This window comes from Marmota monax, unplaced genomic scaffold (genome assembly GCF_021218885.2).
Source record: "Marmota monax isolate L192 unplaced genomic scaffold, Marmota_monax_Labrador192_F-V1.1 WCK01_AAM20220418_F8-fsc00024, whole genome shotgun sequence".
Lineage (NCBI taxonomy): Eukaryota > Metazoa > Chordata > Mammalia > Rodentia > Sciuridae > Marmota > Marmota monax.
The window spans coordinates 1,044,488-1,116,576 of NW_026695224.1; the positions used below are offsets into that span (position 1 = coordinate 1,044,488).

The 72,089-nt window shown below is 37.9% G+C and overlaps 1 protein-coding gene across 3 annotated transcripts; it reads right to left on the minus strand.

Moving 5' to 3' along the window:
• Positions 1–14,991: 14,991 nt before the first annotated feature.
• On the minus strand, positions 14,992–41,237 carry Shcbp1 (SHC binding and spindle associated 1). Of its 3 annotated transcripts, none has more exons than XM_046435136.2 (13): positions 41,112–41,237; positions 38,382–38,549; positions 38,096–38,211; positions 36,473–36,681; positions 30,765–30,857; positions 27,114–27,347; positions 26,864–27,032; positions 26,439–26,559; positions 23,482–23,613; positions 22,238–22,356; positions 18,321–18,407; positions 17,840–17,981; positions 14,992–16,179 (listed from the first exon to the last, which is right to left on the minus strand). In XM_046435136.2, exons 1-13 carry the CDS (start codon positions 41,212–41,214, stop codon positions 15,854–15,856), a joined length of 2,019 nt encoding a protein of 672 aa, XP_046291092.1. In that variant the 5' UTR covers positions 41,215–41,237; the 3' UTR covers positions 14,992–15,853. The 3 variants fall into 3 exon arrangements, with proteins under 3 accessions (XP_046291092.1, XP_046291093.1, XP_046291094.1); XM_046435137.2 differs by lacking the exon at positions 41,112–41,237 and adding an exon at positions 38,934–39,105; XM_046435138.2 differs by lacking the exons at positions 38,096–38,211; positions 38,382–38,549; positions 41,112–41,237 and adding an exon at positions 36,836–36,963.
• Between the last annotated feature and the right edge of the window lie 30,852 nt (positions 41,238–72,089).

Below are 72,089 nucleotides of genomic sequence, written 5' to 3' on the forward strand. Positions count from 1 at the left end.
AAAGCTGAGGAAGGGGACAGGACAGGAAACATAGCCCAAACGCCAGGAACTGTTTTCTGCACTGAGATCTTGGCAGGAGCTAGTCATCAGCTGTGCTTCTTGGCAAGATTACTTAATACTGCAGATAGACATTATTGTTTTCTCTAGTTTGTAAAAGAAACCTCACAATATCTCAAAGCCTTAACAAGAAAATGGAGGAAAATTCTTAGCACAGGGCCGGTACATAGTAAGTGTTCAATAAATGATGGCCAGTGATATGGTGCATTCTGGTGCGGTTGGTAAAACTGATGGGTTGAAAAATGTTGATCAAAAACTCTGTGAAAAAGAGCTAGGGGCCCAAAACTCCAGGAATAGCTGCCTTCATCCTCTTCTAGGAGTTTGACAAGGTACATTTCTCAGAGCCTTTAATGTGTTGAAGTTAAGTTTAACTTGGAGAGACATTTGAATTAAATAGATTAGATAAAGAATACCTATAAACAGGGAGATACATGAAGGCTATGAAGACCAAATTGAGAAATACCAACTGTTACATTCTCAGCTCTTTCTCCAGCCCTCCAAATAGAATACCACACATTCAGCCACAGGCACAGAGACCACAAGCAGAAGGTGAACAGGAAACAGGCAGACAATGGGGCAAGGTGTCTACACAGCTCACTATTTCTTTTAATATTTTTTTAGTCATCAGTGGACCTTTATTTTATTTATATGTGGTGCTGAGAATCAAACCCAGTGCCTCACTCATGCTAGGCAAGTGCTGTACAGCTGCATTCCAACCCCAGCCCACAGCTCACTATTTCTGATATTAATCTCCATTGCATTTCACTCCTCCCTCCTTCCAAACTGGATCTTCCCAGGCTGGAGGTCATTATTAATTTATCTTCTACTTTGCTGTTGAACTTAGTAAATTTCAGGTTTTAGTTCTGGCTTTGTTTTTATTTTTTTAATATCTAGCTATACTCTCCTCTCTTTATTTTAGTTTAAAAAAATGGAAATTAAGCTGAAACAATTGGGTTGTTCATTCTATCAATTTCACCTTTGCAACCTTTTTAAAATTGGGTCAGTCCATTCACTCCTCACATCTGCAGCCCCAACTGAGAACCTTCCATTTTATTATAAAATCTAAATTGGGAAAGTGCTTCTCCCCAGGAAAGAGGGTTTTTTGTTTTTTGTTTTTTAATATATGGACAGCATGGCAGTCACACCAACACAAGGCCCTAATCAGCGGACATGAGCTCCAGGATCTCTCGGAACTATTTCTTGACTGTTTCTTGTGCAAAAACAGGCCTTAGAGCCCCCAGCCAGGCTCTGCAACTTCCAATTCATCATTCCACTCCGGTCCTTCTAAACCGCTCTGCAGGGCTCTGAGCCCTATTTCACCTTACCAGGGATTACAGGGTTTTCTTCTGATCTCAAAATGACCCTTAGAAACCTAGATCTATATCCTAAAGATGAAAAGTTGCAAAGCAACATTTTCAATCCCCAAAGTCTTGACTTTCTGAGCTTCACCCACAGCAGAAAACTCAGACTCATGCCCACATGTGACCTCCCTGAGGATAAACTGGGCTTGGAACAGAGAGTGGTATGGTGAGGAGGGACTCCCAAATTAGCTTGTCCTTTTGTTCCCAGGTGGAGGTACAGGGTCATTGTTTCAGTTCCTTCCCAGACTCCAAGTGCCTTCTTACAGTCGGATCTGACCCAAGTGCAAGGCAGTGAAGAGTTCAGGCTCTAATGTCAGCCTGCTCTTGGTTTCATGCCCAGTAGCGTGACCCAAGGCAGGTGACCTAACATCTCTGAGACTCGTTGTCCGAGTTTCACAGAAGGAAGCCAGCAATTTTTCCACATAGTTCCAAGTGAGAAAGACAGCAAAAATGAAGCTTTCAGCACAGCTCCTGGAATATAATTAGTGCTAGCCAACATTTATTGAGGACTTAATATCATCATCATTAGTAACCAACTCATGGACACTAATGGGCAGCTAATGTCCAAAAAAAAAGAGGGGGAGAAAGGAAAGGCATAGAATCAATCAAGAGAAAAACAATAATGTAAAATTGCCTGTTACTTTCTGACTTAGAGAACACTGGCACAGACATCGCCTCATTTTATTCTGGTGAATATATGAAAATGTGAAGGGATTTGCCCAAGACCATATAGCCTGGGAGCAGGGAATCCAGGACTGGGATTCAGGTTTTCTGCCCCCAAAATCTGCTAGATTGTTTCCCATGAAAATTATAAGCTCCCTGTTATGGTTTAGATATTAGGTATCCCCCAAATCGCCAGAAAGTTCAGAGGGGGAAATGATTGGGTTATGTGAATCTGAACTTAATCAGTATATTAATTAAATGGATTGTAACTGTAGGCAGGTGGGGTGTGGCTGGAGGAGGTGGGTCCCTGGGACATGCTTTTTGGGTATATATTTGTCCTTGGTGAGAGAACTCTTTCTCCCTGATTCCTGGTGCCATGTTCCCAGCTGCTTTGCTCAGCCACACACTATTGTGTTTGGCCGCCATGATGTTCTACCTCATCTCAGGCCCTGAGGAATGGGGTTTGCTATCTATGGACTGAAATCTCCAAAACTGTGAGCCCCAAATAAACTTTTCCTCCTTAAAATTGTTCTTGTCAGGTCTTTTGGTCACAGCAGAATGACTAAATGTTTTAGTGACAGAATGTTTTAGTCATTCTGCTTCCTAACTTTCCAGAGAGCCGGTTTTGTAACCAACAAGTATTGGAAGCCTGTTCACTAATGAAGAGCCACCTTGGGGAAGGCCAAAGAAAACTTGAACACAGATGACTCCATATCCTGGACACCCACACTCTAAACTCTTCAGTGCTCTGTCAGTGAGAAAGGATTTGCCCCAAATTTTCCTGACCCAGTTTCCATCCACCCTACTACATTTAAAACCTACAGCCCTGTCCAAGAAATAGGAGCTTCGGCACAAATTGATCAAACAATTTCTTAAGAAAAAGTGATTTTCAAAAAAAGAGCTAAATGTAATGAACGAAATCAAACACACACACACACGGAGTAACTTAAAATACAACAGGGCTCGAGGGACTTGAGATTAAAAGTTAAAACATTTCTTTAGAAAGACTTGGATTGTGCCCTCATTACTGCTATGTTCTCCAGCTTGGGTTCTTTGTGACTCACCCCTAGACCACAGTGAAGCCTCCTAATTAAAATCTTACCTCTTTTTCTCTCCCCTTCAAGACACTGTGCTCATGATAATAAGTCTCTTTAGAATCCTTGCAACGCACTGCCTAGTGTTCAATGTCTTAGCCTGGCATTCAACTCTATATGCCAATGCAAATTAACTCCCAGCTTTCTCTCTTACTGCTTCACTACACAAGCTGCAGTGCAGCCTGACAGCTCTCCCATTGAGGGCCTCTGTTAAAAATGGCAGAGTGAAATGTTTCTAAAAGTCCTCTAACATTTTTCCTGTCCCACCACTCTCCAAAAAAATCGTGGTCAAATAAATTTGAGAAATGTTGCTTACTTTGGGAATTCATCATGCACATTGACATGCGAATCCTGTAGTAAAGAAGTACAGTAGTCCCTCTTATCTGCAGAGGATACGTTCCAAGACCCCCAGTGAATACTTGAAACTAAGAATAACACCAAACGTTAAGTATACTATGCTTTTTCCCTAAACATATATACCTATGATAAAGTAATTTACAGATTAGACAAAGAATCAGATTAATGTAATATCTAATAATAATAGAACAATTATAAGAGAAATGTTGTAAATAGAAGATAAGTTATTTGAAATGTGAATTGTTTATTTCTGGAATTTTCCATTTTATATTTTTGGACCAAGATTGACTAACTGAAACAACAGCAAACAAAACCAACAAGGACTACTGTATGTTTAACACTTTTAACTCCAGTGCCCCCAAACATATTTAACCAAGAGTCCCTTTTTGCAGATAATACCTGCAGAACTATTCTTTGAACTATTCTTTGAGAAACATTTGCATAGTAGTCAAGGCATTCTCCTACCCTTTCAGGGCCTAATCTACCTATAAAGTGCCTAATACCGGGGCTGGGGATATGGCTCAAGCAGTAACACGCTCGCCTGGCATGCGCGGGGCGCTGGGTTCGATCCTCAGCACCACATACAAACAAAGATGTTGTGTCCACCAAAAACTAAAAAATAAATATTAAAAAAAATTCTCTCACTCTCTCCCTCTCTCTTAAAAAAAAAAAAAAAGTGCCCAATACCTGTGTACCTAATAAGATTATCACAAGGATTAAAATACTTAACATAGTACAGAATGCATGGGCTTAATAGATGTCAGCTTTTAAAAACTTTAAAAATAATACATGCAATAAAGGGAAGGAATCTAACGTGAATTTATATACATGTACACCATCACTCAGATCAAGGTCAAGAATATCTCTAGCACAACCAGAGGTCTCCCTCCAGTCCTTCCACATCAGTAGCCCTTAATTATTCTTTCTCCTACCATATAGACTAGGTTTGCCGATTTTATTTGCTTTAAGTGAAACCATATAAATTCTGACATTTTGAATGTCTGCCTTCTTTCACTCACCATTAAATCCAAGAAACTCACCCATGTTGTATGTAACAGTTCAATTTATGAATACACCACAGTTATGTACCCATTCTTCTATTGGTGGACATTGTAGTTGTAGCTAGGATTGCTGGGTCACAGAATGTTGGAGAAGATAATGTTCATGTTTAATAGTGAAACAATTATTATTTTTACCACCACATAAAATGCCCCTCTAAGGAATCCTCCAGTCACTGCCAAGCCTCGCTTAACCACTGTAGGGTTTCCTGAGACATGGAACTCTTAGAACTAACACCAGGAAAGTTCCAGGCAAACTAAGGTAGGTATTCACCTTCCCAGTCTACAACATTCTCTCTTCCTCTGTATACTTTGATTAATCATTTGACACTTAGTGTGCAATAGTTTGGATTTTTATTGTAGGGTTCTGTCTACTTACAAAGGTTCCTTGAAACAGAAGCTGACTCTTACACATCTTTTGCTCACCCTCGACACCCAGCAGAATGCCATTTAAAGAACTCTCCAGATATGTGATGGGGAAATAGTTATTATCACAGGAATATTTAATTAAGAGACTTGGACATTAAGACTCTTCTGAAGTTAATTCTAAGCATGTGAGCAAAGCTTACATTATTCCCATTTTTCAAAACATTCACAGATGGCTTATTCAGGTTTTCAAAATCATATGGCTAATAGGTAGTAGAGATCAAGAAAAAAGAATTTGCATGAAACTCCAGACAGAGTTCCTGGCTTTCTGCAAACCTGGACACCAGACAATAAATGTGACAACTGTGAAAAAGTTACAAAAAGGCTTAGCAACTGTTTCTAGGCTTGACTATTATTAATCAGATACCATCATTTCTGGAGAACACAAAAAGCAGGATTAAGAAATAATGAAGGAGCTGAGTGCAGTGCCACACACCTGTAATCCCAGCAGCTCAGGAGGCTGAGGCAGAAGGATCCAGAATTCAAAGCCAGCCTCACCAAAAGCAAGACACTAAGCAACTCAGTGAGATCCTGTCTCTAAATAAAATACAAAATAGGGCTGGGGATGGGGCTCAGTGGTTAAGTGCCCAGAGTTCAATCCCTGGTACCCTGCATCCCCCCAAAAAAAGACTAAAAAGTAAATGAGTGAAGCTACACTGCCCATGGCATCTGGAGAGGTCCCCCACTGCCAGGTTTGCTAGAACACCTGGGCTGGAGGCTGATGGGATGGAGTCGAGAGCCAGGAAGCTCTGCTCCTTACTCCCCAGGTGGGCTGGGGCAATATGGAAAGCAGTATGGAGATTGCTTGGAAAACTGGGAATGGAACCACCATTTGACCTAGCTATCCCTCTCCTCGGGCTATACCCAAAGGACTGAAAAACAGCATACTACAGGGACACAGCCACATCAATGTTTTAGCAGCATAATTCACAATAGCTAAACTGTGGAACTAATCTAGATGCCCTTCAGTAGAGGAATGGATTTAAAAAATGTGGCATATATACACAATGGAATATTACTCAGCAATAAAGAGAATAAAATCATGGCATTTGCAGGCAAATAGATGGTGTTGGAGAAGATAATGCTAAGTTAGCCAATCCTAAAAAAACAAATGGCGAATGTTTTCTCTGATATAAGGTGACTGACTCATAGTGAGGTAGGGAAAGGGAGCGTGGGAGGAATAGATGAACTCTACATAGGGCAGAGGGGTGGGAGAGGAAGGAAGCGTGCAGGGGGTTAGCAATGATGGTGGAATGCGATGGACGTCATTATCCAAAGTACATGTATGAAGACATGAATTGTTATGAACCTACTTTATATACAGAGATATGATAAATTGTGTTCTATATGTGTAATAAGAATTATGATGCATTCCATTGTCATATATTTTTTAAAAATTAAAGCAATTTAAAAAAAATAGGGCTCGGGATGTGGCTCAGTGTTCAAGTGCCCCTGAATTCAATCCCCAGCACCGCCCCCCCCAAAAAAAATAAATAAATAAATAATGAAAAGCACAGCCTACAACCTTTATTCTCTGAACAATCTGTGGGTTTCTTTGTTTTTTTGTGGTGCTGGGGATGGAACCCAGGGCCTCATGAATGCTAGGCAAGTGCTCGACCACTGAGTTACATCCCCATTCCCTTTTGTTTTCTATTTGGAGCCAGGGTCTAAATTGCCCAGGTGAGACTAGAACTTTCAATCCTCCTCCCTCAACCTCCCAAGTTGCTAAGAATACAGGCATACACGATAGTGCCTAGCTCAGTCCCGTTGCACACCTTCCCTTACAGCAATGGTTAAGCTTAGCAGCACATTAGGGTATTTTTAAAAATTGCCTGTCCCTAGACTGATTCCAGATCAGTCGATTCAGAACCCTGGGAAAAGGGAAGAGGAAGATAAGCATACATATTTTTTTTTAATTCACCAGGTAATTCTAATATGCAGACAACTGCTGAAAAACATTGTCTAATACTCCATCCCCATGTTTTCTATAAAGCTGTACAGAAAGGGGTCATAAAGCAACTAAAATAATGTCCCACAAGTCTGTTTGGTCTTTGGACCAAACAGTAAGAGACTCCTACTCACATATATCCACAGCCAACCACTATTTAAGTTAATGACCTTACATAATTCTACATTTATGTTATTTGGAAATCATCCTTAGAGTATCTAGAAACAAAACTGTGGGATAAACAAGATATTCACACATTTCCGTGACATCTAAAATAGTGTCTTTTTATAGCCTCCAATATTTCTGCCATTTTCCACATTCTCTACATCTTCAAATATTGCATGTGGAAAAAGACCTGAGCTCTTTTTTTCAAGACATGTAACAAATGCTCCAGAAAGTACCTGTAGATATACATTTATATTTTGGGGAGAAATTATTTAGCATTCCCATTGCTAATATTTGCTTTAATGCCCTTGGATCTTTCCAATGATGTTATGTGGTGACTTTCACAGTATAAGCACTTGCCTAACATCACCAGCCCACATCAGCCTCCTCTCCAGAAAGGCTTTCAGGTAATAGTTGTTCTTCCCCCTTCGAAGCATAATGCCATCAACAAATTAGTCATTACATTCCACTGAGCCTAGTGTCCCACCCTCCCCTGTCAACTGCTGAATAGTCAATTACATTCTGGACATACAAATTTTACACTGATGAAAAAAAAAATTACAGCCATTGATTCTGTTTTTCAAATTAAGGGACAACATCTACGTAATACAGAACTACAGTGACTTGGTTTAACAAAACGATTATTTAAAAGAATAGAAAATTGGATTTAGAGGAAAACTCTGTGACCAATGTGACTTTCCCAAAACAATAAGTAAGAAATCTTGTTAGCCTTTCTAAACCCTTAAGATGGAAAGACCTCAGGGAACTGTAAGCTCTAACCTAATATGTATACTATGTTGAAAAACCGAAATGTTAATTTCCTCCAGCACTGGAGAAGATTTGTCTCACTAGCAAATTTTAGACATAAACACCAAATCAAAAATAATTCTCCAATGACTCTGAGCATTTTACCAATGACAACAGATTTGAAATGCATGTTAGAAGCAATGACAGGGAATTAAGTAGATTTCTAGAGCTGTAAAGCTTAATATTACTTCAGAAAGTGTTCAACTGTCTGCTCATCTTCCCTGCAGCTCATTTGGTATCTTGTAAGCACTGAAGAAAAACTAAGTGCAGGAGCCCTTATTAACATACTGGAACCACATCAATAGCAGTATGCCTAATACGTTCAGAAAGTTTTTAATAGATCTAAAATAAAACAGTATGTGAATTCCTAAAAACCTTGATGAAAAACATCACCAGCTATCACCTGAAAAGCTGCTTGTAGCTCAAAGGCCAACTATAAACTATAGATACTTGATTTTGTAACAACATCCTCGAATAAATACAATGTATTATGTTTCCCATGAAAATAATACAAAGATTCAAATTAGTTTTTAATTGCTTGCCAAAATGTTCCAATTTTATTCAAAATAGCCTTTAAAGTGCTACTATACACCACGATTACTTCCAATATTTCAGTGAGAAAATTATCAGACCACCTGGCCTTAAAGTAGTAAAAGCTGACCTCCAGAAATGTAGAGGCATGTGAATCCCACACGTTTCATAGTATGGCCTTATTTATCCTCACCCTTGACTTTACCCACACAAATAGGCCAGAGTACAGAAAACTGTTAATCTGAGATGCAAGCAAACTGAATTAGGGTTGCCTGAGATTCCACAATATGAATGTGTTTCACAGAAGTTCCTATCCCACGATGCCACTTCCCTCAAACTCAGATTCCCCTTTATTAAAATGTCCTCTAATGCTTTTATGGTCAAATGCCAACCATTTTAATAAAGATTCTGAGACAGAAAAGAAGGGCCTGATGCTTCCCAAGAGGGATAATGTATTTTTCTTTCTTCCATCTTTGACAGTTGTGATTGCCCCCCAAATACTTTATGTTTGGCCATGGCTACATTAAATGCCTCACAGCAGCTTGGAGACTTGCTTTGGCTGTGGCAGCTTCAGTCTTGGGTCCAACACAGATGACCATACCCTCTACAGCCTCTCTCCTACCACAGCTGAGCAGAAAGTCTGCAGTTAGCTGGCAGGACACTGCACATGAGTGAATGCACTTTTTTTCTTTTTCTTTTCTTTTTTGCTTGCCTATATAAGCACCTTTCCCCACTCTCTTATCAAAGAGAGCAACAGCCAGCTACAAAGTTCAGCTGCTGAAAGAGTTTCAGAGAGCTGAGAGCTGCTGTCATTCAAGGCTCAGGGCTGGTAACATTATTGATGAGAACTGCCGGCATTCAAAACTCAGAGCTTCTAACAGAAAGTTGCATTTTTCCATTTGTGATTTCTGTCCAAATTGAGCAAAAGAACCTGCCACCAATTAATAACAACCTCAACAGAAATTAGCTCGAGAAACTTGGAAATTTGGCCAGTTTATTAACTGACTACTAATGTAAAGAAAGTCCCCTCACTTCCTTTGGAAGTGGTTCCAACATAAAGGATTCAAGAAGACTCCAGTTTTTAGCCCAGATGGAGTACACTTTCAAACAAAAACTGGAAGAATTATCAGTAAACCTGTGCCAAAAAAAATGATAGATGAAGTTATTTAAGTGGGATATGATACCAATTAGAAATGTAGACCTATAGAAGAATGAAGAGCACAGAAATGCTAAATATGTTAATAAAAGAAGATAGCCAGGTGCAGTGACACATGCCTGTAATCTCAGTGATTTGGGAGGCTGAGGCAGGAGGATTGCAAATTCAAAGCCTGCCTCAGCAACTTAGCAAGGCCCTAAGCAACTCAGGGCCTGTCTCAAAATGAAATATAAAAAGAGCTAAGGATGTGATTCAGTGTTTAAAAACCCCTGGGTTCAAATCCTGATACCAAAAAAAGAAGAGAAAGAAAGAAAAAGATATACTTATTTTTAATCTTTTTAAATATAACAGTTTAAAATAAAAGTAACAAATATATTGAGAAGTTTATAAAATATATGTGTAAAGTAAGTGACAATAGAGCAAGGTTGGTAATCACTGGTCACAGGTTGCTATTTTTATACAGTTAAGAATGGTTTTACATTTTGGAAGGGGAAAAGGAGATGCAAGATTATATAACCTTAAATATTATTATCTGATTCTTTACAGAAAAGTTGCTGATCCCCGTCCCAGAACAGGATTTTTCATGGTTGCCACTATTGACAATTTGTGCCCCAAAAGTCCTTGTTGTAAGGGGTTATCACCCCTGGTCTCTATTTAACAGAGGGTATTAGCACCCCACCCCAACCCAGTCTCCAGGGAGATGGGGGAGCCAGTTAAGCAATATTGCATTTCAGCACAAATAAAATTAAGAAAAAAAAAACTAACAGTGGAGATAAAATGGATTCATTAAAAAAATTTTTTAAGCTCAATCCAAAAAAAAAAAAAAAAATGTCAGCAAACGAGAACAGGAGAAAAAATTAATAGAAAGAAAATATTTGCAAAGCATACATTTTTCTAGAATTAAAAGCCAAAATCAAAATAAAACTTACAACTTAAGTAAACAAACAATTTGACTTGGGAGTGGGGGGGATAAATAAAAATGTAGGTAAAAGATTTTAATATAGGCAATTTAGGACAGAAATGGTAAAAAAAAAAAAAAAGCACATGAAAACATAATTTTTAAAAATTATAAATAGGGGAAATGTAAATTAAAACCACAGTGAATTATCATTACATATCTATAAATTAGTTAAAATTTAAATGACCGATACTAACAAATGTTGACAAGAACATAGAACTAGAATTCTCATACACTGCTAATAGAAATGCAAATGCGCCAGGCATGGTAGTGCGTGCCTATAATCCCAGCTACTCAGGAGGCTGAGGCAGGAGTATTGAAAGTTCCAAGTCAGTCTGAGGAACTCAGCAAGACCCTGTCTCAAAATTAAAGAAGACATTGATTCCATTTACAAGTATTGCCCCCAAAAGAACTAAAAAACATTTCTACCCAGATATTCTTAACAACTTTACCCATAAAAACCAAGAACTACGAACAGCCCAAGTGACCCATCAACTGGTGAACAAATAAACAAATTACTCAATATCTATACAATGGCAATGAAAAGAAATAAACTACTGACACAAAACAACATAGATGAATTTTAAGACCATTAGGTACAATTTGAGAAAATCAACAGAGAAGACTATGGATACTGAATTGTTCCTTTTATCTATAATTTTAGAAAAAACTATAGAGACAGGAAACAGGTCAATGGTTGCCACATCCAAGGGTGGCAGGACAAGACTGACTGCAAAGGCAAACAAAGAAATTTTTGTAGGTGATGGAAACATCCAACACTGTATTGTGATGTAATATACAACTAGGTATATTTGTTAAGACTCAGAATTTTATGCTTAAAATTGATGATTTTTAAAAAACTTGTACAAAACATTGGTTAAAACTGTTTTGTTTTTTTTTTTAAAAAAAGAGACAGCAAGCCAGGCGTGGTGAATTTAGTAGGATTCCTGTGGGAATTTAGTAAGATTCCTAGTAAATGGGAAAAGAATGGAATATTCAATAGAAGGTATAGAGAGAACTCCCTAGACATTTAGAGAAAAGTAGTTCCACATCAGACAGCACTCAAAAGCAAATTACAGATGAATTACAGATGTAAGTTTAAACAGATTACAAAAGAACTAGAAGACAATATAAAATATTTTAAATCTTGTGATAGATTATCCCTAAACAAATCACAAGATTCAAAAGAACAAATCTGACTACAAATTAAACAAAATGCCATAAACAAAACTCAAAAGCTCAGACATCCCAAAAGAATATTTATTGTGTGAATTTTTGAATATATTATAATAAAAAATTTTTTAAAGACTATTTCATCCTTAAAATATACATATTTCTATAATGTATATGAGTATATATTGCTTATGTTATATGTACAGTCAGCCCTCCACATTCAGGGGTTCCACATCCTTGGAATTCAACCCACCACAGATTAAATATATATATATATGATAAAAAAATCTGTCTCTGTGACTAAACATGCATATACAGACTTTTTTCTTGTCATTAATTCCTAAACAATGCAGTAATGACTATTTACTTAGCATTTACATGGCATTAGGTATTATAAGCTATCTAGAAATTATTTAAAGTAAATAAGATGGATAATGTTACATAGGTTATACACGAATGCCACACCATTTAATATAAAGGATGTGATTTTGGTATCTGCAGATCTGAGTATCTGAGAGGACACCTGGAAACAATTCCTTAAGATACAAAGGGAAAACTATGTGTATGTGTGTGCATGTGTGAGTGTACTTTTAATATTATAGGGTTAAAAGTCACACTATATAAAACTCCAATAACTCAAAAAACTCAAACAACCCATTGCAACAATAGGCAAAAGATATAAACTGGAAAATTTTTTTAAATGTGACAATGTAATAAAAAATAAATCATTCAAATAATAGTAATTAAATAAATACAAATTAAATGTTTATTTTATTCAGAAGTAGCTCTTAAATTGACAATATTTGGTATTACATGAGTATGACAAGCTTTCACACCCATACACTGTTGGTGGTAGTATAAAACAGAACTCCTTGTTTTATAGGACAGTCTAGTAACAGCAGAGCTGTCAAAATTTTAAATCCACAACCCTCAATCCAGAAAGTGTTCACCCAGTAATCTAACCATTGGAAATCTTAAGCGCTGTCACAAAGTGATTGATTGAGCATCGTTTTTTTTTCTTTTTGGTGGTGGTACTGGGGACTAAACCCAGGGGTGTTCAATCACTGAGCTACATCCCCCACAACTTTTTTGAGACAGGATCTCACTGTCTCAAAAAAGGCCTCATAAGTTGCTAAGGCTGGCCTCAAACTGCAGTCCTCCTGCATCAGCATCCCAAGTGACAAAGATTAAAGGTGTGTGCCACCACAACCGGTACATTGAGCATCCTTTTTAGATAACTCTTTATAACCATGATGGGCCAGGGATCTGGCTCAGTGGGATAGCATCTGCCTCACCTATGTGAGGACCTGGGTTTCAAGAAAGAAAATAAACAAAACAAGAAGAGGAGAAAGAGAAAGGAAAGGGAGGGAGGGAAAAACTGGAATCCTGAATACCCTTCAGTATGAGAGAATGTTTTCCACCCATTCATATGTCCCAGACTTCTATGTTTTTGCCAGCAAAGCAGCCCTTTCACTTCTAGTAACACAACCCCCTTTTCCTCTAGAAACTGCCCTCCGATACTTTAGAGAATAAGACATCCTCAAAATTCTACCCACTCTCCACAAGGGTAGAAATGTTATTCAATGAGAACAGATAATTCTGTTCCTCTGGTTTATAGTGATTGGTTAAAAAATAAGCACAATATACAGGCAGAGTCACTCAGATGCTAGAAGAAAAATATCTCTCCCTCCTTCTCAGTCTATAAAAGTTGGAGCTGCTGGAGGCCATCTTTGTCACTGTGCAGAAAAAGCCAACTGAGAATGAAGTCAACACCAAGAAGGCAGAACTAAAAGAATGGATCCACATAGCCACATATAAAATTTGCTCTTATTCTAGAATTTCTAATTCCAGAGAGCCACATAAGCCTGTCTGAGTTGAGTTTCTATCACTTAGAAATGAAAGAATACTTGCAATGGAGAATACACAACTATCAAAAAAAAAAAAAAAAAAAAAAAAAACAATGAGATGGCTCTGTATGTATAAACATAGATTCCACAATACAGTAAGAGAAAAAAGCAGTGGCAATATTCAGAGCATTATAATACTATACCTTTTTTGTTGTTTTGAAAAGAAACGTTTTTCTATTAATAGTGAGAACTTGGGAAAAGAGAACATTCACTGACATATGAAGGTGTCAAACTTAGGGAAGGAAATACTTATAAATAAAGAAATACTCAAATCAAGGTACAAAATTTTGCTACTTGCCATAAATTTGAGGTCACACTAAGGAAAGACCTTGAGAATAGGACACTTGGTAACTCAATCAACATAAAGAATTGTCCTTTCTCTACATTATCAGTGCTTTCATCTCAAATGTCAAATCCACATGCTTACAGGGCTTCTCTCTACTTTCTATACTAAGCCATCTGTGATGTTTAACTTAACTGAGACAACATATATTCTACTTAAATAAAAGCACATCAGGCTATTTACTAACTGATCAAATGAAGTTTTAGACTTAAAGTAAAAGAGAAATGCAATGAAATCTGAAAAACCATCATGCTAAAAAAACAAGACAGATATTAGCTTTAATTTACCTAGCTACATAGTCTCTTGATACTGCAGCAAGTTATGAAAGAATATACAAAACAATCTAAATCCTATTAGTGGAAATTCAACTAGAAAACCAATTTAATTTTAAAAAGTTGAATAAATAGTCTTCCAGTCAGTATTTGGCTAAAGCAAATGCAGAACTATTCAACATTACTTTTTAACCCTCTTTTTTAAAAGATGTAAAAGAAAAATGTCTTTCAAGGATCAAATAATAAATCTAATATAAATCCTCCCATATTTAGTAGCATTTGAAAAATAAGAGTTATTATCTACTCAGATGTAAGAAACAAACATAACAACACTTGGGAAGATGTAATATTCTTTCTTTTTTTTTTTTTGGCGGGGGGTGGGATGGGGTGGGGGGGGTAGGGGGGTTTACTGGGGATTGAACTCAGGGGCGCTTGACTACTGAGCCACATCCCTAGCCCTACTTACTTTGTATTTTATTTAGAGACAGGGTCTCACTGAGTTGCTTATCTCCTCGATTTTGCTGAGGCTGGCTTTGAACTCACAATCCTCCTGCCTCAGCCTCCCAAGCCATTGGGATTACAGGTCTCCACCACTGTCCCTGGTATTATAATATTCTTTCTGAAACACTAAAAAGATATCAAAATATTGGGTGCTACAAATGCTACATTGGTAGTACAGTCAATAATGTGTTTGGAAAAATAGAACAAGATTCCATTTTATTGTTTCATCAGTATAATTTTAATCAGTAGGCATATTAATGTCACATATAGCTTTTTAAATTTTAAATATGTTTAAAAGCTATGTTTACAATATGAGATACCAAGAATACATAGTTGACATAGGTTGTATAGGTAATCATTTTGACTATGTAAGAAATATGATCAGAATAATGTTATGGTGAAAGAAAAAGACTTTCTTTTTAATCATTCACTTTCAGTACTGGAAATGCTCTACGAACACTTGACTCCAAACAACACATTTTGTTTCTGCTTCAAACCTGCTAAGTTATCTATTGCTGGCTTGATGATTGCATAGTTCAACATAAAAATGCATTCTACTCAAATTCTCAATAATAATAAGTCTGATTAGTTAGATAACTTCCCAATCATAAAAGCTTTTATTTTAAGACAAGTATTATGCAAATATAATGTGGAAATCAGACTCACTGTAATTGGGATAAAAAAACAACTCTAGAAGAACCCTGCACATGTGATACCTACTGCATTTTGGTGCATACTGTCTTGCATTCCCTACCTTTCTTCCTCCTCTTTGAAGTGCTGGATTAAAGTGTATTCACACTAGAAAGCTACACAGCAGGCTTAATATGAGAACTATGTGTTTAAGAAAACAAGACATTCTAAATAAGAAATCTCCAATTATTTTATGTTTTTACGACCTTTCTTATGAAGTGTTTTATGTGCAATAGCTGCAGATAGAAATAAACCTACATTTCACTCAAGCCCAATCAAATATATCAAATATAAAATACAACATAAAGCAAACTATAGAGCAGCAGTGATTCTTAGAGCAGCATGTGCAAAATTCAATATTTTGTTATCTAGTTACATCACTGTGGTCAGAAAAGAAAAGTGCCAAAACTCCCTTTTCCATTCCACTTAAACTGGTTCCCCACAATTGCAACAAACATCTCCTGTGACATTAAGTTGTCATCAGCTTGTGTGATCCCCAGTTCACTCAACCTTTTCTTCTTCATGTGGCCTTTTTGTGTAGAGACAGCAACTAGTTCATTTACAATTTCACAATTACCCTCAACTTGCTCAGAAAGGTCAGTTCTTACAGAAAGCTCCATTCTGCCTGTTGCACACTGAATCAGCTCTTCTAGATCCACTCTTTCAGCTGCATCTGCCTCTTCACTTGTCTGAATTTTAAGTGCTTTATTTTCTGGAGAAACAAACAAATTATAACAAAGTTCAATAAACAGTCTAACCAAACTAAAACATATATCTACACAGTCTGTTAGAGCTTTCAAGTTTTTTTCTGCCAAGGACTCCTGATATACCTGTATTTTACAAATTCTTTGCCATAAGATTCTCAACTGGCAGTTGTCTTACTCTTCATCAATTTTAAATTCTTTATTTACCTTCTTCATCCTAGAATCTCATTCACTCGACAGACATATCCTGGGTATTTACTGTCTGCTAGGCACTGCATTAGGAGCTAGGATGCAAAGATTAATAGATAGTGCTACTTTTCTTAAACTTCTAATCTAGCAGCTAATTTAGATGGGTCCCACAATCCCCAACCCCTGGTGTTATGTTCATTATTCTTTTTTTTTCTCCTTTACTTTTTTTGGTTGTAGATGGACACCTTTATTCTATTTATTTATTTTTTAAATTTTTTTGTAGTTGTAGATGGACACAATGCCTTTATTTTATGTTTATGTTTTTTTATGTGGTGCTGAGGATTGAACTCAGTGCCTCACACATGCTAGGCAAGTGCTGTGCCACTGAGCTACAGTCCCAGACCCTTATTTATTTTTATGCGGTGCTGAGGATTAAACCCAGGGCCTCGTACATGCTAGGCAAGTGCTCTACCACTGAGCTTCACCCCCAGCCCCACACTCATTATTCTTAAAGGGCAACAGAACTTTGCATTGTAATTTTGCAATGTACTAATCAGTTTTCTCCAGCTAGTTGAAGAAGAGGAAGTCAGAGAGATTTGCCTTCAGGGAGGTTCTCTGTAGCTAAGAAGGATTGAGACAATGAGACAAGGAGCTGAATATGATCCCCAACCAACAGCCAGCAAAAAAAACAGAGACCTCAGTCCTTCAACCTAAAGGAATGGATTCCGCCAGTGAAATGACATGAATAAGCTTATAAGTAGATTCTTTCACCAGAGCTTCCAGATAAAAATTCTGCTCACCTGACACCTTAATTTGCACACTGTGAGACCTGTGTGGAGATAAAAACTTCTAGAGATATAAATAGAGCAGATTCTCAAGAATAACAAGGACTACTATTTAAACTGCGTTAAACTTCCCTCATCCACATAAATGTCTAATCCCTATCTATAACTGAGATTTAATAGTGACCTGCATCATGGCTTAAAATTCATGAATCTCCACTGAGCTAGCTCATTTTGCTGCCAAGAAAGGCAGGTGACAATGAGACACTTCTACCAATGAAAAACAGAAGCAAGCTCCAGTATACCCCTAAGTAAATACAGCCTTCAACCTGGCACACTTACTTCACTGCCTCCTCCCTTAACAAATGCTAGTAGGAGCCACCACTGCTAGCATATACCTATCCTTATTCTATATATTTACAGAAAACCAAGCATGAAAATAAAGGGACTGTGGGGTCATAGAAACCACAATATCAAGTTTTGAATGAACAGATGAACTTGTTGACATTCAAAGTCTCTCTCACCCTGAGATTCTATTCTAACACTTTACCAAGCTCCTTTCTCTATGTCCATGCCTAAGCATGTTCTAGGAATATTTTTAAAGAGGGGAAGAAGACTCAGGTCCTAATCAGTTTAATGCTGAAATAAAGCAAACTATATATGGTCTTTATAGAAAAAATTACTAAATATAGCCTACCTTCAATTCCATCGTGGGCATTGTCTTGCAGTTCAGAGAAAATTGTAGGCTTCACCAAAACAACACCATAACCTTCATTATTATGTATGATATTATTTACCATGGATATTTTGGGAATGTCATAATGCTCATCTAAGAAGTCCTGTGACATTGAAAACAAATGTCTTAAGAAACTGTCATATTCAACATTGCCTGTTTTAAAAATCTTTTTTCACACCATTCTAAAAATAAAGTAGAAAATCTATGCTTATTAATACACTGTACCAGAGTGACATAGCGTTCCTGTCACTTCTGCATATCTAAAGACAGCAAAGCCCTTTCACAAGAAATCACCAACTACTTGTGTTATTTATATTTCTATGCTGTTTATGCTTTCAAAACTAGAAAGCAATAGAATCCAACAAGGAAATTTAATAAAACATAATTTCTTAGGTGAAACCATTCTAATCTTTAGAAAGAATGTATTTCAGCTAATGCTCACCTTAATGAGGATCCCCTCCTTGCAATGATGGATCCCATTGTCACTCAGGATACACTTACTCCCAGGATATATTTCAATACCAGCACCCTATAAGTTACAATTTGGGGTAATGACAATCAGTTTTAAAAAGATTTATTACAATGACTTTTTAGCCTTTAACACAGAAAAAATGTAACATACAAAGATAAAGTGTTTTACAGATGACTTTCTTTAAGTATTTCTTTTCTTTTCTTTTTTTTTTTTTTTAACCAGGGATTGAACTCAAGAGCACTTGATCACTGAGCCACTTCCCCAGCCCTATTTTGTATTTTATTTAGAGACAGGGTCTCACTGAGTTACTTAGCACCTCACTTTTGCTGAGGCTGGATTTGAACTCGTGATTCTCCTGTCTCAGCCTCTGGAGGCGCTCATGCACCACTGTGCCTGGCTTTAGGTATTTTTAATCAACATTTCTATTTGCTCCATTTCCAACAAATTGTTGATCATTTAACACACACACACACACAGTGGTTAAGAGTATCAAAACTTTATTTTTATTCCACTCTCATTCTAGACAAAATGACCATTCTCAAACATTCTCAATTAGTTGGAGAACAGTATGAGTCTAGTAAAATACTGAAATTTGAAGACAGAAATAAGATTCTGTTTTTAAAAACAAGACAATTTAAAATAACCCTACCATAATGATTTTAAAATCACTTCTATGAGTCAAGCAATGGCCTCTACTACTACACTCATGTTAAAATTAGCAGTTAATACAAATGTTACTTATTCATAGTGACCAGAGAGACCCACCATGATCCAATTCTCTCACATTGTCCCATGATACCACATGGTATCAACAAAAAAGTAACAGTAACTATTTATTGCTAATGTTATATTACATACTTTAGAAAACAAAAATCTCTATAATTAAGAAAGCATTTCATGGGTAGGGGGCCGGGGTTGTGGCTCAGTGGTAGAGTGCTTGCCTAATATGCATGAGGCACTGGGTTTGATCCCCAGCAATACATTATAAATGAATGAATGAATGAATAAATAAAAAATGTATTGTGTCCATCTATTACTAAAAACATTTTTAAAAAGAAAGAAAAAGAAACCATTTCAGAATATGTTAATTCACGATATCATTGATTAAAAAGTTATAATCATTTATGACACATCTACTGCATGGGTGCTGAATTGTTTTTCTGGAGTAGTAGTATACCATGAGAGTACATTTGTTATTACTTCCTCCTTTACAAATGGCTGAACCCTATGTAACACTAACCCTAACTCTTCTATGAAATTTTTTTTAATTGCTAATTAGGCTAAAAGATTTTCAGTGTAGGGTTATGTGCAAAAAGATTTAGAAGTACACTGAAAAAACATATATACATCCATAGATCACTTAATAATAGGGATATGTTCTGAGAAATTTGTTGTTGGGTGATTTTGTCATTGTATAATCTTAGCGTGTACCTACACAACCCTAGATGGTATAGCCTACTACACACCAAGGCTATATGGTATTCATAGTTGTATATGTCATACTGATATGCCATTATAAGGCACGTGAATATACAACAAAATAGTTAAAATTAAATATCAACCTATAATGTAAAGGAATAATGTAAAATTTTTAAAAGGACAATTTAAACCAGCAATCGCCTAGAAAATGAAGTGAACAGCTATTTGGCAGTTAAAAAGTAGTTGCCCCATTCCCACTAAATGTGATGAAGTACATGTTCCTATTCCTTCTGTTAGGTATAATCAAAAACGTAGGCAATATATACAAAACAAGTAGAAAAAGGCTGGGGTTGTGGCTCAGTGGTTGAGCACTTGCCTCACATGTATGAGGCACTGGATTCAATCCTCAGCACCACATAAAAAAAATAAAATAAAGATGTTGTGTCCATCTACAACTAAAATACAATATTTTTTTAAAAAGTGGAGAGAAGAAGGCAGAACTGCTTGGCACAAAGAATGACACCAATATAATAGTCAGTTCCTTGAATTTTCCTTCTGCCTCATAATCCCCACACTGAAGAAGCTAGTGATTCAGAAACATGAACAGACACAGAAAAAAAAAAAAAAAAGGATTGCTCTGTCTAGTCAAAAGACCAGACAACCTAAAGATAGAAAACTTTAGACAATAACAGCTCTATTCCAGCCAAATACCATAGAGGATAAAACAACAATAGCAGCCCCCATTCCCACTAAATGCTGGCAAAGGTCAAGAGGAGAGCCTAGACTTCTTCTGCTTCAACCAGACTGTAACCAGGTAACTTTTTCATCCCCAGTAGTTGGTACCAAGACACTTGGCCTAGCAGTGTCAGTAGAGACTACATGGGAAGTCCAGACTTTTACCTCCACCTGACATTGACAAGGGCCTTGCAACCATCCCCACTGGGGTGGTATCAGAGCAGGCCTAATGGAGAATCTGGACTTTCATCATTGCTCAGTGGTAATAAGACAAGCCCCAAGTACACAGTGTCATTGAAAACCAGGAGGGAAGCTGGATCTCTCACTTCCACCCAGCAGTACAAGTACCCCACCCAACCTGAGAATAAATCCTGCCCCATTCTCTTTATAGCACTCAGAGAAGCCCAGTTAAAACAGAAGATCCAACTCTCATAACATAATACAAAAATGTCCAGGTTTCAACTGAAATCATTTAAAACACCAAGAACCAGGAAGATGCCAAACTAAGTAAGACAATCAACTAATGTCAAAACTATAAAATGTCTAAGATGTTAGAATTAGTTGACAATAATATCAAAAGAACCATGATTTTAAAAAAATACTGCAATTAGCAATTGTGAACATACTTAAAGAAAATGAAAGTCTCAGCAAAGAAATAGAAGATAACTTCAGAACCAGTAGTATTTTTGTAGATTTTTGGTACAGATAATCACATCGCTTATAAACGGGGATTTATATGCCCTTTGCCTCCTTTTTCTTGCCTTATTGAACTGGCTAGAACTTCTAAAACTATGTTGAATAACTGTGGTGAGAGCAGATATCCTTACCTTGTTCTTGATTTAGGAGAAATATATTCAGTATTTCATCATTAAATATAAACAGCTTTTTATAGATATGCTCTATCAAGTTGAAGAAGCTCACAACAGATAAAAATGAGAGAAAATTTAGATCATCTACTTCTTCAACAGGTGAATAAACAAACTGAAATGACCACATGTTGGGCTATTTATCAACAATAAAACGGAAGAAACTATTGGTACATACAAATTCTGGATAAAACACCAAAGAATTGCACTAAGTGAAAAATTCCAAAAGGTTATATACTATGTAATTCCATTTATATAACATTCTTGAAATGATGAAATAATAGAAATGGAGAACAGATGAGTTTGCCAATAGTTAAGAAGGTTGGTGGGAGAGGCAAATGAGTTTGGCTATAAAGTGGCAACATAGGGATCTTTGCGGTGGTGAAAACATTCTTTGCTTTAACTGAACCAGTGTCAATATCCTAGTTGTGACACTGTACCATAGTTTTGCAAGGGAAACTGGTAAAGCGTATACATATGGGATCTCTCTGTATTATTTCTTATAATAGCATATAAATCTATAATTATCTCAAATTCAAAAGTTTTTTTAAAAAGCAACTGAGCTTTAGCTGTTACAAATTGTTTAAAAGTTATAATTTTAAGGATCTTAATTTATTTTTAAATTACCAAAGAGAAAATATGAGATTTATTATTTTTCTTCCTAATCTCCGTTTTAAAAATACTACAGTATATGCTTATGCTTAGTGGCTAAATAAGAAGATTTGGGCTAATTTAGTAGATATAAGTATCTAAACTTCTCTGAAGAAAGAGAATTGAAGTATGCATCTACATCTTGGTCCCATAGCTTAATTATTTAAAACTTAAACCAAATAATTACTTCCGCTATAAAAATGCAAATTATCATACCTTGGCACCATATAAATCTGAGTTCTTCATTAAAAATTCAGCTGATGTTCGTACTGTGACTCCTGTAGTTTCACATTGCAACACACAGTTTTCCAATGTAGTCTTGCCACGATGAATGACTATGATGAAAATATACAGTCAACTGCTTTAAGAAGTAATGTGACTATTCCAATATTAGAAATATCCTAGAGTTGACATTAAATATAGTCTAAGTATTCCTCAAGAGGTACCATTTAAACTGTTAGCTGAATTACAAATTCATAAAATTTAAATAATCACTATAGTGAGTTATTTTCTAAAACCTAAAGGCAACTTCCTTAGAAAATGACTTGACCTCAGAAATGCAAAAGCATCTATTTGTTACCAAAAAAAAAAAAAAAAAAAAAGCACCCTACACAAACCTATACACATACATATACATATACATATACGAGCAACTCTGCTAAGTGGCCTGGAAAGAAGAAGAAAAAGTCCAAAAAAAGTGTGTTACAGATTCTAGAAAACAATGTTTTGTGTTGCTATAACAAAATACCTGACATTGGTAATGTTAAAAAAAGAAAAGTTTATTTGGCTCATTATTCTGGTGGGTAAAAAATCCAAACAGCATGGTGTCTGGCAAGATCTTCCCAGCTGTATGACAACATGGAAGAGAAGAAATGACATCAGCTGCATACAGAAGGGAAACATGTACTACCAAGGAAACAAGAGAGTGGACATGGGCCAACCCACTCTCAGGAGAACTGATCAACTCCTGTGAGACCTGCATTAATCCATTCATGAGTGTGGAACCCCTGTGACCCAATTAGCTCCACTACATCCCATCTCTTAAAGATTCTACCATATCAACACCACCACCAAGCTTCACGCACAAGAACATTTGGGAGACAAACTATATCCAAACCTTAGCACAATGTCAAAGTAACAAGTTTCAGTCTAATGCTAAAATGAATACAAAGAACACAAAATACAATGTTGGAATGCTTTAAAAGAATTAATCACACAGAAAAGAAAATGATAATAAACCAACAAGTTTTCAAGAATAAGCTGAACTAGGAAACAAACAAACAAAAAATAAGCTGAACTATTTTTCACCTTAGGGTAAACTGCTTAACTCATCATGTTATGTACACAGTAACTAATCAGCCTTCCATATACTCCAGTGGTATTGAGTTACATTCTATCTTCCATAGAAAATAGTCTTTCGAAGCCTAGAAAAAAAATGCACCAAATATTCAGATACTTACTTAAGATTCCTTCTACAGCATCATGCTGAACAAATTTTATGTTTGAGATTTTAATATCCGCACCTGTGCAATCCACAAAAGTATCTCCTTTGCCTCTCTTTTCTATCACAATATCATCTGGTAGACCATATCCTAAGGAAGAAAGCAAGAACACTCAAGAAGGGAGTGGAAAACATCTGAACACAAAAACGTTAGAACAAATTTCACGAGTCCAAACATTTCCAAATGATAATTCGAGATAATCAATATTGGTTATATTTAAATAAAATCTCTTTCTCCACATACCTTGTATAATTTAAGTCAAGGTATCAAATTTTTAATAACAACCTTCCAATCTGTCCCCATATTAGAAAGACTGCTCTGCCAACCACCTTAGGTCAGTTCGCACTAAATTCACTTACAAAACTGCTATAAAAAAATAAATAATTCTAAGGCATTCAGCCCTTCTAAATTTTCCCCTAAGATTTTACGGCTCTAATATAAATTATATGGAATATATCTAGCATTTCTCAAAATTAGAACCTGACAAATCAACTTCAAACAGTTTAAGCTAATACAAAAAAAGGGTCTACTTTATTAACCAATTTTTTAAAAATCAGGTTTCATAAATCTTTTTCTTTTCTTTTTTCTTTTTTTTTTTTTTTTTTTTGAGATAGGGTGTTACTAATGCTGCCTAAGCTAGCCTCAAACTCCTGGGCTCAAGCAATCCTCCTGCCTGCACCTGCCCAGTAGCTGGGAATACAGGTGCACATCATTGTACCCAACAAAGTCTTAATCCAACTAATAATGCAGGCCAAGCCTCTGGATGCTCTTACAGAAAACTAGAGAATTTCCTTTCGTCATAAAACAGAAGCACACAAACAAAGCTGTAAGAAAAAACTCTCTCTAAAGAGATAGTTAAGTATCTGGATGTCTGGTAATTGTTTTTTCTAGGCTTTTCATAAAGAAGAGTCTTTGCTTCAGTAGATGAAAGTGGTAACAGCATTGAACAGGCAAAGCTACTTGAAGAGTTTAGACAAGCCTTGAGGGGCACTAAGACTCCAAACACAAGAATGCTACCAGGGTGGACATTGGATAATTGGATTGAGTTGTTTCTGATTCTTTGTATGTGTCTGTCTGTACTTTGCATATTTCCTATAACAATCATTGTTTATCTTCAGAAAAATAAAAAAATATAATGTATGGCCTAAGAGCAAGCAACAGATAAGAAAATATTAAACATAGACATAGACATAGATACATGATTATATTTTGCTGGGAATATTTTTCCGTTCCAAAAATTAGACTTCTTTTCCACAAACTACATATAATCTAGAAAGTACACTTCTTCCTAATGGTCTTAAATTAGGAAAAAACCTGAGATTATTATACAAATTATGTATTCTTAGCAGTTAAAAACAAAACCATCACCTAATTGAATAGATTTTTTAAACAAAAAAGCCCTACTCTAAGAGCTATTCACCCTGCACATATTTATGAAACCTGCCCACAGTAGGTACTCAATACACTTGTAACACTTGTTACAAGTGTTAGCAATGAATCACTAGTACTCCACACATTCACACTGCAGATCCCATCTGATTCTCCAATTCTTAGAAATGCCCTCGGTTAGTAAATTTATAGTCATTTTTATACTCACCCATCAGAATTCTATGGTTATTTATAACACTCTGGCAATTACATTATTATTTCTTCACCAATATAGAAAGAACTTTATCCACCAAACAATATAATATCAATGTTATTTTCACTATGCCAAAAAATAAAGTGTTTTTATTGCAGTGATTTACCCTGCAGATGTGTTTTTATATACATACATCTATGATAAATCAAATATTGGAGAGGAGAAAAAACAAAAATTATATACATAAAACAAAAAAGGGGGCGATGATATAGTAGTGAACAGCAGGAAATTAAACTCCCAGTCTTGCTTCCATTAAGAAGTTTTGACAAGATAAAGAACATAGCTTTAGCCATTTGTGAACAGCTGCTTAAGTCACAAAATGATATATGCTTTTTTTTTTTTTTTTGCATTACAAGCTTTATTACTAACTTGAAGCTGTTCTGGTAAATAGTTGAACAGGTGCATCTAAATTTGACTTTATAGAAATATGCAGAACCAAAATGAATAATTGTAAACTAAACTAAATTTAGAAATCATTCTGAATGAACTTTAAGATTATTACTACTAAAAAGTTGCTTTTAAGGGGTTGGGTTGTGGCTCAGTGGTAGCACGCTTGCCTAGCATACATGAGGCACTGGGTTCAATTCTTAGCACCATATACAAATAAATAAAGATCTATCAACTAAAAAAAAAAAAAAAAAAAAAAAAAAGTTGCTTTTAATACAACCTTCCAATATTGATGTTCTAAAAAGTATACTTTAGCCAGGATACAAAATGTAGTATTTATGACATTCAGTAAGCTTTTAAAGAATTAAGATAATTTTTGTACCAATTCAAGTTAAATGCACTTTTCAAAAATATCTCTTATAAAAATAAGCTAACTTTAAAACAAAACAAACAAAAAAATCAGGTACCAAGGTAGCCACAAAATGTATGGCCTAAGAGCAAGCAACAGATAAGAAAATATTAAACATAGACATACACATAGATATATGATTATATTTTGCTGGGAATATTTCTCCATCCCAAAAATTAGACTTCTTTTCCACAAACTACATATAATCTAGAAAGTACACTTCTTCCTAATGGTCTTTAAAAAAATATGCCTGTAAACATCTTCCCAACATACATACTGTCTCGAGGACCTATGATTCAAGTTGCTCAAACACTGGGTCAACCCTGAAAGCTTTAAATACCCTTAATGTTTCAAGGCATCTCACTTGAAACCAAATGGGTTGAAATTACATTCTTGGAACTTCAACACAATCATTGATTTACTGCTTATTTATATGTATGCATATAAATATTTATATGTATTATCATCCATACTCACCTTCCAATTCAATGGAATCAGCAATGGAGAATGTGCCATGTACCATGTAATGACCAGGACAAACAATAACAGTGTCACCTTCAAAGCAAGCATTTATAGCAGACAATGGATCTCTGTGGAACTAGAAAACAACAATATATTGCAATACGGTTGAACATTGCAACTTGAGTATTATTGCAAGTGTCTTCATGTCTGACCTTTAAAATGGAGCACAAACTGCATTAAGTGTCTCCTGTGATAGTGCATTGAGCCCCAAGCATGCTTTTATTAAAGTCATTATTGTTAACAAAAGACAGTGCTCTTACTATTTCTCATTTCACAGAAAATCAACCCTAGAAAGCTTCTATAAACACTTTGTAGAATGCATAAAAATCTGGTATGAATCAAAAGGCGAAGTCACCTGGAGCAAACAACCCCCCTTTTACCTGAACTTCTATTTCCCCCTCACAATGCTCTTCACAAAGCTTGTCCCTGAGCAGAGCCCGAAGTAGACCAGTCATCATGGTGGATGAGACCACATGGGTGACCTTCTGGCCATTTGGACGGATGCCCTTTGCTTGAATATTAGAGTTCTTCTGATAACCAAACACATATCTTAAAGAAACCAAATACATCCATTAATTCTCAGTAAGATAGCTAATAAGGACTAGTTAAGAAAAACAAAGACACACATACCTCAACAAAGGATTCTCAATGAGTTTTAGCTTTTGTTTCAACTGTTCAATCTCCGAATACAATTTTAATCCTTCCACCATGGAGATATTTTCCTGCTCAGAATCAGAATTACAATTTGACAAACTGCTTCTCAGATTTAGAAATTTCCTGTAACTCTCCTCACATTGAGACAACAGATTATGGTAGTCAACAACAAGTCCTGAAGGAACTCGGTCTTCAAGAATATCATAATACCTGAAAGTAAATTGAAATCCATTGCCTTCCAAGTAAATTTTCTTATCATTAAGACAGCTCATTTAGTTCTCAAAGATCCAGCAAGTTATAGTATATACTCAGGTATACGTTAAGTTGCTCTGAATAGCACTCCATTATAAGTGAAAGCAATTGGAAGTATGAAGAACAGCTTCATTAGGGTCACTAACTTTTCTTCTTTTGAGGAGTTTTTTTTTTTTTTCCTTAAATCCAAGCATTGTATTTTTAAAACAGTGTCAGTTCATGCTGCATAATGTGTAATCATTATCCAATAAGAAAGTATTTTCTCCTCGTATATTAAGATTCAAGCTGGGCATGGTGGTAAATACCTGTAATCCCAGCAACTAAAAGGCTGAGGCAGGAGGACTGCAAATTCCAGAAGAGCCTCAGCAACTTAACAAGACGCTGTCTCAAAATAAAAAAATAAAAAGGGTTGGGGGTGTAGTTCAGTGGTAGAGTACCCCAGGTTTAAACCCCTAGTAACACACATACACACAAAAAGAATCCTAACAATAAGATTTCAAGTTTTATTTGAGACTCGATTTGAGTCTTATTTAAGGAATTTGAGAGTGGGGATAGGAAGGGAAGTATCTAAAATTGTTTTACAATTTTTAAGATTACCAGATTTATAGGATTAAAAATGAGAAATTATTTAAATTATCTAGCTCTGCCTGCATTTAATGCACAAAAATTATCTCAGGAAGTTATTAGAGATAGCCTTTGAAATTCTGTAAAGAAATATCAAGAAGTATTTCTGGGTGCAATAAAATAATTTGGGAATGTATAAGTTAATGGATATAAAATTAATGAAACAGAAAAAAGGAAATCAATAGTTTTGAAAATAAAATATAAGATTACTGCCATTACATACAGTTTTTAAATAACTGCTTTATTTCTTAGTTAAAAACACACTGACTAGCAATGACTTAGGCCAGCGCTTCTCAACCCTAGCTTAATATTCAACTCACCTGGGGAGCTTTCAAAAATACAGATGCCTAGACCCCCATCCAGACCAATTAAATGGGTCTCTAAAAGTTGTTTTGGTTTTGGTGTTGTTTCAATGAACCAACATTTGTATCTCAGACCCATAATTCTTTTTTTGGAGTGCAAGTTCTAATTTTATTCTCATTGAAGCACTGCCTATTAAATTACAATTCATGAATACAAGAAAATAACTGGTCTTAGACTGCCATCTAGTGGAATGATAAATGAATACCACATTTAAGAAGGTCAGTGTAAAACAACAGTTTAGGATACAGAGTTAATTTTAAGTTAACTTAAAAAACTGAGCCACATCCCCAACCCTTTTTACCTTTTTATTTTGAGACAGGGTCTTGCTAAGTTGCTTAGGGCCTTGCTAATTGCTGAGGCTGGCTTTGAATTTACAATCCTCCTGCCTCAGCATCCACTAGGATTACAAGTGTGTGCCACAGCACCAGCTAGAAGTAATTTTTAAAGTTCCCTAGATGTTAATATAGCTAAGGTTGAGAACTATTGCTTTAGGTGATGATTTCATTTGTTTTGTTTTTGTTTTTGTTTTACTTAGTTATGCTCTGAATAAGATCAAGGAACAGAACCATAATCCTAAATAAATTTACACCAAATTATGGTGAACACTCAAATAGTATTAAAAACAAATAAAAAGTAATTCTTTCCCCATTTTTCAAGTAAATAAATTAGGCCAATCTTGAAAAAAAAAGAAGGCAAGGATTTCCTCTGCTTTGGTTAATCCATAATTATTTTTAAAGATTTAAATTCACTTTGCAAAGAAGAAATCAGGGAGCAAACAACTGACTGATCAGGTCTATTAAACTGTGAAGATTAAGGCTCAAATTTTAAAATGAGTCTCAGTATTTCTAACACCCATGGTAATCAGTTTATTTCTCCTCGTCATATTGATACTTCATGGTCTGGATGCAATGAACCAACATTTGTATCTCAGACTCCTAAATTCTGGAATGCTGTTTTGAATTAGAAAGGAAAAATATTTACCACACAGTATAAAATCAAGACAGTACGATTTGATTCCTTTTAAATCTTGTCTATTGACGCTCTATTCCTATCTTAGCTAAAGAACCATTTCAGATCTGCCTACATTTAATAAAATTCCAGTTTCTCCACCAAGCACTGTAGTTTCTTCTTCATAACCCAAACCATTTCTGCCTTATGCTTTTCCATCTGCTGGTGATATACAGAGTATGTATGTAAATCACTTCTTGTTAGCACATGCAAAGCTGTCAAATCAGAATACAATTTTTCTCCAAGATCGAATTTGCCAGACATGCATGATAGTCACCTACCATTACATTTCACTTCAATCAAAACCGATCATTACTGTTTAAGAGCAAATATCACAAACCAAGAAAATATTCAAGTTTATCGAAAATCTGTCATTAGAGTACATTGTGGGAAAACAGAATAGACACAATGAAAAAACTGGAAAGACTGAATAGAAAACATAGTCAATTTTTGAAGAGCTGAAATCAGACATACATAATTCTAAACAAGTAAGAATCGTTAGCCAGAGTTTCACATATTTTTTATTTTACTATTATTTACTATTGAAACCAAGAGAAACTTACTAAATCAAGTTGGATTCCACAAAAATGTGAAGGCTTACTGCCTTATCTTATACAGTCAAATCATCCTTCACACGAGAAAAAAATCATCTCCCATAATTCTTTTTTTGGAGTGCAAGTTCTAATTTTATTCTCATTGCAGCACTGCCTATTAAATTACAATTTATGAATACAAGAAAATAACTGGTCTTAGACTACCATCTAGTGGAATGATAAATGAATACCACATTTAAGGTCAGTATAGAACAACAGTTTAGGATACAGAGTTAATTTTTATATTTTTGTATGGAAAGGTTTTTCCCCACCAAAATATGATAAATTACAAAAATGTACTTTGGTATTTTGGAAATTTTCATTCTACCAATATTAATGATTTAATATTTTTAACTATTTGTCAAATAAAGCAAGAGCTTGCTTGACAAAACATTAGAATAAAACCATATACTTTAAAAGTAGTCTTTAAAAATTTAAAGCAAAGGAGTCTTCGGTAATTCAAATAATTTCACTATTTTTCTAACAATTGTCTTTAACAAAAGGCTTTTAACACACTAGCTCAATTGAATTTTATTCATATTCATAAATAGTGAGTTATAATTTAAATGTTCTTGAATTCTCTGCTTTTAAACTTAGTTCATAAATTTAAATGCTGGTGTCTAAACTTCACACAAGCTTCATCTAATAACTTGTACTATTTGTACACTGATCTGTTTTTGTCTATGACATCTGGGGCATGTGATATGTGTATCACACAGGTAGAATTTTAAAAAAAGGTTAAAAAAATCCATTTTGCAAACATATGAGGTCAGTAATAAATACTCACAATCTCAATCGAGGTTCAACACATCTGACAAAATAATCATACTCATCCTCCTCTTCTTCATCCCAACTCCTCCAAATGTTTTGGTAGAAAAATCTGAAAAAGAGCTTAGTGTCATTTAAATTCAATCACTGGCTCAGTATATTGGAGTTTTGGAGTGATGAGAACTAAAGAGAAAATCAAAACAATCCTACCATTTACAGCTACTTACAACTATTTTCACAACATTCTCTAATATATGTGAACACTGTGTTATTTGCTATAATTGACAGTCATGAGTCATATAAAATACAGATCTTCAGATCAGCTGGAAAAGTTTTTCCACAACATTGTTTCTGTTAGAACTTTCTTTTTATCGGGACTATTTATTGATTATCAATAATAAATAATATTATAATGCCATTGTTGAGATGGAAAAGAAGGGGGAGAAAAACAGGTTTGGGGTTAAAAATAAAGAGTTCTGTTTTTAAAGTGTTCCAGTTAAGATGCCTATTGATCTGCAAATGGATGATGTCCAGTATGCAGATGAATACAGAACCCCAGAGCTCTAGGGAAAGGTCAAGTGTAGATATAAATCTGGTAGGGGCAACATATTAATGGTATTAAAGCAATAGATGAGATCATCTAGGGACATAATATAAAGCAATAGTTCTCAACCCTGGCTACACATTAGAGTCCCCAGGGATGTTTTAAAAATGTATTCCCTGTTCTAGACTAATAAATCATAACCTCTCAGTATGGTGAGAAAAATCAGCATTTATATTTATATTTTTTTAAAGCTGCCAAAATGATTTTAACTTTTTTTTTAAAAAGTTCAAACACATACAACAGAGAACACAGTGTCATGAATACCGTGTATTCATCACCCTGCTTCAACAATTATCAACTCATTATCATCTCTACCTCACCCACTTATCTCTGCTCCTCCCCCATCACTCTAACACTGAATATTTTGAAGCAAATCTCACCAATATCATTCATAAATTTTTAGTATTGTCTATAAAATAAATCTTTATACCAAAAAGAAAGTTTTCATTCCTTATATTATTAATTATACAGTTAGTGTTCAAATTTTCCCAATTGTCTCTTGCTCTTGTTTTACAGGGTTTTATCGGGATCAGACAAGGGTCAGCTGTTGCATTTAATCAATATAGCTCTTAAATTATTTTATAGATTACTCCTTCCTCTTTTTTACCATGGAATTTACTTAATAGTTTCCCACACTCTGAATTTTGTTAATTACATCCCAATAGGGTCACTTAACACAGTCTTTTGTTTCCTTTATTTCTAGTAAAATGATAGTAACATCTAGTAGCTTGATCAGCTTTAGGTAAGATTTCTGGCAAGAATACCCTAAGGGAGGTATAATATATCTCTATCAGGAAGCACATAATGCCTGGCCATTCTTTTTCATGAGGTTAAAACTGATAGATGAATTCAGGCATTGTCAGCCTGATTTCACTCACTACAAAGTTCCTTATCAGTTTTTCACCTAGCAGCCATTGATGATCACTCCCTATAAGCTTTATGTTATTAGTGGTTATAAAATACTGATATTCTATCATTCCTTCTTCATATATTACTTGGAATATTTCTATAAAGAAAATAACCCAGATGATTCTAATGTGCTTCCAAAGTTAATCAAGGATAAAAGAGTAAATGGCTATTATGCTTTGAATATCCCTCTCCAAAACTCATGTTGAAATTGAAATGCCAATGTAACAGTATTAAGAAGTCATGAGAGGGCTGGGGACATAGCTCAGTTGGTAGAGTGCTTGCCTTGCATGCACAAGGCCCTGGGTTCAATCCCCAGCACCACACACACACACACACACACACACAAAAAAAAAAAAAAAAGAAGTCATGAGAGCTTTATCATGCTCTTTACTAATCTCCAGAACCATGTGCCAAAAGAAACCATTGTTTATAGATTTACCCAGTCAGTGATATTAGTATAACAGAAACAGACTAAGACAATGACATAGGACTGATCCCTGGGAAACTCCAATATTCTACAGTTTGAGCACAAGAGGAAAGCTGGCCAGGATGACTGAGAAGCAAGTCTGAGATAGCATCTGAACAGCAGTGTCCCAGAAGCTGAAGGAGAGTGTGTTAAGAAAATGGGAATGACCAGATGCCCAGAATGCAGCCAACCAAGATGAGATCAGAGAAGTATCAACTGGATATGAAAACACAGAAGTCTTTAGCAACCTTGAGCAAAATTTCAGTGATGAAGTGGGAGTATTACTAGAATGCCAGGAAGAACATGTGACTATATATAACTTTTCAAGTTCTGCTGTGAAAAGGAAGGAATGCAGAAAATGAAGCCAGGTCTTAATTCTTGTAGATTAGGTGGTGGGTCTCTTCACCATCTGAAGAATGGTTTTTTTGTTTGGTTGGTTTGGTTTTTTTTTCGTTTTTTTTTTTAACTTAACTTCAAGATGCCTCATTTAAAAAAAAAAAAAAAAAATCTCTGCTTTTTGCACTCAGAATGAAGTCCTAAGCTTGGTGATATTACAAGAATTAATATTCTAACTCTAAAGCACATCTCCTGCCTCAGAGTCCTTACATGTAAACTCCTAACTTCACAAATTCTTTCAAACTTCCATGTAAGATGCTGGTCAGAAGCCTTCCAACTTCTCCACCTGGTAAACTTAGATTTACATTTCATAACTCAGCTCAAATATCCTCCTTACCAGCATGTTACCAGGCACTTACTTATCATTCACATCAGCACCTCTTCCAGTGTTTATTCTTTCAATCCAGAAACTTGGGAGTTAGTCTTGACTGTTTCCATATCCAGTCTTACCTTTCTCAATCCTCACATCTTCCCCACCATGTCCCAACCACTCCACTTTTTCATCAGGCTCTATCTGTCCTCTCAGTATTCCCACTTTCTTTGTCTTGCTTCTTAATTGACCTCCCTATTCAATCTCCCTCCATTCATTTTCCATACAGAAGCTAGAATGAACTTTTTTTTGAGTAGGGGGGAGGCCAGGGATTGAACTCAGAAGCACTCAACCACTGAGCCACATCCCCAGCCCTTTTTTTGTATTTTATTTAGAGACAGGGTCTCACTGAGTTGCTTAGAGCCTCACTATTGTTGAGTCTGACTTTGAACTCGCAATCCTCCTGCCTCAGTCTCCCGAGCCGCTGGGATTAGAGGCATGCATCACCATGCCCAGCTATATAAACCTTTCAAAGCATAAAACTGATCATATTCTCTCAAGAATGAAAACTCTTCAATGGCTTCCCACTCCTCTTAAAGACAAAAAAAAAATGATTAATTGGCTAACAAATCCCTATACCTTTGACCCATGCTAGCCTCTCCAGCCTGGTTTCCTGGTTCTCTCCCAGCACTGTGTTCTGACCTTACTGACCTTTCAGTTCCCTAAACTTACTCAGTTCCTGCACCTGTTTCCTGCACCTGCGCCTCCTTCAGCTAGCCCTTCAGACCCAACCTCAAATGTCATTTCCTCAGGAAATAACAATAGAACCTAACCTAGTCTTTGGAAACTCTGTAATTCTTCATAGCACTCAATGCCATTTCCAATCATAGATATATTTTAGGGTGGTTATGTCATCAAGGCTCATAGCACATGTTTAACTAACAACTTCCTGATGATGGTGCTTGGGTCAGCTTTGTGTACCAGTCACACTGAGGACCCAGCACTCAAATATTTATTGAATCATTAACAAATGAAAATCCTCTTAATTCGACCTTCTCTGATCAGAATCTGAGCTCTCCAAATGAAGAGTAAATTGAGCCAGGCTCCTCTTCAAACAATATAACCAATCTAGGTACTTTTCTTTCCACTAACTTCTAACATCATAAAAGAGATTAGTTCCTAGACTCCTAATTTCCTAAATCCATCAGTTATAGCTTTACCTTCAATTGCATCAATTGACAGGTTTTCTTTTTAACAAAAGAAAAACACAAAGAAGTTATTTTGGCTTTGGACAGAAACCAGTTCTTCAGATTTATATTGCTTGGCCTAATACTGAACATCTAGAGCTAAATGTTCTTCCACACAATTAGAAATTTTCCACGAGATGTCAGAAGCAAAGTCTGAGACATTCTGCTTCTTTGTATTCAACTTAAGTTAATCAGGTTAACTCACTAATGGTATAGAAACTGGAAAGTGTTGGTTCTCTAAACATTAGTAACTCCATTTTGGTTCTGGGACTCTACCTTGACCCGAAATTGAAACTGCCAAGAAAAAGAAACTTAAGATACCCTGTTCCCGTAACACCACCCCTGTCAAGGGGTGTCCCCTAAACACAAAAAACTGTTGTTACCAAACCACCTGCACCCAAGTTCAGTTCTAGCTTGCTCTTTTTCCTTGTCCAAAAGATATTTAAGTTTCCATTCAAGTAATACTGGCTGCTGCGCCATGCAGAAGGGCAGCCTGGCAGATATTTTCTATCAATAAACCTTTGCTTGAACTCAGAACTATGTCTCTCTTAAGTTGAAAACTCTACAAAGAAGCAGAATGTCTCAGACCTTGCTTCTGACATCTCATGGATATTTGTGCCAGCTACCCTAACAGAAAGTACTTATTCAACTACAAAAACATCACACAACATTATTACTATTATGATCATTACATTATCTAGTCTTCCACTTCCTAGAGGAATATACATCCATTTTGAATTAAAAGTAAGCTTTCTTTATATAAGAAGATCAGAAAAAAAAAAAAAAAAGAGCAAGCTGTATTAAGAGCTATTTGATAAAAGACTTATCTGAAGTATTTTAAAAGCATACCAGTCAATCCAGGTATCATGGGCTGGCTTTCTCACTTAAGGGACAAAGAAGAGAACACTTGTGCAAGTGGAAATAAACCATGCCAAAAAGGACACATGAACACATCCTCTAAAAAGATTCAGAAAGCAACCTGAGAAAATACCTTCTAACCAGACACATCCTTTAAAAAAAAAAGTGTATTGTCTTATCAACACATAGATCATACTATACCACTTTCTTTACTTCCTTTCCTTTCTTTCTATCCTCTTATATTCAAATACACCAGCCAAAAGCCTTAGCATCCACAACTTTCAAGGCAGTTTCTAAATCTATACAAACCAAATTGAGAATCTCCTATCTTATGTTAACATTTGGGGAAATTCAGTGAAGGCTAAACAGGTATTCCTTATACCAGTCTTTTCCAGTTTCTTATATAAGTTTGAAATGATAATAAAATGAACATTTAAAGCATTTTTTCTTTTTTAAATTTTTAATTTAATAAAGATTCTCCTACGGGCTAGAAGTGTGTCTCAGTGGTAGAGCACCTACCTATCAGGCACAAGGCCCTAGGTTTAACCTCCAGCATTGCAAAAAAATAAAAAATAAATAAATCAAGATTCTCCTAATCTTTGAATATTTTAAAATATTATAGTGACAGCCAGGCATGGCCGTGCACACATGTAATTCCAGCAACTTAGAAGGTTGAGGCAGGAGAATCACAAGTTCAAGGCAAGCCTCAGCAACTTTGTGATACCCTGTCTCAAAATAAAAAATAAAAAGGCCTGAGATGTAGCTTAGTGGTAACGCATCCTTGGATTAAATCCCCAGGACCAAAAAATACACACACACATTGCGGTGACAAAGTTTACATTTTGAGTTTTTAAATCTTGTCTCTAACAGAGACAAGAACATCACTTCATCCAAAGTTTTGGGCCACAAGGTTATTTTTACCAACTTCTCTTCCTACCTGACATGCTCAATTGCAAGGGCTGTCTGGTCAAATACTCCAGAACCATCAAACACCACCCACAACTCATGCAGGGGCAACCGACATTCCTTCAGCTCCAGGAGCTCTTTCACACAATCCAAGGTAAAAGTGTTCACTTCAGAGTCACAGACATAGGGTTCAGCAAGCTTCACGACTGCCTTCAAGGCTGCAAAGTCCACATCTGTAACCTAAAATTTAAAATGTCACTTAACACATGTAAATCAAAATTAAGATACACATACAAAACACTACTGATAGCCTAATTTTTTTAAAAGCTGGAAATGGGGACGGGGAGTCTTCTTTTGTAATATAAAGGGAAAACAAGAGGGGTCTGGCTTTTACCTTCATGGTGTTTATATTGTAATCAGGAAGAAAAATAAATAAGATGGTGATAAGTATGTGACAGAGAATAATAAGCAGGTATGATGACCAGGTTTTGCTGGGATGACCAGGCTAAGTCACCTCTAAGCTGAGAAGAATAAAAAGGAAGCAGCAATCTAACAGCAAGGAAAGTGCAAAAGTCCTGGGGTAGACACAAGCTTCACATCTGGAGGAGAAGAAAGGCAGTGCTTCTTGCTGGAACCAAAGGGAGTAGACTGGGAGTGAGCAGAGGCAGCAAGAGATGAGAAAGGCAAAGTGACCAGGACACAAAGGACATTGAAGGAACTTGGATTATACCTGTTCTCCAGCACAGTGAGAAGACATTAAGTAAACACTAAGCCCTTGGTAAGTGCAATGCATTAGCGGTTTTAAATAGAGAAATGGCACACTAGTCTTTTAAGACAATGCCTTTGACTGCTTTTAGAAAATTGATTGGAGGGGAAGAGGAGCATTACCATAACTAAATTAACAGATCTGAACTTCAAGTAAGGACATCAGCATAATCCAAAATTTAAAAATTCGCACAGAACAGCTACAACCCACTTCTTCATACATAATCACAGCAGTATGGGATGTCATTTTCTAAAGGAGCCACGGCCACACTGAATTCATACTCCCTGGTTTAACAGGGCTTTTTGTGGTTCAGTTAACAAACACTGAGAAAAACTCACAGCTAATATTAGAATGCAAGTTTAATGTGAAGGGCCCAGTCAGTTGAAAAATAAGATTGTTTTATTTTTTGCAGTGGGACACACTAGCAAGAGATTAACCATTAACCACATTCCTACAAATTTGTTAGACAAAAAAAAATGGATGAGTTTTAAAATGCCTATTTGGTTTAAGCTACTTAATGGGCTAAACTAAGAAGGTAAAAAAAATTAATTAAAACTCTGTTGACTTCATAATTAGGCCTCCTTATTTTTCAAATGATCTCAAATACCTCCTCCACTTCCTAGGTTTATAATCCATTTCCCCTTGTCAAAGGACACTGAAATTTAAACCACCTTAATTTCCTGGTAGCTCCTCCTCAGTAGCTTTTAAAATTTGCGGAACACTTCATACACTGGAACCGCTTAGAACACCGTGGCAATTAGATGAGAAAAACATGCCATTTTCAATCAGCTCATAAACTTTAATTAAAAATAAGCACTTTGGCTATAACAGTCTGAAGTAAGTGCTTAGAGCTAAAGACAAATATCTTAACAATAGAATTAAATTTACCTCAACCAACACCTCAAACACATTAGTGTGCCAGACTGCCCGCCATCCAGATGGTTCAAGGACCTTCTCCAAGAACTCAGCTGTGAATTCCCTTACTTCAGAGGCCTTGCAGTCAGCTACAAACAAATTAAACACAGTAAGAACTGAGTATGCATAAATCAGAGAGAAGTCAATAAATTCATTTACATCTACTTTCTCAAAACCAACAATTGGCAATCTCAGAAATTGAGACAGACATTCTACTTGTAACTAAAAAGATAAAAGAAGGAAAAAACAACCTACTCACCTAAAATGTAATCTTGATAGGCTCTGAATCGTTCATAGAACAAAAGTTGACTTGTTTGGAAAATTTCTGGGAAAAGAGTTTTTCCTTCTGGCACAAAACTTTGTAAACTAGTGACTGGCTTATCGGGGTAGCTACAATCACTGCATGACTCTTCATCTTGGAACAAACCTAAAGAACAACAAAAACAAGTAGGCTCAACTATCCCAGGTACTTCTGTACTTACAGAGTGCTTCTATTTTCACATCCTTATTTAGTAATTCCAAACAAAATACACAAAAGGATTTGAGTATGAATGTTCTACTCACTTCTACCACTGTCAGAAGAAAATAGCTTATAAAACAAAAGTATCTCAAAATCCAAATTCTATTTCAAAACAATAAAAAGCTTAAGATTTTTTCAAAGGTTAGGATTTTGTTGTTCTGTGAGGTTTGGGGGGAAAACAAAGGAAGACTGTTTTCTAATTCAGTGGAAATCATCCAAGTTCTCCTTTAAAGGACACAGTGGATTTTTATTTTTACTGCTATAATTAGCAAGTTATAATAAATATCTTACAGTTGTTTTTTTCCCCAAAAAATAATTCCATTAAGCTATATTAAAAGAGGGAACTGATAGTCCCTCTCAAATGAGTTGAAGCCTCCCTTATTTTCCACAGTGAGGTCTGTCAATGGCCCCTCAATAAAGAGGGATGAAAGAGCCTTAATAAAGCATAAGATTTACTTCACTAAGGCTACTAGGTTCCTCCTCACCAATTTTAATGACTGTCTAAGGAAAAGAGCAGAAAATGCAAATCACTTTAGGTTTGGCCTGTATATAATTATGTTTCACAAGGTGTGATATAGCCAGTGGCATATCTAATTCTGTGTAGAAAGATGTTTTTAACAGACAAAACTGTTGCTAAATAAAAAATGCCAAGGTGGCATTTAGACTGGCAGAGTAGTTTCCAGAGGCAATTTTAGGAAGTTAAGTCTGTCATGAGCAGCAGTCTATCTTTCCACACCTTCCTTTATTTTCAGCTTCCTTTTCTCCTTCCTTACATTTATTTTTTGCCCCTGTTCAGGCTATCAGAATTACTCAACCCCACAGATGACCAAAGTGTGTTCAAAGTTCTGCTGTTTACAAACACTGATGCACATAAGCCAGAGAGGGCTTACTATCTGGGCGACAATTTCTCTATTCCCCAATTTCCTTGCCTATAAAGGGAAGGTAAAAATAGTATGCCCACTTCAATTAGGAGTAAAAAAACATCATTTCTTCATCTTTTACAGTACACATGCATGTTTTTGTTTATAAACAACACCATCCTTTATGGCTATTTTGTTTTTTATCTCTTTTTCTACCTTTACAGAAGTAGAAAAGACAAATAAAAATTGTATATATTTAAAGTGACATTGTGATGTTTTGATAAGTATATATTATGAATTACCACAATAAAGCTAACATTTCCATCACCTCAGTTTCCTTTCCTTCCTTCGTTTCTCCCCTGCCCCTTTGGATTTGTTGTTGTTGTTTTGTAAGAACACTTATGATCTACTCTTATAAATTTCAGATATACAGGGGCTGGGGCTCAGTGGTAGAGCACTCGCCTAGCATGTATGAGACACTGGGTTTGATCCTCAGCACCACATAAAAATAAAAAATAAAGATACTGTGTCCACCTAAAACTAAAAAATAAATATAAATTTTTTTCAAATATACAATATTATTAACTATAGTCATCATTAGTTCATTAAGTTTCCAGAACTTATTCATCTTATAAGTACAACTCTCTGTCCTTTGACAGCTCTTTATTTTCTCCACCTGATGGTAACCACCATCTATGCTGTTTCTCAAAGTTCAGCTTTTTTAAGATTCCATGTGATGTCATGTAGCATATGTCTTTCTTTACAACCACTTCAAAAACATGACTCTTTACAGTTATCTTACTTCATCTTTACTGTAGACAGAACTTTTGGCTCTGTTTTCCAAGGGGGGAAAAAGAAGCTAATCAACTTTTGCCAGTTCAAAAGATACATTAATAATTAAGTCACACTTATGTTTTCTCACTTGACCAGAATTCTTTCCATTTCACAACACAATTCAAAGTATTAAAGAATGTAAACCAGCTTAAAATGTCAGAAAAACAAAAAAAAGTAAATGGTGGTCTGGGGATGTAGCTCAGTAGAAGAATGTTTGCAAGACCCTGTTTTCAATTCCCAGCACTTCTACCGGCAACTGCCCCCCATTAATGGAATTTCCAAGAAGAGACAGAATTATGGAACGTGCATTCTATTTCTGAACTCTGTCCCAAATTGGCTCCCCTACCTTTAGACAGGTCATTTGCCTTCAGTGTTCAGAAAAGATAACTAGGCCAAGTATTATTCAAGGTTACCTTTTTCAAAAAAAGGGGAAGTGTGATTTATGATCTCCTTTGAGATGCAGATGAAAAAAAAAAAAAAATCTTTGCTCAACTGATAAGCTCAAAGCTTCCGGTAACCCTTCCAGGCTGAGAATTCCTGGCCTAAGTCCAACTTCCTCCAGTCTCAGGAAAGCTGAGACCAAAGAGGGTGGAGATGGGTAACTGTCCCCGTGTACCTCACAACTTTGACATCCTGAGAGTGGGTCCAGGCCTGGCACAGCCTTCTCCGCCACGGTGGCCAGCAGAGTCCGCCAGGTCTGCGACCCAGGGGCCTGCCAGTGTCCCGACGCCCCAGGCCGCCACGGAGACTGTCCGCCCGGCTTGGGGGTGCTCACCTTTCTCCAGGGGCTCCGGCTCCTCCTCGGCTGCCCAGTTAGTGCGCTCTAGTGCCATCGCCCCAAGCCCCAGACCTCCACCCGACGGCAACCCGTCAGCCATTTCAAATTTCCGCGGGCGACCGCCCCGACTGGAACGCGATGACAAAGACGCTTCTGATTGGATAAATCGGCCGAGGCTTTTCCCCGGAGCCCCGCCCCCTGCGGCGTTCGCCAACCCCTCTGCAAAGCCTAGGCGCCCTCTACCGGCCAGGGGGACCGCTGTTCTCTTCCAAATTCCCAGTCTTTGGCTTACTGGGACACACTTACTGGGCCCTCACTCTCCAGGTCTTCTTCTTGTTCTCTGACTACTCCTTCCTCCCCTCAGATGCCCTAAGCCTGGGTGTGACTTATGTCTTTGGCTTACTGGGACACACTTGGACACAGTTGAATTGGGACATAGTTTGGCATGATTTCTGAAAAGCTATCAAGGCATACCTGGAAAGGGGTAGGGGCCAGTGGAAAATAGTATATATCTAGAATCAAAAACATAATATTTAGACTTGTTTGACTCATTACTAGTGGTATTACCTTGGTCAAATCACTTCACCTCTCAGAAAATGATTGTAGGATGAACTGTTAATAGGATGTTGACCTAGGTGGCCCCCAAATTTTCACTACCAAAAATCAGCATCACACACACACACACACAGGGTATTTTCAAAGAATATTAAATCACATTTAGTAAGTAAATTTAACTTTTAGTAATTAAGGAAAACTGTAACTTCCAATAATAATAACTAACATTTCCTGAGGACTGTATGCAAGACACACTGCTGCATGCTTTATGGGCATTTTTATTTCATCTTCAAAAACCATCCTATGAGACAGGAAATATTATTATACCCATTTTACAAATAAGGAAATGGATTCGCCAAAAGTTAAGTAACTTCTCCCATCTAACTCAGCAGAACCAAAATTTGAAAACAGCCAGACTGCAGAAACCACCCTTTAAGGCCTCTGCCAGGCCATCATTGCCAGGCTGAGGTCAGCCTGAGACAGCACAGGTTCCCAGACACGGGGTAAGATGAATCCAAAGAGCAACCTTGCACAGGGAAACATTTCTACTTACTCCTTTGAAGGAAACCCTTACAGCTGAAACAAAACAGAACCAGGGGAGGCAACTATGGAAACCTGCACTTAATTTCAACTAGCTGTTCCAGGTAAACAAGATTTCTTTGACTCTTCTGTGTGCAGTCTAACCTTATGTTTATTCATTCACTGAAAAAAAAAATATTTACTGAGCACCACAAGGTAAAAACACAGAAAATAATAAAGTCAAGACTAGCAACAGGACTTGAAGATGAAGCCAGCTTTCTCATAATTCTCCTCTTTAGTAACAGCATTTCTCCTCACCCACTTCTATCAGCACTGGAGACAAGGTAGTTCTTATCATTTAATTACAAATATTTCATCAACCATGAAGTCAGTACCCAAAACATGCTTCTGAAAAACTCTTGGAAGAAATAAGAAGCCACAGGACTGGAGGAAAATACCTAAAGCTGTTGCAAACTCAATAGCAACAGCATTAGGTCTTCATTGTTTATTAAGTTAGATACATTTGCTATACATAGCCCTTCTCATTTCCAAGCTTATGTCAATATTTATTCATTACTTGCTCAGATTGTATCAAAGGTTTCTAGAGTATTCCCCTCATTTGAGACCTTCTAGGAGGAATATTTTTTTTTCTACAGGGGATTGAATCTAGGGGCTCTTAACCACTGAGCCATATCCCCAATACTTTTTTATTATTTTATGTACAGACAAGTTCTCACTGAGTTGCTAAATATCTTGCTAAGTTGCTGGAGTTGGCTTTGAATTCGCCATCCTCCAGCCTCGGCCTCCACTGGGACAGCAGGAGTACACATTTCTTGAGAGTTTGGGATCCTTGTTCTTCCCTTATCCTAAGAAATGGGTTTTCTCCTTTCACCTTCCCAACCCCTCTACATCTTCTACCTGCTCTAAGGTGGGGCATCACCCTCTAGCCCATGTCTTTTGCATGTCTTCACTCTTTCTCACCACTGGATCCTTAGCCTATGTCCACACACTGTGCTCAAAAAAAAAAAAAAAAAAAGACAGACTTCCAAAAGCCAAACTGCAACTTTCATTCATTCTTTGTAGCCCCAAATAGCTCAGTAGTTCACTCCTTTTACTGCTTTCTAGAAAGCCAGTGGTTCCCTCTGAGGACTCCCCTCCCCACTATACATCACTCTCCCCTCACCCCCACAGCAGCGTGGACTACACTGATGATCACCCACCAGTGGGTTCTGTTCTCCCTTGGCCTCTGGGCCCTCACTCTCCAGGTCTTCTTCTTGTTCTCTGACTACTCCTTCCTCCCCTCAGATGCCCTAAGCCTGGGTAATTCCCAAGGGCATATCTTGAAGATATATACAGACTGGGTCAATGACTGTGACCATGCAGGAAAGCACATTTGGTTATTCATTGGACAAATAATTAATATGTGCTGTATAATCTATGAGCCAGACATTACTTTAGATTCAAGTAAGACAGATGAGGTCTTTGCCTAGTGGAGATACACAATAAAGCAAAAAAAAAAAATCAACAAGCAAATTTCAATTATGAAAAATACTAAAAATTTAATAAAATTCAGCAATATTATGGAGAATGATGAATGCAGACAGATTCATATTTTAATGTGAAAACACTGGATGTTAAACTGTTAGCAACTAATTTTTTTTTAATTTAAATATGTGAAGTCAGGAGGCCAGAAAAATCTTATTTCCCAGATCCCATTGGCAAAATGGCCCACCAGATTGCAACTATGTTATGAGCCCTCACTACTCAGTCTATTCCAGGGGCCAGAATTGTGTTAGAAATGTGACATGTCTCCCTCTGTCCCTAACCCCAGACCTACTGGATGAGAATCTGTGTTATGGCAAGATCCCCCCAAGTAACTTCATTCATATTTGACACAGAGGCCTTCAGAGCTGACTTCTCTCCTGATTCTGTTTCAGTTTGTACATTTCTGCTGAAAATCCGACCTGGGATTCTTGCCTGGGATTCCCATTCACTAGGGTGCAAAGCCAAACTTAAGTGCCGCGAATCCCCCAGTCCACAGGCCTCTCATTCCATCTCACCCTCCCTGCCACAGCATGTATGGGCCACCACTACCTTCCACTCTGCTACTGAGAAAACACTTGGGCCTCAGCCCTCCTGAGAAGTCTGCACAACCCTACCCCTATCAACAGAGTTATTTGTTCCCCTCTTGCTGCTCCTAGAGCCGAGGTCTGAAATTTCCATGCCCAGAGAAACCAGGCAGGCCACAGACAGGAGCAGGGCTGGAGACATTGGTGTTAGTTCATCAGGAAGTGGAAGGTGGACCCAATGTTGCCACACTTGCCTTTCAAGAGAGGCCAGGAATCCCAATTTTGATGAGAAATCCCCCATATTAAAACATTGATAACTAGATTTTAAAGAGGTAAATATCATGCCAGCCAAATAAAACCTATGGTGGTAGACCACCAGTTTACATCTTCTGAGACCTGTTCTACTTGTTACATTGTATCAGAAACTATGAGTTCTTTAAAGGCAAGGACCATGTTACCTTCCTCTTGTTATTGCTAGCACCACTACTAAAATCAACTTACTAAAGGTCAAACTAAATTAATACTGGACCATGTCAGCTGCTGCTGCCCAGTGGCCTCCCACAATCACAGATTAATCCTTGGCATCATTACCTGAATCAAAGCTAGTAAAGGTTACCTGTGTTTGAGGCTCTCTGTTCCCAAACCAGCCTACCAGCTTCCCCGCAAAACAGAATACCCTATAGGATAGTGAAGGAGTCCCACTAGCAGCTGTCACTGAATGTCCATGTGAATGAGTATCTGAGAACAGGTGGACCAGGACAGTGCCTATTCTAGACAGCAGAGAAGAGGAGGAAGCACCCCACAAGTACTACCCTAGGAGGAGCCAACCCTGGGGAATCTTGTCTATTTACAGTTGTGCAGAGTTCCACATAGGGCCAGGATGGGCCCGAGCATCTTCCATAGAAAAGGAAGGTAGCCCACAAGCGTCCACAGGCTTCAAGGAGAGAAGGGAGAGAGACCTCTGTCACTCTGATCTGAGAGTCTGGGACTTGCCTTGACAAAAACAGAAATGAAGAATGAAAGCCAGGCCTGAATTCTGGCTTGTACCTTCCACTAGAGGGCAGTTTAAAATTACAAAAGGAAATAAATCTTTAGCACTTTACCAAGTACTGAAGAGATCTTGCAGCCAGTTTCCTCTTGAGCCTTTAGGTCCTTTGTGAGGCCCTTGGAATGAGAAGGGAACAAACTTAGCCCTTGCTTCTTGGAGCTCACACTCCCCATCAATGCAAAGGAAAATGATTAATTAATTAAAATAAAAAGAAACAACATCTCAGAGTCTCCCAGACCTATAAATATTAAAGTTTGGGGATTTTAGCTGGGCCCATTCCTCCTTTGTTTCTGTTCTTTCACTGGGCAAATTTATCCAATCTTGTTACAACTCCACAATGTATGGACTCCTTTAATTTCCAGCAATAGCCTTACATATTCAATTGCCTACTACCTATTTCAAGATCAGAGGGTCTAAATCCAAACATTTTATCAGTCACCCCCATACTTAACCCTTATCCAGGATTCTCCACTTGTTTAAGTGGTAGCACCATCTATCCAGTTTCTCAAGAGAGAAACAAAGGACTCACCTCTCTCCATGCAATTCATGTGCTAGTTATGTTAATTCACCCTCCAAATATATACAAAACTCTTATACTTCTTATATCTCCCCAACCATCACCCTATCACAAGCATCTCTTGTCTGAGCAACAGCTATTTCTTCCTGTCCTTCTATTTCTCCCTCTCCAACCTACTCCATTAATTCACAAGGCATTTAAAATGCAACCTTACAGGGCTGGGGGCGTGGCTCAAGTGGTAATGTGCTCGCCTGGCATGCTCAGGGTACTGGGTTCAATCCTCAGAACCACATAAAAATAAACATGTTGTGTCCGCTGAAAAATAGATATTTTAAAAATTCTCCCTCTCTTTAAAAAAAAATGCAATCTTACAAACCATCATTAGGCCCCAGCTGACTTCCATCATCCCAGACCCCTCCTTTTCTCCTGATTACTTTATTCAAGTCACACCAGCTTTTCTCTGTTCCTCTCAGTGCTGAGCTCCCATCTCCCAGGATCTTTACACACAGGCTGTTCCCCCTGCTTGGCATGCCCTTTCCATCAAGTCTTCTTGAGTAGTCTTTCTCTCTTCAGAACAGAGTAGCCATAGCTATCTCTGCCTCCCCAGCCTGAAACAGGGAGTTGCTATTCTTACTCCATAACCTCATGTATTTTTCCTTTGTAGAACTTAGCACCATTCAGACTTCTCCGGTATTCCTGCCTCCCCTTTTAACAGTGAGCTCCTGCGTTCTTACCACTATGTCCCAGTTCTTATCACTGTGTCCCAGCACTTCATACAGCAACTAGCACACAGAGCTCCATAAATGCTTGTCTCATCAGTAAATAAATCGGGACATGGGGATTCATACTGTCAAAGACAAGTTCCTCACCAGGCACAGTAGTGCACACCTGTAATCCCAATGGCTCAGGAGGCTGGGGAAGAAGGATCCTAAGTTCAAAGCCAGCCTCAGCAATTTAGCAAAGCCCTGAGCAACTTACAAAGATCCTATCTCAAAAAAAAAAAAAAAAAAAAAAACCAGTTTCTGAGCTATGCCTTCACAGCAGTTTCCTTTCAATCAACAGAAAGGCTCTCTCCCTTGAACTTTCCACATGCTCCAAGTTAGAAGTGTTTCATTTATCAGCAGCTTTTTCTCAAGATCAAATAAATACCTCCAGGTATAGCTGAATGCCACTTCCTCTCATATAGGCCTTTCTTGATCACCCAATGTAAAGTAGACCTCACCCCATCACCCTGTCGTTCTCTATCCTAATATTCAGTTAGTTTCCCTCAGAACATGTTCAGAATTTGTAATTATGAATTTCTTTGTTCTCTGTCCCCCCCAGGGGTGAGGACTACTTTGTTTGTTTGTTGTCTGTTTGGGTACTAGGAATTTAACACAAGGTCACTATATTACTGAGCTACATCCTCAGCTCTTTTTATTTTTTATTCTGATATAGGACCTTGCTAAGTTGCTGAGGCGGGCCTGGAACTTGCCATCCTCCCATCTCAACCTCCTGAGTGCTAGGATTACAGGCATGTGCCACCATGCCACCATGCCTGGCTAGAACTAGGTGCTATTCACCAATATCTCTTCAGTGCGAGGTGCACCTGGTTAAAGCCTCATAAATATTTCTTGAGTGGATGAAAGGAACCACTGGTCAGTGACCTTGCCAAGGAAGATGTCAGCATCTTCACTCCCTTGCCCATCTGCTGCCCTTTGATCCCTATTTTCATTTGCTGTCATTCTGCTGAGAGCCTGGTGCTGAGTGTTGGTGACCACAGAAGGAACCAGACTTTCTCCAAGCTGGAAGTGGGATAAGCAGTTTCTTTTCATTAATTTCTTCAGTTAGAGACTCTGAGTTCATGGATACCATTAGCACAATCCTTCTCCCTGTAGTTCAGTCTCTTCTGTTAACCATTAGGTTATAAACCTTCACTGGATAGATAACATGCTCACATTTAATCCAAACAGGCTGTTACCAAGGCCGTCAGAATCCCCATCTCCTGGGAAGGATCTCCTGAGGTAGCAGTAGTACAGGAAAGAGGAGGGAAGTGCTGGACATTTCTGACTTCCCATGGGTTTTGTCTGATTAAAAGAAAATAATAGAGGCTGGGGCTCACTGGTAGAGCGCTTGCCAAGCACATGTGAAGCCCTGGGTTTGATCCTTAGCACCACATTAAAAAAAAAAAAATTAATTGGGTAAGGTGTTGTGGGAAAAAAAATATTTAAAAACAAAAAGAAAAGAAAGTAATAGGAACTAGGCATGGTGACGCGTCCCTGTAATCCCAGCCAATCAGGAGACTGAGACAGGAAGATCACAACAAGTTTGAGGCCAGCCTAGTCAACTTAGCAAGACCCTGTCCAGAAACAAAAAAAAAAAAAAAAGAAGAAGAAGAAAGAAAGGGGAAAAAAAAACACTCTGAGTCTCAGACAAGATTTTCTGGGCCTCAATTTCTCTTATTGAAAAATTAAGATTTTGAACTAAATGAGTGTTTTTCAAACTTAGCTCAAGATGTCCAGAGAAGTTCCAGGAGTAGGAGAGTCCCTCCTGTTTCTCTTTCAAAAGAGCAGTTCTGCTTTTGCCCATCTTCAAGTTTTGTTTTTAATTACATCAGAAACATATAAATGTACCTTTGTTATAAAATAACTAACAAAGTTCCCTTGACCACTTCTCCTAAACTCATTTCTTCTCCCCACCCCCAGAAGTAATTTATTAGGATTTTTTAATACTTATTCACATGTACTATGTATATAGCATATAGGAAATGGGCAATACTTGTTTATATGTATCTGTTCTTTTAATATTTTTAAGTATACAACTTTGACAAACTGCTCGATAACTCGTTATTTTACCAATGGATGTTGGAAATTGTTCATCTAAGTACCTAAAATTCTACCTCACTCTTTTTTAACTACTATCAAGTCACTTCATTGTCAATGCTCTGAAAGAAATTAACAAAACATTTCCCACTTTCCTATAGTTGTTTTGTTTTCTTTCATAGTTTTCAAAATCAGAAAACCACATAAATCACATTGAAGGTTTAAAAGACAGTAAAAGAGCAGTCCTATAATAACAGAGGCTTGGAAGGCTGAGACAGGAGGATCACAAGTTCAAAGCCAGCCTCAGCAACTTGGAAAGTTCCTAAGCAACTTAGACCCTATCTCAAAATATAAAAATAAAAGGCTGGGAATGTGGCTCATTGGTATAGCACCTCTGGATTCATTCCCCAGTACCCCCCCCAAAAAAAAGACAATAATGCCACTATTACATGTATTAGGAATCAAAAGTTTATCTGACTTTGACATTTGTGTCTCAAACATACCCCACCAAAAAAAAATGGCGGGTACTGTATTCACTCACCCCCTGTGATGAGGGACTCATTTGTTTCTCATAAGCTATAAGGTTGTTCCTGTGAAGACCTGAGCTCACTGGCACCATATTGTCCAGGTGATAATGTAGCATCCCTCCACATGAGCGGCTGCCTTGCCAGTTTATCTTTAATCTAGTCTTGGCTCAGATTGTTCTGGTAAAAAGACAAGAGGAGGATCACAGAACAGGATCATTCACTGATTGGACAGCATGAGGGCCAAATCTGCAACATCTTCCTAAATCTGGAAACAAGGCCCATAAATCCAGGCTACAGGATCTGGCATAATCCAGGAAAAGGAGGCGGGAGTAAGAGGACCTAGCCTTCTTTGTATGTATAAATCAAGTCACTGATGCCCTCTACAAACAACCACTGAGTCAACCTCTGTAGCAACAAAACCCAACAACAAAATAACCCTCATGTGCTTATGGGATAAAGCTTACAGAATGGAAGAAAAGCAAAAGATCAAGCCTTTAGGAAAGACAGGTCCCAGGGAAGATATGGGTTAAAAGGGAGCAGTCTTTTTGAGAAGCCTCCCCCAGAATGATCCACTTCTCCAACTTTCCATCCAAGGTTATGTATGTGCTCAAGATTCAGAGTCCTAGTAGATTTCAGCAAGCCAAGTTCAAATCACATGAGGCTGGTGAAGAGCTGGCATCTTGATTAAGAGTTTGTAAAATATGGGGCTGGGGCTGTAGCTCAGTGGCAGAGCGCTTGCCTAGAATGCTCGAGGTACTGGGTTTGATCCTCAACACCACATAAAAATTCCCAAATAAAATAAAGGCATTTTTAAAAAAAAAATAGTTTGTAAAATAGTCATTAGACTAATAATTTAGGTTAGTTCTTTTAGAAACCTCCATTTGCATAGTTTAGAAATTAGATAGAATCATGTTATTTACACCAAAGCTAAAGCAGAGTTGGAGAGAGACAAATTAAGGTTGTACTGTATCAGAAGGAAGGAAAATAAATGCTGCAAAATTAAAGAAGAAGAAGAAGAAGAAGAAGAAGAAGAAGAAGAAGAAGAAGAAGAAGAAGAAGAAGAAGAAGAAGGAGGGGAGGGGGAGGGGAGGGGGAGGGGGAGGAGACCAATGCTTACTCAATCAACACACAGATATTGGTGGACCTTAGTCCCCAACAGAGATTAAGTAGAGGAAAATAAAGAGGGGGTTGGGAGATGAAGGAAAAGGAGGAAGAGCAGGAGCAGGGAGGACAGAAAGGAGGAAAAAGAAAAATGAGGAGAGGAACTTAGGAGGCCCTGCTGACCCCTGGCCCAGCGATCCCCATTTCAGCTGAAACAGTCCTGGTGAACATCCTGGTCTCCTACTCACCAAGGTCAGAAGGTGTCTCTGCTCCTGGACATCTCCTTGGCTTTCAGTGGGTTTTGTCTGATCTTAGGAAAATCCCACTGTAGTAAAATACCCTGATATCACCCCACCTGCAGCCTCAGCTCTGCAGAGTTGACAAACGTGTTTTTTAAAACATAAAACTATAGAAAAGCAGACAGAAGACTTTAAAATATACAATTTTCTTCCTTTTTTTCAAATATATAAAGATAGCATGACATGGCTGAAATTATATAATATGCAACTTTTCTGACCTGGTTTTCTCATTGATTATAAGCATTTTCTCCATGATACTGAAATTTTTAAGAAACAATTTTAATGTCTATAAAACATCTATCTTATAACCACATTTTGATTTATTTAATGTCAATGGGTTACACAGAGGGACCTGGGTTCAAATCCTGGGTCTACCACTTCATTATTAAACCCACACATATTGCTTATTTTCTGTGGGATCTTGGTTTCCCCATCAGCAATATGGAGACAGTATCTGTACTTCCCTCCTAACTTGCCAGGAGGATTAAATCAGAGCATGATTGTAAAGTGCTTTGGCACAGGGTATTCCCTGAGTTTCTGTCCCTAAATTTCACTGGTATTATTAATTATTTCCTTCAGAATTTTTCAAACATAAATGGCTCTTAATGAAAATCCCAGCACAGATTCCTGGAATTAGAATTCCAGTACAAATGTTTTTAAAGGTTCACAGTACAATTTTCCAGGGCGCCCTCCTGAAAGGGAGCCTCCCTCACCAGCAGACTTCCAGTTATTGGCAGCAAGATCTATCTCTGTCTGTCTGTGTGCCTGTCTCTCACACTTTCTCTGTTTTCCCACCTCTCTGCTTGCTCTCTTTCCTTCCCCATCTCTTTCTCTCTGTTCCTGCCTGTTTCTGCCTCTGTCCCTGTATCTAGCTCTTGTCTCTTTGCCTCTCTCTCTCTTTCTCTCTCCCCCACCAGATGTTATCCAGAGCCTGCTCTATTGTGCCCTGTCCTTCAGTCCACAAGACGCCCACAGTTCCATAGGAAACCAGCATTTAGGATCTGGTCATAAAGAGAGAGCCCCAAAGACACAAATATCATTTTTTTCTTTTGCAATTTGGAGTTTGCTTCAATCAGCCCAAATGAGGTGTCTGCATTCCACTCCACCTGTTATCTGTGTGCTTCCCTCATTTATCCATCCAGATATTGCAATTGCAAGAGCTTTCATTGCCATTCTGTGCTATCATTTTAATTCAGTCTTTTTTTTTTAAGATGTATGCCTGCCTGGCCCCATTAGAGTCTTTTTCAAAAATGTGGTTTTGTTTCTATGGCAACTGAGGGATATGATGTAATCAAATATTGAGCCCCATTAAATTGTAATCTTCTCATCCCCACTATAGCTTGTTCTGACTTTTATGCTATAAACTATTTTGCTTTTCTTATGCTTCTTCTGCATCCTCAAACAGGTAGTCGCTAGTCATTTTATGGCTTTAGAAAGGGTAATAAAAATGTATATCTACCTCAAGTGCCAAATTCAAAATGCATGTGCGAAATTGCATTTTTTTTTTTTTGGTAGTTGGGATTAAACCCAGGGACACTTAACTACTGAGCTTTTTTTTAATTTTTTTTAAATTTTTTTTAAATTTTTTTAGTTGTAGATGGACACAATGCCTTTATTTTATTTATTTATTTTTATGTGGTGCTGAGGATCGAATCCAAAGCCCTACACAAGCAAGTGTTCTACCACTGAGCTACAGCCCCAGTCCCCTTTTTATTTTTTATTTTGATAGGGGATCTCTCTAAGTTACTTAGGGCCTTGATAAGTTGCTGAGGCTGGTCTCAAACCTGTGATCCTCCTGCCTCAGGCTTCCAATTAGTTCATTCTTTCTATGGCCAGATGATGTTATCATGAAGAAGTGCCATAATTTATTTAGACATTTCTGTACTACTGAACATTTTAGGTTGTTTCTACTCTTTGGAATAATCTTGTGCAATTTTCATGTCACATGCGTGTATTCATACATATGTGTGTGTGTGTGTGTGTGTGTGTGTGTGTGTAGGAAAAGTCTTAGAAGTAGAATGGCTGGGCCCACAGGTAAGTACATTTCAAATTTAAATAAATATTACACATGGTGGTGAACATCTGTAATCCTAGCAGCTTGGGAGGCTGAGGCAGGAGGATTGCAAATTTGAGGCCAACCTCATCAACTTAGGGAGGTCCTAAGCAACTTAGCAGACCCTGTCTCAAAATAAAAATTTAAATGGACTGGAAATATAACTCAGTGATAAAGCGCCCCTGGGATCAAACCCCAGTATCTAAAAAATAAAAATATGTGAATATTACAAAATGGTTCCCAAGGATATTTTACAAACTCCCACTCCAGCCAAGAATATATGAGAGTGCCTATTTCTCCAGAGCTTTCTGTATGGGCCTAAGGGAGAAATTTATTTTTGCTGAGGTGAGGATTATACAACAGAAAGAAGGGAGAGGAACACTCCGTGAGACCTAAGAAGCTGATGGGCTCTGTGATACCACTGTCAAATCTTAAGTGGAATCTAACTCAAACTGCCTGGTCGTGATGGATGAAAATTGGCAAGAAGATTCATTTTGCATTCAGACAAATGTCATGCGGAGCATAAACAGTCAGTGAGGACACAGGCATAGACACAGAAAGAACGTAAGAACTCAGAAATTTGAAAAATGGTTTGGGCTGCCAAAGGCAGCTATTTATGGGGTTCTAGCTATTCTCCAGGGGCAGGGCGTTGCAGGGGACACCAAGGACACCTGCAAACAGAGCTGGAGATTCATAGGAAACTAGAGCTACTGCTCTCTGCAAGACATATTTGGGAGTAAAGACAAAGAGATCTGTCCCTCTCTGCTAACCCTCCTGTTGCTCTCCCAAAAGGATAGTTCCACCTTCTTCCTGTAAACACAATCACTCTCTTCGGGAAGTCTTGGTGTCGAACATGATATGTTACCTCTTTATTTCTAGTACTACCTTTGCCTCAGCTGATATGCCATGCTGACTGCTCTGCAGAAGTGTTTGCACATAATGCTCACAGTCAACCTCCATTACAGTGGTTCCCAATCTTTGCTGCACATTAAAATCACTTCCAGAACTTTAAGTTAGACTGTGTATGTGTGTATGTGCGCATATGCGCACTTGCTCATTCTTCTGGGACTCAAACCCAGTACCTTGCTTATGCCAGGCAAGTGCTCTACCATCCTCGGCTCTACCTGGAGAACTTAAAAACTCCCAACATCTGGCTATACTTCATACCAAGTAAATAAGAACGTCTGACGATGAGACCTAGGCTTCAATATTTTTTAAAGACCTTTAGGTAACTCATTGTGAAACCATGTTATTATGCATGTCCCCTTTTGCAGATTAAGCAGCTGAGACTCAGTATGACTAAGGTGGAGCCAGGGTTGGGACTCAAATTCATTTCTGGCTGACTTCTAAATCACATGTCAGCTGCCAGGTGGCTGCCTTAAAACCATGCAGAACCCTCATTTTACATAGCAGAGATCACTCAGAGAAAGAACAACTTGTCCAAGACCACATAGCCAGTTGGTGACAAAGCAAGGACTGGAGGGCATTCAGAGGGTCACCAATAGGCTAATAGCCTTAGCCTGTGGCATTACAGGGACAGGGTCCACTAAAGAAAGCAATCCAAAACCAAGCTACCTGCATCTCCCCCTCCTTCCTCCTCTTATAAGATTGATTCATGCCTCCTATCCCACTCTGTCCTCTCAAGTTAGGGACAAAACCAAGATGGCAGGGGCAGGGAATCATTTAGACATAGTTAAGCTAGGCCAGAGAGGAAGAAGGAGGCTGAGAAAAAGTCGGCAGCAGCCAGGGGACATGGGAGGACCTTGTGCTTTTGCTCAGGCCTCATTCCCTCCCCCAAATGCTTCTTCACCCACAAATTGTTTCTTCACCCACAAATTCGTTTTCTATGTCCCTGAAAGAACAGAACACAAAAGCCTTTTGTCTTGACCTGTTTGCCCAACTGGGAGCCAAGCAACACCTCTTTATGTCACTAAACAGTCTCCCCTGGGATTTCAAGCCTATGCCTTAAAATAATAGACTCAGAAATATATAAAAAAGAAAGGAAAACGGAAAGATTTGTGACTGTGCCAGAGCAGGTCAATAGCATCCCCTCTGACGAAAGCCAAATTATAGGGAAAAGGCACCTCAGAGGCTAAACTGCAGAATCAGAAGAGGTCACAGAGGTCATCTTCCCATTTAGCCCGAGATGCTATATAAGTCAAGACTCTCCAGAGAAACAGAACCAATGGAGATAGATAGATAGATAGATAGATAGACAGAAGTAGTTAAGTGTAAGAAATTGGCTTATTGATTATGGAGGCTAAGATATCCCAAGATCTGCAGTCAGCAAGTTGGAGACCCGGGAGAGTTTATGGATACAGTTCTGGCCCAAGTCAAAAGGCCTGAGAAGCAGCAGAACCAGTAGTGTAAATCCCAGGGTGAGTCTAAATCTCAAAGCCAGAAAAGACTGATGTCGCAGCTCAAAGGCAGGAAAAGAGAGCAAATTTTCCCTTACTCAGTCTTTTTGTTCTGAATTACTCAGGCTTTTTTACGGATTGGATGAGGTTCACCTACACTGGGAATGGTGGTCTGCTTTATACTCTGTCTACTGATTCAAATGTTCATCTCACCCAGAAACACCCCTACAAATACACCCAGAAATAATGTTGAACCAAATATCTGGACATCCCATGGTCCAGCCAAGAAAACACAAAAAGTAAACCCCAGGAGAACCCACTCTGTTCTTACTGCAATACCCGACTGTGAAAAGTCATCCAGGCTCAGCTTGAAACTACCTCCAGGGGTGGGGAGTTCACTGTTTCCAAGGAAGCCCATTACATAGCTGGAAAGTTCTGACTATCAAAATTCCATCCTTATAATGAGTGGGAATTTTTTCCCCTCTAATCTCTGCTCATTGCTCTATTTTCAGCTTTCTTCAAGTTCCACAAATATTTATTCTTCTCAAAATCTCCAGCACCAGAAAAATTTCTTCCAGAGACTGGTGCCTCACTTTAATCCTAGAGTCAGCATTCTTTAAAGGTCATGGACAAACTGGGCCAGTGGCACATGCTTATAATCCCTGCTGAGGAAGGAGAAATGCAACTTCAAGGTCTGGGCAACTTAGCAAGACCCTGTCTCAAAATAAGGTTTTTTAAAAAATAGCCAGGGATGTAACTCAGTGGCCAGGGTGCCTGCCTGCCTAGCATATACAAAGCACTGGGTTTTAATCACCTCTCTCTCTCTCTCTCTCTCTCTCTCTCTCTCTCTCTCTCTCTCTCTCTCTCTCCCCCCCTCTCTCTCTCTCTCTCTCACACACACACACACACACACACACAGAGAGAGAGAGAGAGAGAGAGAGAGATGTGTCAAACTGGAATTCTTTTTAGAAAGTTCCAATCTTCCTTGGGGACTTTGTAGACAATGTTTTAGCAGCCCAACACCTATTTGCACCATTTAACAGCATCCTAATTTCCTTTTGGGGAATGATCTCTTTTCCACAATGTGGAATCTTGGTAAAAGAGTAAATCTTGGCAAAAGAGTAGAAGGATCCTACTCCCCGACCCCACACACACACTGAGAAAGTCAAAGTGAATTCTACTCCTCCACACACACTGAGAAAGTCAAAGTGACTAGGTCTTTCCCTTTCCCATATTGTCACAGCCAGGAGGATGAATATATGACTTAGGCTTGGCTTGAACTCCAGACTTTCCAAAAAAAAATTTTCTTCTCAATTTAGCAGAGTAAGTTTCTGTGGCTTAAAGCAAAGAAACTAAGGTAAGAAGCTAGTTCTGAGAGAGAAGAGCACAGCTTGGAAGTATAACATAATCCCATGAACTTTACCCATTATGCCAAGTCCCACCTTGGGCATAAAGAAATAGATAAAAACCGTTAGCTTCTAGATGTAATACTTACAAATACATATCTGATCAAAGACTACATAAAGAACACAACTCAATGAGAAGACAACTCAATTTTGTAAATGGGTGAAAGATTTGAATATATATTTTGCCTAAGAAAACACATGATGGCTAATAAACACATGACAAGATGTCCAAATTCATTGATCATTAGGGAAATGCACATTAAAACCACAATATGAGGGCTGGGGCTGGGGCTCAGCGGCAGAGCACTTGCCTAGCATACATGGGGCACTGGTTGGATCCTCAGCACCACACAGAAATAAATAAATAAAGTAAAGGTATTCTCTGTCCATCCCCAACTACAAAAAAAAAAAATTTAAAAAAAACACAACACAATATATACCACTTTACACCCACTAGAATATCTTACAACTAAAGAAAAAATGTAGATAATAACAAGTGCTGGTGAGGATATGAGACAACAGAATCCTCATGTATTGTTGGTACAGTCACTTTGGAAAACACTTTGGCAGTTTCTTAAAAGATTGAACATATAACTTACCATACGTCTCAACATTTCTACTTCTAGGTATCTACCCAAGATAAATGAAAACTTCTGGTCACACAAAGACCCATATCCAAATGTTTAGATAAGCTTTATTCATAGTAACCAAAAATGGAAACAAACCACATGTTCACCAATGAATGGAAAAATAAAATAAGGTCTACCCCCTAAAATGGAATACTCAGCAATAAAAAGGAATGAATTGCTTATCCAAGCTGCAACATGCATGAGCCTCAGAAACCTTGATAAGTGAAGGAAACTAAACACAAAAAGTCACATGTAGTATGATTATGTTTATATGAAATGCCCAGAAAAGGTAAATCTATAAAAAAAAAAAAAATAGCGGATTAGTTGCTTCTTCAGGCTGGAGGTAGGAAAAGGGATTGATTGCAAATGGACACAGGAAATATTGGGGGGATGATGGAAATATTCTAAATGTGAATTCTACAACTCTACAAATTTATGAAAAATCATTGACTTCCACATTTAAAATGGCTTAACTTATGATATGTAAATGATATCAAAAACTACTTTTTAAAAGCCCATCTCCCATTTCTCAGAAAAAAGCATTAAGAGGTAGCTACTCTCAACCACCACAACTGACTTTAAATGTTGTGTCTAAAACCAGGTGCAGTGGCGCATGTATGAAGTCCCAGATATTCTGGAAGCTGAGGCAAGAAGATCACTTGAGCCCAGGAGTTTGAGGCCAGCCTGGGCAATATAGCAAGATTCTGTTTCAAAAAGTGAAAATAAAATATATAAGTTTTATATTTTTAGTGTGAAGGACATGTAAATTCCTAAAACAATGGAACTAGAAGGGCTCTATTGACAGAATTCTCATTGGTTAGAATTTTATTTTTTTTTAAGTAGCAAAAATCCAACTCAAAATGGTTTAATCAAACAAACAGTGTCAATCATCTCACATAACCAAAACATTCAGGGACATGCTTATTTCAGGCACAGCTGCATCCTGGGGCTCAAATGATGTCACCAATGCCTTCTCTATCTCCTTCTCTCTTTTTATATATCTCTTGGCTCACTTTTCCCCCAATGTCTGTTTTTGTATCCTTTCCATGGATGGTCCCAGAAAGCATTCCCATGCAACCATTCCAAAGAAACAAAAGCTCCTCTTTCTCAATAGTTTCCATAAACATCCCAAACGGACTCTTACTGACCCAACAAATCACGGATTCACTTGCCATCTTGTAATACATGCTTGCTGAGAGTGGGAGAAAACTGATTCCCCAAAGGAAAAGCAAAGTCTGATTATTAGAAGAGGACTGGAAGCTTGGCTGGCAAAAACAAGATGTTCAATATATAAATATCAAGTTAGACCCTGAGGTCAATAGGAAGTTGGAGACCCACCAAAGACAGAGAAGAATCAAGTGGGGTATGGATCAATGCTTCCCATATCCAAAAGACACAGGGTGCTCAGCCTGGTCAATCAGCACCAGAATGTTTGCTTTCATATTTTTTCTTTGTAGTGCCTTTTGCCCTGGGTCACACAGAGCTAGGGAAAGAGTTAAAGCTAAATCCCATTCTGGACCCCTTTCCGCCCTCTGCAGTCTCTTATTCACATAATATTTATTAAATGAAATAAAGATTCATTTCTCAACCATCCTGTGTTGAAAATTAATTTCATCTAAAGGTTCTTAAAAACTAAGCATGAGGGAGACACACTGTCAGTTTTTAGGCAAACTACTAGAATCTGAAGTTGGCAGTAGTAGGGGGGCTGACAGAAATCAGTCCAAAGAGAGTCTAAATGGAATTCAGAGAGCAAGCAGGGAGGTTGGATATTTGCCTCCACTGGGAATAAACTCAGCTGAGGTCACCATTGTTGCTCCCAACACAGAGACAAGAGAAGAGACATGCAGCTATACCCTCTGCTACTGGGTCCTCCCCATCCTGCTCACTCAATCCATTCAAGTATTGAATGCAAGAAGGATCACAAGTTCCAGACCAGCCTCAGCAACTTTGCAAAACCCTACTTCAAAATTTAAAAACCATGGTTTTATTATAGCTATTTTTTTTTAAGTGTGAAGTGGTATATCTTATGGTTTTGATTTGAATATTCCCAATGACTAATAATGGTGAGCATCACGTGGTTCATGATCATTTGTATACCTTCTTTGGAGAAATGTCTGTTCAAGTCCTTCACCTGAGGTAGGTGGGATGCTAAAGATTGAACCAAGGAGTGCTTTACCATTAAGCTGCATCCCAGTCCTTCCCCCCATCCCTGGCCTGAGATGGTTCTCCCTGTGTTTCTGAGGATCTTGCTTAGTTGTGCAGGCTGAACTTCAACTTGGGATCCTCCCGCCTCAGCCTCCAGAGTCTCTGGGATTACAGATGTACACCACCCACCACGCTTCTTTACCCATTTATAAATTGAGTTGTTTGTCTTTCTTTTGTTGAGTTTGCAAGAGTTCTTCATAGATTCTGAATATTTAGCCCTTACCAGATATATAATTTGCTAACATTTTCTCCCATTCTGGAGACTGTCTTTTTACTTCGTTGCTACTGTTCTTGTATGCACAAAAGTTTAAAATTTTGATCTATTTTTCTTTTTGTTGATCATGTTCTCTTTCATGTCTAAGAATCCATTGTCAAATCCAAGGTGGTGATGATGTGAAAAACCTTATGTTTTCTCATTTTCTTCTCTCTCCCCAAGAGATGTCTTTCACACCTTTGTAGAGGTTAATGCACCAAAATGTCTGTCTTCACCCTTGGCCTTTCTTCTATTTGATTGTAACAAAAGTCTCAAAGGTCTCTCAAACACGGCATGTCCAAAATCAAATGTATGACATGCCCACATCCTCCAGCCCCCAAAGCTTCCAATAAATGGCACTTTTGTCCTTTCATCCAAGTATATAAACCAAAGTCTACTGTTTTTAATCTCCTTCTTCCTGAACACCAGTTTCCAATCTGCCATCAAAAACTTGGATGCCTGAGTCTGAGGAAGCCTAAGTATATAAAGCAAGGTCCTCCTTGTCAATGGGAAGACAAGATCCAGAGAAGGGAAGGTTCAGAATGCTCCTGTCCCATGGAAGAGTGAGGAGTCTAGAGATCCTTCTTGCTTCTTGTCTTCTCAGTGGTCTCATTGGCACTGATGAGATTGACATGTACTCAAAGCTGCCTTTGCCTCCCACACCAACTCTCTGGCTCTCTTCCAGTGTATTCTCACAGGTCCACTCATGTACCCCTTTTTAAAACCTTTCAAAGACCTCTCAGAGTGCTCTTAGAGTCAAATTCAATAGATTCATCATGACCAGAAAATCTTACACGGGTGGATTGACCATTTATTTCTATTCAAGTTGAAATTGAGCATCTCTGCAGAACTTTCTCCTCCAGAAATCCCTGTCTTGCCAAAGGCTAGAACCAAGGAGTCACCCTGATATTTCCCAAAGGCTGGTGATGGGGTTCCTGTATATATTTCAAACTCATCCACTTCTTTGTATCTCTGTCCCATCAATCAGTCCCTCTTGACTAGGCATGTCACCTCTTGCCAGGGTGACTGTGTTAGAACCACACATCCACTCTGACTCTCCTCCACCCTTCCTCTCACTGCAACCACCTTACAGGCCCAATCACATCTCCCTTCTTCTGAGAATCTTTCAGTGCCTTCTCACTGGTTTCACAATTAGTTCCTTTCACAAGCTGGGTCCTGGCTTCTCCAGCCCATCTCCCTGACTCACTTCTTCCAGCTGCTCAAACATCACAATCTTCACCTGCTAGGGACTAATGTTTGTGTTCCCACAAAATTCAATGGTTGAAGCTCTATTGCTCAATGTGATGATATACAGAAGTAGGACCTTTGAGAGGCAATTAGGGTTAGGTGGGGTCATGAAGGAAGAGCCTCCAGGCCGGGATTGATGGTTTTATAATGAGATGAAGGGACCAAAGTTCTCTTTTATCATGATAAGAAAGCAGGACAGCTGTGCACCATGGTGCACACCTATAATCAGAGTCTGAGGCAGGAGGATCATGAGTTCAAAGCCAGCCTCAGCAAAAGTGAGGTGCTAAGCAACTCAGTGAGACCCTATCTCTAAATAAAATACAAAATAGGGCTGAGGATATAGCTCAAAATGGTTAAGCACCCCTGGGTTCAATCTCTGGTGCACACCCCTCCTCCCCCTAAAAAAGAAATCGGGACAAAAGCCCTCACCAGAACCTGACCGTGCTGGCACTCTGACCTTACCCTTCCCAGCTCCAGAAATGTGAAAAATAAATGTTACTTATTTGAGCTACCCAGTCTTTAGCATTCTTGTGATGGCAGCTCAAGTTGACAAAGACGCCCCCACCTCAGGGCCATGATCCATAGTTCTTATACCTGGTATGCTCCCATCCCTATACCCTCCCCCAGGCCCAGTAAATACCTACTCAGCCTCCAAGTCTCAGCTGAAGGAAAGCTTTGGGTAAAATCCCAAGTGTCTGCATTTCTTGCACAGACAGATGGCCTTGTCCTTGATTTTGATGCAGAGGAGGAGTTAACTGCCCACACACTTCTCTCCCCATCACCTCTCAGGCCTCCAAGATCCAGAAAACTTCCTTAGTCAACCATCCAACTCCAGTGGACTCCTCTTGAGGCCTGGTTCTGCCCACTCCCCTTGCAGATGAAGCCCATGAGTCATCTCTGGAAGAGGATACACAGAATGTTGTCCCAAATGATATGCACTGCAGATCCAAGCTCTGGGACTAGGAGCTTGGAATCCCAGCACTTTATAGCTGAGAAACACCTCCAAGATGATATTGCTCACTGATCTCATTGTGGTCTGGATGGTGACTGGAGCCCAACAAGAGGAAGGGAGTCTTCCAAGGACATGCCATGGGTCACTGGCACAGTCAGATAAGAAGCAAATCCCTTCACTCTCTCACCTCAATGCTCTTCCCACTTCAACAAGGAGGGGTGACAATTCGAGAAGATACCATCTGGAGTCTTCACAAGCAGCAGACACAACAAAGGAGGTGAAGTAGAAAGTCCTCAGACTGGTCTTGGAGCTCACTGGAGACAGCCCTGAAGACTAAAAACTGAAAAATAGATATTAAAAAATTCTCTCTCTCTCTCTCTCTCTCTCACACACACTCTTAAAAAAAATGCTACAAAAAAAAATGGACACTTTGTGGAGGATGAAAGAAGGGTATGACTAGAGAAGGTTCTGCCCCATACTGGTGGGGACCAGAACTATGAAAAACTAAGTTTCAGTAGAAACTCACCTTGTTCACAGTCAGATAGGATCTGTAAAAATTCAGTTCCCACTTTAATAACACAGCAGTCTCTACACAGGACTCTCTGAGTCTAAAGTGAAAAAATATTTTAGGATACATTTGTCTATGTCAAGCTGGGCAGATATCATCCAACTAAAAATACCTTAACCAATAAGGACATTTATTCTCCCATTTTCCAAGAAGTTTCAAGGGTTGGCTCAGTGTCCTAATGAGACCGTCAAGGTCCAGGCTTTCTCCATATTTTCACTCTGTTGTTCTCACCATGATGATGTTCCCCTGATGGTTGAAAAATTAAAAAATTAGCTCCAAGGAATCATATCATCACACATAAATGTTCACAATCAGAAGGAAGTCAGAGGGTTTCTCCCTTCACATCCACTCTTGGATTAAACTTCCCCAGAAGTGCCCATTCCCCCACCCAGGGGACTTCGGTTAGGATGCCATGAGCCAGTTCAGGTCACATGCTCACATTCTAGCCTGAAAGGACATATAAAAAGCAGTATCTAGAAGATTACACCTGTATATGTATAAATGAGTTCTACCAATGAGTAAAAATGAATGGAAAAGGGCTGTCTGGTTGGCCAACTTATTCTACACCATTTGTCTGAGATCTAAATAACCTCATAGCCATGATATAGAAATTCACTAGAAAAGACTGGTTTTTCCCTGACACACTTTTTCCCAAAGACTTAATGATTATAAGACAGATTTGACCTTGGGGATTGAATCACTCCATGAATAAAATCGAAGATTTTCTCCTCCTCTTGCCCTCCTGCTGGTCTTGGGGCCGCATATGTCAAGCTCATTAAGGGTCCTTCTATCCAAAGCTGTACAAAAAGATGACTAAGCCCTCTTATGGAAAAGATCAACCAACCAGTCATCAATTTCTCATTTTGTCTGGGGAAGATAGGTCAAGAGAACATTTGCCAAGGGAGGAAAAGCAAATGGAAAATTCCTCATCTTCACCTTAAAGCACAGCATCAGGGAGGCTGAGTGACCACGGTGAATTGCATGTTGTGACACCCTGAAATTCTAGGCCCATATCCACCATGCATTGACTTTGTAACCTCAAGGAGATTCCTTCACCTCCCTGAGCCTCCATTTCTTTACCTAGAAAATGATTGTCATAACCATACCCTCATTTAATTGAGATTAAACAAGCTCATGTGCTTGGAAATGAGCTGTAAAGCAAAAGCTATTGATCAAATACTTTGCAGCCATTAGGTGCCAGGCAGCCTGGCCAGGAACAGCACAGTGGTAGATGTCTCATGGAGTTTCCAAATAGCTGGAAAACACCACAATTAAAAAGGGAATCAATAAGGGTGACACATTCAGGTACTTAGAGAAATTTATTCTTCACAGTTCTGGAATCTGGGAAGTCCAAGATCAAGAGACCAGTAGATTCAGTGTCTGATGAGGACTTACTAGTTAGTAGATGTCTGTCTTTTCTCTGCACCCTTATGGACGGGTTTTATGGTAGAAGGGGGAAACATCCGTCTCTTTAGCCCTTTATTGGGCACTAAAACCCATTCTTGAGGGCCCCACCCTCACAATCAAATAACTTTCCACCTCCTGAAACCATCATATTAGAAGTTAGGATTTCAACATATGAATTTGAAGTGGGATAGGGACACAAAATTCAGTCTCTGGCATAAAGACTAGTAAAAGAATCAGCTCAGTGATCTGTTAGAAAATAACCGAGTGTCAGGGAAAGAGTTGAGAAGGAGAGGTCAGGGCACAGTAGAGCATGAGCAAAAGTCCTGAGGCAGAGCCTGAGACAAGGCCACTGGGATTGGAGCTCAGGGAGTGCAGGGAGCAGAAAGAGGAGAGGTCAGAGGTAAGCAAGTGGATGGTCATGCAGAGCCTCTAGGCCTGTGTTTCAAACTTCAGGGTACCTTCTCCAGTGAGATTAGAGAGTGCTTTAGGCTCTTCACCTTTCTGTGCCCTCTTTTGTTTAATGAGTGCATATAAGTTTTAGAGCCATAAGAACAAATTTAAAACCTGAAAACAGATGCCCTCAGAAACCTGGAGGAACAGAGAGGCCTTGGAGAAAAAGATGGTTCAGGAAAAGTCCTCTGCCTGCTCCTTCAGCCCCAGCCCTGCCTAGGGCCTTCCAGGTACCTTCATTCCCCTTTTACTCTCCCTCCCTCCCTCCACCACTTTTTATCTCTTCCATATTTCCTTCATTTCCTTCCTTCCCTTCTTTTAATTTTTCTTGCTCTCCTCTCTCCTTCCTCCCTCCTTCCCTTCCTTTTTTCTTTCTTTTCTCCTGTAGCAGAGTTTTCTTTCCCACCAAATGAAAACATCAAAAGTCCTTCCTGTACACATGAGGACTTGGTATGCTAGCAACCTGATCCAGTGGCTGGGTGGGCTGCATCCAACTCAGTGTCATCCAGGTGTGTCTTCTATCTCCTCCCAAAATAAGAAATTTGTCCTTCAAGTGCCCAGAACCCTTATTTCCTGGCTCAAGGAGAAAAAGAATCAGCTAAAAACCAATGTTCAGGGAACAAGGTGGAAGTTGGCATAATAGCTCCTTCCCATCTCTGACACTAGTTATGGGTCTCAAATCTCATGCCCAAGGCCCAGGCAAATAACATCAGTGAGAAAAGGCCAGACATAAGCCAAAGTTGAATGGCAAAGAATATGGAATTCTTCACTCATTTTGTTTGTTTGTTTTGGTTTCATTTAGTTTGGTTTTGAGTACTAGGGATTCAACTCAGGAGCACTCGACCACTGAGTGACATCCCCAGTCCTATTTTATATATTTTTTAGAGACAGGGTCTCAGTGAGTTGAGGATCTCAAGTTCAAAGCTAGCCTCAGCAAAAGTAAGATGCTTTTGCTGATGCTAGATTTGAACTTGAGCTCTTCCTGCCTCAGCCTCCTGAGCTGGTGGGATTACAGGTGTGCACCACCGCACCCGGCTCCTTCACTCATTTTAGTGGACATTTGTTTGTTTATAGCCCCTCTTCTAGTAAGAGTCAAAGCAGAAAACCAGTATGGAAAAACAAAGAGAAGAGCTTGATAATATAGCTCAAGCCCCTAGATAGACCCAGCCCTGCCTGGAGCTGGAATCCCAACCCCAAACTTTACTGATAGTTCATTTGTGCAAATGAGTTAAGTTCCTTTTTTGTGTGAGCTAATTCAGACCGAGTTTCTTCCACTTGGAAGCAAAAGGACCTTTTCTGATACATACAGCACTTTGTTATTCACAAGCTTTTACCATGACTGATATATCTGGGCACTAAAAATGTCTATTACATTCTATCCTCCCTATCAGGGATACTATTACCATCCTGTTTTATGGAAAAACTAAACAAACTGAGGCTCAGCAACTCCTCAGAGTCCAGTGATTGGTAAATCTGAGTATAGATTTCCATGTAGGACTTGTACCACAAAGCCCAATGTTTTCTCTCATCTCTTGTCTCTTTTTCTCCATTTCTTCACCTATCACTTTCCTTCCAATTCCATGCCATCCAGTTACCTGACTCCAAGTAACATCTTTGCACAAAAGTCTGGGTTAGGTAGTACAGGGCCAGTCCTATCTTCTGAAACAGATCACTTTGCCTTGAATGTAATTCATTGGACAAAGTGATTATTATTCATCTACATAAGAAATTATTTTCATGGGGAGGATTGGGAGAGAGTTTTTTTTAAAGCAGAGACCATTTTTTATTTACTTTTATTGTAATGGGTTCTGGCAACAAATGTGTAGAGAATGAGACAGTTGACAAAGCAAAACACACAAATGAGAAAGCCTTCCAGCAAGATGGCAGTAAAAAATGGTAGAATCCTGACAACCATAATCATTTGTTAAAAGAACAAATAAGACAGAGTTTCCCAAAGTGAGTTCTATGGACCATTAATCTCTTGAGAAACATCTCAAGGTGTTTCATCACGGGAAGAGGGTGTTATTGTCAAATAACCATCAGGCAGCTGCCTATTCTACCTCTTCTAGAGGACTCACTGACAAATCCTGCAGTAAAGAAACCCATTTAACTTGAAGTTTTCCAAATTTATTTTACCAGGGACATGGGTGCATAGAGTTATACGGTGCAAGCAAGAGAAATTAATTCTGGCTAACTTAAAAGGGGAAAAAATGGAATTTATTGGAAGTGAATACAAAGGCTTGTAGAATTATAAGACCTTTTAAAAATTATTTTAATTTGTCTCAACAAGCATTCCATGTTAGTATACTAATATACGTATATATAAATATGCACATATTCATATATTCACCTCATTCTTTCAAATTGCTCAGTGGTATCGTATTGATGAGTATCAGTTATCCTTTGCTGTGAAACAGATCACCTCAAACTCAGTGGCTTAAAAAGGTCCCCTACACATTTCTTCTCAAATAAGAAAGAGCTCTGTGATCAGTTGGCAGGTAAGGTGGTGGCCAGATGGTCTAGGTCAGATTCATCTATCTTCTGGAGGTTGCCAGGCTACCAACTAATATGCTTCAGTTCTTCAAATGGCCTCTCATCCTCTAGAAGGCTGGCATTTGCATGGAAGTGTCATGGTTCCAAGCACAGCAAGAGAACAGACCCAAAATGCAAGGGCCTTTCAAGTCTCTGCTCTGTGTCAAGTATGGTTAATATCCCACTAGCCAGAGGAAGTCACATAGCTAAACCAAATTGAAGGAATGGAGAAACAGACTCCAGCTTTTGCCAGGGCTACGGCGACATCATCCTTGAAGGGTCATAAATTTATGTAGAGGAAGAATTTATGACTCAACTTACAACCTACCACAGGATAAATCACATTTTTCCCTTTCCTTCCTCCTTCATTCCTTTCTTTCTTGGTACCTTATTAAATATAGGGGTGCTCTACCCCTGAAACAACACATTCCTAGTTCTTTTATTTATTTTGAGACAGGGTCTTTCTAAGTTGCCAAGGCTAACCTCAAACATACCTTCCTCCTGCCTCAGACTCTCGAATTGCTGGGTTACAAGCATGAACCACTGCACCCAGCTATAATTTTTTTTTTGCTTTCATTTCTCTATTTTTGGACATTTGGATTGCTTCCAACTCTTCACTGTTTATTACAAGAAGTGTTAAAGCAAGCCTCTTTTACATACTTCTTTATACATACTTGGAATTGTTTTGATAGATTCCGAACTGAAATTGCCAAGTCAAAAAGTACAAGCTTGGGCTGAGGCTGTGGCTCAGTGGTACAGCGCTTGCCTAGCATGTGTGAGGCACTGGGTTCGAATCTCAGTACCACATATAAATAAATGAGTAAATAAAGGTTCTTACATCTAAAAACATATTTTTTTAAAAAAAGCACAAGCTTTTCATATTTTGATAGCTACTTATTTATACTGCCACCCAGAAGAGAGATCCCAATTCCCTGAGTCTTCTCAATCACAGCAATATCTAATATTGATATTCGTTCATATATTCCTCCCACGCTCCCCCTCCATAACCCACTATGAGTCAGTTACCTTATATCAAATACAATCATTTGGGATATAAAAGCTGTCCAATTTAATTTTTCATTTGCATTTAATTTTGTCACTAGTGATGTAACATCATTTTTACAAGTCATATGCAGGTCTTTTATGAATAACTTATTCAAGTTCTTTATTATACTTGTTGCCTTGTCTTTTTTTTTGTGAAAACATTCCATATATTCTTTGTAAATAGTTTCTATGAAATGTGTCTTTTGTCTTTTATCTATTGATAGCATCTGTCATTTTATAGAAGTTTTTCATTTTTTATGCAGGTAAATTTGTCAATCATTTTTTTCTGTAGGTCCTGAGTTAGGTATTGTCTTCCCTCTCCCTCTCCCTCCCCACCCCCTTTCTATCTTTTTAGTGCTGGGGGTTGAGTCCAGAAGCACTCTGCCACTGAGCAACATTCCCAGTCCTTTTTTTGTTTTGTTTTGCTTGTTTTAATGGATTTCTTAAAAAATAAATGACAGCAGAATGCATTACAATTCTTATTACACATATAGAGCACAATTTTTCATATCTCTGTTTGTATATAATTGTTCACACCAATTCGTGTCTTCATACAAGTACTTTGGATAATGATGTCCATCACATTACACCATCCTTACTAACCCCACATCCCCTCCCTTCCCCTCCCTCTCTGCCCTATCTAGAGTTCGTCTATTCCTCCCACGCTCCCTGTTCATAACCCACTATGAGTCAGTTACCTTATATCAGATAAAACATTCAGCATTTGTTTTTTGGGTATTGGCTAACTTCACTTAGCATTATCTTCTCATTATCTCCAACCATTTACCTACAAATGCCATGATTTTATTCTCTTTTATTGCTGAGTAATATTCCATTGTGTATATATGCCACATTTTTTTAATCCATTCATCTACCGAAGGGCATCTAGATTGGTTCCATAGTTTAGCTATTGTGAATTGTGCTGCTATAAACATTGATGTGGTTGTGTCCCTGTAATCTGTTGTTTTTAAGTCCTTTGGGTATAGACCAAGGAGAGGGATAGCTAGGTCAAATGTTGGTTCCATTCCCAGTTTTCCAAGGAATCTCCATACTGCTTTCCATATTGGCTGCACCAATTTTAAGTCCCACCAACAAGGTATGAGTGTACCTTTTTCCCCACATCCTCGCCAACACTTATTGTTGTTTGTCTTCATAATGGCTGCTATTCTGACTGGAGTGAGATGAAATCTTAGAGTAGTTTTGATTTGCATTTCTCTGATTGCTAGAAATGATGAACATTTTTCATATATTTACTGATTAATTGTATATCCTCTTTGATTGGGTTATTTGCTTTTTTTGGTGTTTAGCTTTGTATACCCTAGAGACTAATGCTCTACCTGATGTGTGAGAGAAAAAAAATTTGCTCCCAAGATGTAGGCTCTCTATTCACCTCATAGATTGTTTCTTTTGCTGAGAAGAAACTTTTTAGTTTGAATACATCCCATTTATTAATTCTTGGTTTTAATTCTTGCACTATAGGAGTCTTATTAAGGAATTTGGAGCCTAACCTGACATGATGAAAATTAGAGCATACTTTTTCTTCTATTAGACACAGAGTCTTTGATTTAATTCCTAGGTCCTTGATCCACTTTGAGTTGAGTTTTGTGCATGGTGAGAGATAGGGGTTTAATTTCATTTTGTTGCATATGGATTTCCAGTTTTCCCAGCACCATTTGTTAAAGAAGCTATCTTTTCTCCAATGCATGTTTTGGGCACCTTTGTTTAATATAATTGTAATTTTGTTGGTTAGTGTCTGCATCCTCTATTCTGTACCCATTGGTCTACCAGTCTGTTTTGGTGCCAATGTTTTTGTTACTATTGCTCTGTAGTATAGTTTAAGTTCTGATATAGTGATGCCACTTGCTTCATTCTTCCTGCTAATTATTGCTTTATCTATTCTGGGTCTCTTATTTCTCCAGATGAATTTCATGATTACTTTTTCTATTTCTATGAGGAATGCCATTGAGATTTAGATTGGAATTGCATTAAATCTGTATAGTGCTTTAGGTAGTATGAGCATTTTGATAATATTAATTCTGCCTATTCAAGAGCAGGGTAGATATTTCCATCTTCTAAGGTCTTCTTTGATTTCTTTCTTTAGGGTTCTTGTAGTTTTCATTGTATAGATCTTTCACCTCTTTTGTTAAGTTGATTCCCAAGTATTTTATTTTACTTTTTTTAGGCTATTGTAAATGGGGTAGTTTTCCTCATTTCCCTTTCAGAGGATTTGTCACTGATATACAGATTTGATTTATGGGTGTTGATTTTATATCCTGCTACTTTACTGAATTCATTTACTAGTTCTAGAAGTTTTCTGGTGGAGCTTTTAGGGTCTTCTAGGTATAGAATCATATCATCAACAAATAGTGCTAATTTAAGTTCTTCTTTTCCTATATGTATCCCTTTAATTTCTTTCATCTGTCTAATTGCTCTGGCCAGTGTTTCAAGACCTATGTTAAATAGAAGTGGTGAAAGAGGGTGTCCCTGTCTTGTTCCAGTTTTTAGAGGAAATTCCTTCAATTTTTATCCATTTAGAATGATGTTGGCCTGGGGCTTATCATAGATAACCTTTACAATGTTGAGATATGTTCTTGTTATCCCTAGTTTTCTGGTGTTTTGAACATGAAAGGGTGCTATATTTTGTCAAATGCTTTTTCTGCATCTATCAAGATAATCATATGATTCTTATCTTTGAGTCTATTGATGTGATGAATTACATTTATTGATTTCCATATGTTGAACCAACCTTTCATCCCTGGGATGAATCCCACTTGATAAAGGCACACTATCTTTTTGATATGTTTTTGTATTAGATTTGCCAGAATTTTATAGAGAATTTTTGCATCTATGCTCATTAGAGATATTGGTCTGAAGTTTTCTTTCTTTGATGTGTCTTTGCCTGGTTTTGGAATCAGGGTGATGTTGGCCTTATAGAATGAGTTTGGAATTGCTGCCTTTTTTTCTATTTCCTGAAATAAATTGAAGAGTATTGATATTAATTCTTCTTTAAAGATCTTGTAGAACTCTGCCCTGTATCCATCCGGTCCTGGGTTTTTCTTGGTTGGTAGACTTCTGATGGCATTCTCTCCTTATTCTGTATGTTGGGCATTTTTATTATAATGTGCCTTGGTGTGGATCTGTTGTGATTTTGTACATTCAGCATCCTGTAGGCTTCTCGAATTTGGATTTCCAATTCATTCTTCATGTTTGGAAAGTTTTCTGATATTATTTCATTTAATAGATTTTTCATTTTTCCAATATCATCACTTGATATTGGTCTGTTTAAATTGTGTATATCATCTTTATTCAATCTGGACAAATCATATGGCTTAAGAAATTTGTCGATGCCTTCCATGTGTTCTATTTTATTGGAGTATAAGTTTTCAAAATAATTTCTAATTATCCTCTGTATTTCTGTAGTGTCTGTTGTGATTTTACCTTTTTTCATCATTTATGCTGGTAATTTGAGTTTTCTCTCCTCTTCATTAGCATATCTAAGGATCTGTCAATTTTATTTATTTTTTAAAGAACCAACTTTGTTTTATCAATTTTTTCAATTGTTTCTTTGGTTTTAATTTCATTGATTTCAGCTCTAATTTTAATTATTTCTTGCCTTCTACTGCTTTTGCTGTTGATTTGTTCTTTTTCTAGGGCTTTAAGATGTAATGTGAGGTCATTTATTTGTTGAGTTTTTCTTCTTTTAAAGATTGAACTCCATGCAATGAACTTTCCTCTCTTGGTACTGCTTTCATAGTGTCCCAGAGATTTCAACATATTGTGTCTACGTTCTCATTTACCTCTAAGAATTTTTTAATCTCCTCCTTGATGTCTTTTGCAACCCGTTATTCATTCAGTGGCATATTGTTTAGTCTCCAGGTGTTGGAGTAATTTTTATTTTTTATTTTGTCATTGATTTCCAACTTTATTCCATTATGATCTGATAAAATGCAGAGTAGTATCTCTACTTTTTGTATTTGCTAAGAGTTGCTTGTGGCATTTTATATGGTCTATTTTAGAGAAGGATCCATGTGCTGCTGAGAAGAAAGTATCTGCTTATGCAGGTTGAAATATTCTATATATGTCAGATAAGTCAAAGTTATTAGTTATATTATTGAGATCTATAGTTTCTTTATTCATCTTTTGTTTGGAAGATCTATCCAGTGGTGAGAGAGGTGTATTAAAGTCACCCAATATTATTGTGTTGTGGTCAATTTGACTTTTGAACTTGAGAAGAATTTGTTTGATGAACATAGATGCTCCATTGTTTGGTGAATATATATTTATGATTGTTATGTCTTATTGGTGTATGGTTCCCTTGAGCATCTGTAATGTCCATCTTTATCCCTTTTGATTAACTTTGGCTTTAAGTCTACTTTATTTGATATGAGTATGGAAACCCCTGCTTGCTTCCACAGTCCATGTGAATGGTATGATT

Coding starts and splice junctions, on each gene's coding strand:
- Shcbp1 (XM_046435136.2), bottom strand. CDS start 41,214: ATGGCTGACGGGTTGCCGTCGGGTGGAGGTCTGGGGCTTGGGGCGATG. Junction 36,682..38,095: donor TGTTTGAGGTGTTGGTTGAG/GTAAATTTAATT, acceptor TTTAAATTTTAG/GTTACAGATGTGGACTTTGC. Junction 27,348..30,764: donor GTTGAACCTCGATTGAGATT/GTGAGTATTTAT, acceptor ATTTACTTTCAG/GTATTATGATATTCTTGAAG.